Source organism: Sminthopsis crassicaudata, chromosome 2 (genome assembly GCF_048593235.1).
Source record: "Sminthopsis crassicaudata isolate SCR6 chromosome 2, ASM4859323v1, whole genome shotgun sequence".
NCBI classification, from domain to species: domain Eukaryota; kingdom Metazoa; phylum Chordata; class Mammalia; order Dasyuromorphia; family Dasyuridae; genus Sminthopsis; species Sminthopsis crassicaudata.
Window position 1 is genome coordinate 132,186,232 of NC_133618.1, and position 60,948 is coordinate 132,247,179.

At 39.9% G+C, this 60,948-nt stretch overlaps 2 protein-coding genes across 5 annotated transcripts; both read left to right on the forward strand.

The window, feature by feature from the left end:
* The first annotated feature begins 10,189 nt into the window (after positions 1 to 10,189).
* Positions 10,190 to 37,269, forward strand: ERLIN2 (ER lipid raft associated 2). 3 transcript variants are annotated; one of them, XM_074287233.1, is made up of 12 exons: positions 10,190 to 10,281; positions 14,588 to 14,709; positions 16,139 to 16,220; positions 17,466 to 17,512; positions 19,440 to 19,501; positions 19,670 to 19,795; positions 27,428 to 27,501; positions 27,615 to 27,673; positions 28,241 to 28,332; positions 30,023 to 30,112; positions 32,283 to 32,362; positions 33,293 to 37,269. In XM_074287233.1, the coding sequence occupies exons 2-12, from the start codon at positions 14,603 to 14,605 to the stop codon at positions 33,488 to 33,490; spliced, it is 1,017 nt and encodes a 338-aa protein (XP_074143334.1). In that variant the 5' UTR covers positions 10,190 to 10,281; positions 14,588 to 14,602; the 3' UTR covers positions 33,491 to 37,269. The 3 variants fall into 3 exon arrangements, with proteins under 3 accessions (XP_074143334.1, XP_074143336.1, XP_074143335.1); XM_074287235.1 differs by having other exon boundaries at positions 33,270 to 33,404; XM_074287234.1 differs by lacking the exon at positions 10,190 to 10,281 and adding an exon at positions 10,558 to 10,875.
* A 10,164-nt stretch (positions 37,270 to 47,433) lies between these two features.
* On the forward strand, positions 47,434 to 57,622 carry PLPBP (pyridoxal phosphate binding protein). Of its 2 annotated transcripts, none has more exons than XM_074287237.1 (8): positions 47,434 to 47,625; positions 49,866 to 49,973; positions 50,089 to 50,124; positions 50,682 to 50,757; positions 53,332 to 53,466; positions 54,914 to 55,056; positions 55,946 to 56,044; positions 56,222 to 57,622. In XM_074287237.1, the coding sequence occupies exons 1-8, from the start codon at positions 47,545 to 47,547 to the stop codon at positions 56,351 to 56,353; spliced, it is 810 nt and encodes a 269-aa protein (XP_074143338.1). In that variant the 5' UTR covers positions 47,434 to 47,544; the 3' UTR covers positions 56,354 to 57,622. The 2 variants fall into 2 exon arrangements, with proteins under 2 accessions (XP_074143338.1, XP_074143337.1); XM_074287236.1 differs by having other exon boundaries at positions 47,478 to 47,631.
* Positions 57,623 to 60,948: the final 3,326 nt, after the last annotated feature.

Below are 60,948 nucleotides of genomic sequence, written 5' to 3' on the forward strand. Positions count from 1 at the left end.
TTTTCTATTTTATAGCCTAAATAATTTTGATGATTACTGCAACTGCTAGGTCCCTTTCCTTCCCCCCCCCCTTCTCATTATTAACAATGAGTACCATATCCTTTTCTTCCACTAGATGAATTGTGTTACCTTTTTTTCCTATCATTTTTCTCAAATAGCAGCTCTCTTTGTTTATTGCTTGGTTTAATGCTGAAGAATTAAATGTAATTTTTATTATATTGGCCCAAGAATGAGCAATTAATATCGTTGGATCTATATTTATTTCTGAAAAGAATGCTTTATGTTGAACATATATTGGATTACTTACTGTTTAGGGGAGGAAGTGAGGGGTAAGAAGGGAGAAAAAATTGGAACACAAAGTTTTGCAAGGGTGAATGTTGAAAACTATCTTTGCATGTATTTTAAAAATAAAAGGCTATTATTTATGTATACATATATATATAAAGAGAGAGAGAAAGAGAGAGAGAGAGAGAGAGAGAGAGAGAATGCTTTGTAACAGTTCCGATTTTGTGTCTTGGTAAGTGAACTGCCATATGTGTTTTATAATTACTTTGAATGGAAGGAAATTTCACTTAATATATTTTACATTATATAATATAAAATATATTTTAATATATTTTCTTATAGGAAACTAATGATGTATATGAGTTCATATATTCCACTCCTCTATCAATTGTGTCAATAATGGATATCCTTACTTTTACCCCTGTTCTTATTGGAAAGACCTCTAGCATTTCTCTATTACATAAAAAGTTGTCTTTTGATGTTAGATACTCCTTTCCTTTTTAGTTTATCAATTTTCCTAGTATCCTCCCTTGCCTACAGAAAAAAGCCCTCTTCATTTTAATGTGGGTTTCCCGACTTCTTTCCACTATATTATGTTTTCTTTCAGGAGGTTGAAGCTATAACTCTGTAGTATTTATTGCTTGTGCCAAATCATGTAACATTTAATTAGATATTTGGGATATTGCTCACTGTTGTTTCATACATATTCAAAATGCTTAGTCTAGCACAATGCCAGAAAGATATTAACATTAGGACAGTTATTATACACTTGTTAATAGACTAACTGGTAGCTCTCTGGGGGAAAATATATCCACAACAAACTTTTAAATTTAACCTGATTTAATATTTTCTTCAACACTCTCTTAAGTCTAGTTAATCACCAAAACAATAAATCAAGCTCTGATTTTTAGTATTTACTAATTTCTTTTTTTTTCCCCCCTGAGGCTGGGGTTAAGTGACTTGCCCAGGGTCACACAGCTAGGAAGTGTTAAGTGTCTGAGACCAGATTTGAACTCGGGTCCTCCTGAATTCAAGGCTAGTGCTCTATTCACTGCACCGCCTAGCTGCCCCCTTATTTACTAATTTCTAAGGTTTAACTGCTCTCACTGAAAATTTAACAATCAGCTTTCTGGATCACTGGCTACAAAATACTATTGTAATACATAGAGAGAAAAGATAGTTTGGTATAGTAAAGAAAGTGATGCACTTAAAATCAAATGATATGAGTTCAAATTCCAACTCTGCCACTTCCTACCTCTTTGACTGTGCACAAACTCCTGAACTTCAGGGTTCTCAATCTGCAAAATGAAGAGGTGGGACTAGATTGCCTCACTTCTAACTCCATAATCAATGATCTGAGAAGAGCATTCAAGGTCTTCAAAGTTATCAACAAATTGAGATGGAACCAAAAGAGGAGCAATGGAGCTGGGAGTAATTAACCAGGAAAAGGGAAAACTCTGGGGAAGGAAAGGAGGCGAGGGGAAAATGGAAAATTCTTGCCATCCATATGTATTTGAGAAAATATAAAGAAGAAAGATGAGGTTTGTTCTGCTGGTCCCTAGAAGTCTAAACTAGGAGCAATGAGTAAAAACTGCAAAGAGAAAGATTTAGACCTGATATAAGAAAGTATTACATAAATAGAATAAAATGATGAGCTCTCCAAAACCGGAGCTCTTCAGTAAAGACTCAACAACCACTGACTGAAGATATAATTAATATAGGAGATTCCTTGTCAAATATAAGTAAGCCTTGGCAGAAAAGTCCTTTCTAACACTGAGGTTCTAAAAATCAACAGATTGTGCTAAAGGATATCAAAACTATACCTGGTCTTAAGGAATCCAGAAGCAGATCAAGGGCAAAGAGAGAAGAGGGCAGGGAAATTATCCAAGTATTTTGTTGTTCAGTTGTTTCAAAGGTCAAATTTGAACTCAGCTCTTTCTGACTCTAAGTGCTGTCCCACTTAAACTGTCCATTTAAGAAAGCATTCAAGTATGTTCTGCCCTTTTTAAAAATTTGATTTGCAAAGGAGTTTGTGGATTGTGAAAATCAGACATTTCTATTTGTTTCATATAATCGTAGAGAGCATTGGGGCAGTGACTTGGAATCAGGATGCCTCATCTCCCTGAGTTCAAATCTGGTCTCAGACATTCACTAGTTGTGTGACCCTGAGCAAATCAGTTAACAATTATTTGCTTCAATTATTTCATCTGTAAAATGAGCTGGAAAAGTGTCCTTGCCAAAGAAACTTCAAATGAAGTCACAAAGAGTCATACACAACTGAAAAAGAACTGAAGAAAAATCATATAAAAATATATGAATGAGAACCTCAACAAGGCTAGAGAAAAAAGAGTGACTCTTGGTAAATGCAAATGAGGCCAAAACCAATTTTTTTTCATGGACTAAAGAGCAGATTTTTTTTTTCTTTTCTGGATACTTCCTGGAAGGTTATCTTAAGATTTCCTTCCCTCCTAATCCATGAGCATTCCATCCACTTTCCATATGGACAACTGCCTGAGCCAAGGGGGCACCATGTGAATCCCACCTGCAAGGCTGATTCAGAAATTCCTGGCTGAGTTTCCCCTGCCCTTCCTGCCTTCATCCCCTACCAAATGAGACAAAAGTAGATCCTTTTTTTGTAGGAGGTATCTAGGCTCCAAAAGAACCAGGTAACTACATGAAAATGAAAGGGATGTGAATTCTCATCTCCTTTCCATCTGTGGTTTGCTCCTGAGCTCCTCTGATCACTCTCCCTCCATCTCTCTCTCTCTCTCTCTCTCTCTCTCTCTCTCTCTCTCTCTCTCTCTCTCTCTCTCTCTCTCTCTCTCTCTCTCTCTCTCTCTCTCTCTCTTTCTCTCTCTGTAAATATATAATATTCTTAACTATAAAGTCGAGAGATAAACACCAACTAGCCACGGTCACAGATTGGAGTCACTGCAATTAAACTCATTGGTATCTGCATGCACGACAGCAGACATGATCACCAATAATAATAGAGAAGAGAAGATTAATTACAGTGCCCCAAAGAGACATTAAGGAAGAAAGGGCTTAAAGATAGGGCCAGCTAAGGCTGTGGATAGCACTCACCAAAAAATAGGTATATTGCCTGTTTTAGAAGGTAGTTGCATTAAAATTGTGTGTTATATAAACAAGAATGACAACTATTAGCCTTAACCATATCTTCCCTGACACAAACTTGAGTAAGTAACAATCTCTTTGAACCTCTATTTCCCTTCCTGTAAAATCAGGATAACAATATTAAATATGTTAAATATGTTAAAGTATATGTTAAATGCAATATATGTATACATATTTATACAGTTAGCAAATGGAATTTTTTAGTTTAAAATCATACTATCAGGTGAGTGACTGGCATTCAAAATTTTCCCCTAAATATTTCTGATAAGGGTGTTTCTCTTTCTAGAAAACAGGAAAGGATAATCTATAACTAAAGAAGAGAAAAGGAAGAAATGAATGAATAAAGAATGGATATAGAAAGGAAAGGTAGGAAACTGAAAATAAACTCTACCTGCTTCACTATGCTGACTTGAGCTAGACCTGAGCAAAGGAATCCAGAAGAGCTGAAGATGAAGATAATTTAAGGGGCAGCCATAATGTCAAAGTCTTGGAAAGGAGTTTAAAAGAACATGTTATCCAACTTTCTTATTGTACAGATTAGGACTTTGAGGTCAAAAGAGGATAAGGTTGTCACATAAGATAACAAGTAGAAGTCATTATGCAAGCCCAGGTATTTTCTGATACTCTGGATACTGATTAAGGTAATCCTAAACCATAACCTTCTTGAGCCCTAGGATCTCAAGAGCTGGAAAATGGGCGGGATGTTCAGGCTAAACAGGATCCAAATAATATACCTGTAGATTGGAGGGAATGGAGAAGTTCTCATTCCAAGTTTTCTAGCTAATCTAACTATTCAATTCAATAATTAGACACATCACAGGATATAAAGTTGTAAAGGCCCTTCCAAATGAAGAGAAATGCTCTTCATTTGAGGAACTTGAGGGCCCCGGAAGATGATTCAGTTAATCTGGAAGCTAGTCACTGGGGAGAAAAAGCTGGGAAATGACAGGAGTCTGGCTCCTAAGAAGCTCCTGATCTGGCAAGGAGGCCAGACCTCTCACTCTTGAGGCCCAGTTCTCGGCTCCTGCCCTTCCAGAGTCCCTCTATTCCCTGCCAAACTCTGGGCCACCGGCAAGGCCCTCCCAGGCTGGGCACCCCACCCCATCCCCCTGCCTCCCTCCCTCTCGGACACCCAGGGGAGGGACGGCCAAGGGGAATGGGGACAACAACACACAAACCGCAGATACACATGGAGGTAACTCTAAACGTTAGCTCCTGGGCAGGGGAAGGGGGCGGGGGTGGCGGAAAGGGATGAGGTTTTTCCAGCGCCATTCGAAACTGTCAGGCGAGTGATTAATGACCAACAGGTTTGGAATCGCCTTTATTGCCAGATCAGTATTGTTGCCCGTGACAGCTAATGAGGTTGGACAGGCTTCTCCACAGTGAGCTTTATGGGCCCCGCTCCCTCCCCTGCAGAGCTCACGAGCCCTGCCAGCTTTTGTGTACAAGAATGCGGGAGCCCCCCAGCCCCCATCTGACGACCCAAGGCCACCTCCCCAGCCCCACAGGCTGCAGTTGCCCACGGCAGTCGAACCTGGGAACAAAGGCCCAGGAGCAAAGGTCCTGCTGCCCTGGACCACCTCACTCAACCTGGAGGCATTGCCCCGACTCGGGGCCAGGGAGCTTGACCAGGAGGCCAGGCTGGATGGCAGGGAGAGCCGACTGGGACGTGTATGCAAAAACTGTGCAAAGAGGAGCAAGACCAAGGGAACCCCTTTTTCCTTGGATTTAAAAGCAATGAAAGGCTTCTGGACTCCCCTTCTGGCCACTCTGACTGACTACAGGCAAGCTACCTTAATGAGCCCATTCCAAAGGGAGCCAGTAAAAGTCGAAAAGGATTTTTATACACTCACCACTTCAATCAAGCAGTTGGGGGTGGGGGGGAGTTGGGAAGGGCAGGAAAGGGTGGAGGGGGCACTTCAGAATGAGGGAATTTAGGGAAGAGGAAGAAAAGAGAGGTTAATTAATAAATAATAACAATAATAATCTTTTCCTTTTAAAAAGTAAACAAAAACAAACCCCTCCACCTTCAGCTGTGTTAAATCGAGTCCAGAAGGTTTCTGTGCAGAAACGCAGTCTGGCTCTGGTTGAAAACTTTGTAAAGCACAGGCTTTGTTATCCCAACTCGTACAAATAATATTTACCTTTGAGCACCTCCACATCTTTATACGGTTAAGCACGTGTTTGCCCGTGGTTTAATATTTGAAGGAGCCAGGGTAGTGTAATAAGCAAACGACTCAGAAAGCCCCAGAAAGACCCCACTGCTTAAAAATCTATTACTTTTCAATGTGATATAAATGTATTTTGCTTCTGCAATTTCCTAGTTTACTCTTATTAAACTGGGAGACGGCTTCTCAGCGTTCCTTGATTTATGAAACACATACTAGATTCATTAAAACCTTAAAAGATTTAATACATTTTATCAGGACATTAAATCTGTGCCGGCTTTTTAAATCAAATACCTGCCATATTTCATCTCCCACACCCTGCACACTTATTTAAGAACAGTAAAATGTGGCCTGACAAACATTATGGCTGTTTCGGGCCTGATTTTTTTAAGTGGCATGAAAGCCCTCCTCAGTGGGATTTACAACAGGACCCCCTCCCTAAATCTGTCCTTTTGCAGAGTAAGTGATTCCCTTCTTGGTGAGCCAATCCATTAGGATGAGTTCATGGTCCCCAAACTTTTTCTATCAAGGATAGAATAACATAGCAAAAGAGGCATCTAAACCAACTCTTTCATTTTTCAGACAAGGAAACTGAGGTGGAGGGTGAGTGGTTTGCCTCAGGCCACATAACTAATTAAAGTCAGAGCCTCCACTCAAACCAACTTTCCCGACTTTCAGCCCAGTGTTCCTTGTATTACACCATACTACACATCTTTCCATTAAATGGAAATGAAACCACCTAGCCCCAGCAGGGGATGAAATAAAAAGTCTTCTGTTTCTGAGGTTTCTGACAACTTTATTTCTGCAAACTCAAGCACCAGATTGCACTGTATAAAGAATGAGTAAGAATTATGGTTGCTTTGAACCACCATCTATTGTGGGCATCTCTGATTTACCCCGTTATGATGTGACTTTCACTCTAAAGATTATAGGCTCATGATCATAGATTTTGAGTTGGAAGAGACTTCAGAAATCATTCAATTTAATGCTCTCGTTTTACAGATGGGAATCTGACTCCCATGGAGATTGTGACCTGTATAAGGCCATACAGTGAGCAAGCAGCAAAGTGAGAATCTGAACTCAATGCTTTCTATTATATTATGCTCAAATCTAGAAATCACTCTTGAGTTTCTGTAGCAGAATAAGACTGAATATTATAATCACCCATCTCAACTTCCTAAACAAATGATCCTGAACCTGTTTTCTATTAAACTGCTCCTTCCAAGGTTACCAGCAACCTCTTCATTTCTAAAGCCAATGACCTTTTATCAGCTTCTATCACATAGTGAAATAGAGTGCTGGACTTGGAGTCAAGAAGGCTTATTTTCCTGAGTTCAAATCTGGCTTCAAACACTATCTGTGTGAACCTGGGCAAAAAAATTACATGTGATTTCCTCATATGTAAAATGAGCTAGCAAAGAAAATGGCAAACCACTTCAGTATGTTTGCCAAGAAAAAACCCTATATGGGGTCATGAAGAATTGGATACAACTCAATAACAACAACAAATCCTTCCCTAACTTTTTCTTCAGCTCCCAGGCTTTGTGAGACTTCCTCCTCTTCCTGAATGTTCCCTCTTCTCTTAGTTTTTATAGAACTGCTGGTTCTGCCTACATATCTTGCTGTTCCCTCTCAACCTCCTCTACTTGATTACCTGCCTCCAATTTCTCCCACCAGGATAAATGGGAATTTCCCTTGTAACTGACTTATTCATCCTTCTGGGTATCCTCTTACAGGGCATCCACAGGCATATCATTTATTTCCACTACTCCAGTTCTGTAAACTGAACATAACACAATATTTACAAAAACCAGAGACATTAAACCCATATGCAGCCACTTTGCCTCCACTGAGAATGAGCATAGTGATGGGATTCTGTCCCCGTAAGACCACACCTGGAGAACTATGTTGAGTTCTGGACTAGACAGTGTAGGAAGGAAATTGGCAGGCTGAAAAACAACAAAGGGAAAGGAGCTGAATAAAGAAAGGACCAGAGATGTTCTGTGAGGATCTGTTCAAGTAAGTGGGGATGCTGAGTCTTGAGAAGATTTAGGAGAAACATATTTGTACAGCTGTCACCTAGAAGAGAGATTGGACTTGTTTTTTGAGGCTCCAGAAGAAAGAGCAAGTCACAATGAGTAGATAGATGATAAAGAAATAGATAGATAAATAAATGCATGAAGATACTAGACATAGATACATGGATAAATAATTTATACCTAGAATATTTATTAAACATTTAATGTGAATAAGAAACTATGCTAAGCACCAGAGACATAAATAAAAAAAGCCAGACCTTCTCTGCCCTCAAAGTTCTTATGTTCTTATGAGAATTGCAATCCATAAAGTGAATCTGGAAAAGGAAAGGGTGTAAAAAGGAGAAGGGAATATATTTGTGATGAAATGAAAGTATTCAAATGTGGTGAAGATTTAGAACTGAACAAAAAAAGGCCAAATCTGGCCAAAGGCCCCGGGAGATCCCAGAAGGTAGAGTCCAATTTTCCAGCAAAAAGAAAGTGGAGATGATGACAAGAGTGAAGACAGCCAATGGCAGGAGATGGTTGCAGGGAGACAGATTTCAGCTCCACATAAGGAACAGCCCCTTCTTAATGATTAGAGCTGCCCCATGATTCAAGAACTCTAATGCCCATCATTAGGGATCTCAAGTGCAGGATAGATGGCCACTTGTCGAGAACAGCATGATATAATAAGTGCACTGAAGTAGAAGTAAGAAAAGACCTTCATTGAAACCCATCTCTGACTCTAGCTATACCTGAGACTCGCCAGGAACATTTAACTTCTATTTGCCTCAGTTTCCTCATTATAAGGATAATAAGACCACCTACCTTCCAGGGTTGTTCTTGCAAGGATCAAATGATATAATATTTATAAAGCCCTTATACAATGTCTGGCACATGGTAAGCACTATAAAGGGTAGCTACTTTTACTTACCCTCCATCCTTGATTCCCACTTGCCTGTCAATGAGTTAAGTCAATCACTTATTAAGCTATTACTCTGATCATTAAATGGTAATAATATTATCAATTATTAATATTAGTATTGTTAAAAATGTCATTATTGCTATTAATATTATTGATAATAACAGGCTGATGTGAGGATCAGATGAGATTATATACAAAAGTTGCTTTATAAACCCTAAAGCAATATATACATAGCAACTATAATTATGTTATAGAGGGCATGCTTGTTCAAGAATGTGGATTCCAAGGTGCCTTCCATTTGTGTGTTTTTTCTCAGAATTTAGTTTGTTCTTACTAGATGCTGATGTCTTTCTCTCTACCCTCACATGACTCTCTGCCGAAGCAACCGAGTTATTCATCTACAGGAAGGCTGAAGAACATACACACGGCAGAAATGCCTAGTGATAAGTCTCTGTAAATGGAAAACCATTGGTGTGGATTTCTTTGGCTTTCATCTCTACTGGCCTCTATAGCTACAACATGGGAGTGGGCAAGATTCCAGGAAGGCAAAAACCCACTAAGAGTCTTACCATTCATTTCTCCCACATTCCTATTGGTAAGTTTGCCCACAGTCTAAACGGAGATCTGAGTTCAGGTTTACCTCTGATATCAGTTTGGCTTTTTGTAAAGTATTTCACACCTTGGGCCTCGGTCTCCCCACCTTTAAAAAAAAAAAAAAAAAAGATATCTACCCAACATGAGACACTGGGCAGAGTCTGTTAGTCAAAGGACCCGGACACTGAAAAGTGAAGAATCCTTTGTAAAATGAACCTGTCACTAATCCATCGCTTTGGGCATTTTGCGTTCTGAATCCCTCGAATTTGTGCCATTGGAAGGACCCTAAAGCAATCTTAAAGAGGAAACCTGAAGAGATAATAATTAATGATAACATCTTCCCATCCCGCAACAACTGGATTTGAAGTCAGAAAGAATGGGTTTCAATCCTAGCTCTGCCACTGTCTTTGTGGGTTTTTCCAAGATTTATGGAGCTTGGTCCGTATCCCTGGACAAGGCCCTTAATTTCTTTGAGCCTCAGTTTCCTTAGCTATAAAATGGGTCGGTTACATGGAATGGTCTCTAACGTCCCTCCTCGTTCTAAATCTGGACTCAGGCTGCCTCTCCAATCCAACTGACATAACGCTTTCCATGCCTGGTCTGCTTCCTTTCTAAGGCCCTCTGTTTCTTTCCAACTGAAAAGGTGGGAGAATGTCTATCTTAGAGAAAGGCAGGACCTCAGTTTTCCTGTCTGTGAAATGGGGAGATTGATCCCTGCATCGTGCAGGAGGGAAAGACTGGCATCCTCCTCCTTTTTCGATATCTTCACAACTTTCCAGGATGTGTATGCATTGTTTTTGTTGTTGTTGTTTTCTGCCTACTTATCTCAGTAAGATTCCATCCATTCATTCCCCAAGCTTTCCGAGTCCTTCCCTCTCCCTTCTCAACCCTTGCTCCTCCCCTCCAGAGAACTGTTGGGGACCGAGGGACGGGCGCCCCCTCGTGGCCGATAAGGGCTAGAGAGTGCTGCCGGCCGCAGAGGCCGGGTGGGGGCGGGGCTGGGAAGGAAGGTTTAGGGAGAGAGGGAGACACAGGAATTCTGCCCCCCCCCCTCGCGCCTCCTGATGACGTCTCACGCTGGCGACGGACCCGGAAGGAGGAAACGTGCTGTTCTGAGCGGAGTGGCTGCGGCTCCCCGGGGAGGGAGTTCGGACAGGTACTGAGCGCCAGGAGCGACGTCTTTAGTCGCTGCCCCGTCCCGTTCCCCCAACTCTCTCCCCTCTTGCTTCTTCTCTTCGGGGGCGTCTCCTGACCCCTACCCCACACTCGGGTTCCCATCCTCTGAGGCGGGGATCTGCGAGCCCACCGCCCTCTCCCGCCTCCTCGGGCTTCTCCCGCAAGCCTCCGGGCCTCAGTTTCCTCGACTGTAAATGGAGAGTATGGGAGGATAGGCTCGACGATCCCTTTCCTCGCCTGACCCTCTGTGTTCCAGGGCCCCCTCCCGCCTCTGGGTCTCGACACTTCAACCCCCCGACGTTCTCTGGTCCACCCTCCGCCCGGCCGTGATGCCGTCATTCCCAGAGTCCCGGGCAGCTTTTGTTGTAAGGGCTATAGCAAAGGGATTTCTCGCAGCCTCGTACTCTGGACCGTAAAAAGCCACCTTCCTCCTCAGCCCAGCTTATAGATGATAGGCTGGAGGCCAGAGAGCTGAAGTGACTTGTAGGGGATCGCCTAGGGAGCAAATCAGGTGGAACAGTGGACTCGCCGGACGCCAGTGGTGTGGCCCAGCTGTACAGTGGGGCCTTACAGTGTAAGGGTAAAATGAGTTATAAAATGTTTTGCAGACCTTAAAGCACTATATTAATGCTGGCTAGTGTAAAGTTCTCTGTAATCTTCAAAGCACTGTATTAATGTAGCTAGTGCAAAGTTCTTTGCAGACTTCAAAGAATTGTATTAATGTAGCTAGTGCAAAGTTCTTTGCAGACTTCAAAGCACTGTATTAATGTAGCTAGTGCAAAGTTCTTTGCAGACTTCAAAGAATTGTATTAATGTAGCTAGTGCAAAGTTCTTTGCAAGCTATATTAGCGCTATATTAATGCTAGCTAGTATAAAGTTCTCTAATCTTCAAAGCACTGTATTAATGTAGCTAGTGCAAAGTTCTTTGCAAACTTCAAAGCACTGTATTAAATGTAACTAGTGCAAAGTTCTCTGCAAACCTTAAAACACTATTAATGCTAGCTAGTGTAAAGTTCTCTGTAAACTTCAAAGCACTGTATTAATGTAGCTAGTGTAAAGTTCTTTGCAAGCTATATTAGCGCTATATTAATGCTAGCTAGTATAAAGTTCTCTAATCTTCAAAGCACTGTATTAATGTAGCTAGTGCAAAGTTCTTTGCAAACTTCAAAGCACTGTATTAAATGTAACTAGTGCAAAGTTCTCTGCAAACCTTAAAACACTATTAATGCTAGCTAGTGTAAAGTTCTCTGTAAACTTCAAAGCACTGTATTAATGTAGCTAGTGTAAAGTTCTTTGCAAACTTCAAAGCACTGTATTAAATGTAACTAGTGCAAAGTTCTTTGACAACTTCAAAGCACTGTATTAATGTAGCAAACTATTAGCGCTATATTAATACTAGTTACTGTAAAAAAGTGCTATATTAATGCTAGCTAGTGTAAAGTTCTCTGTAATCTTCAAAGCACTGTATTAATGTAGCTAGTGTAAAGTTCTTTGTAAATTTCAAAGCACTGTATTAATGTAGCTAGTGCAAAGTTCTTTGCAAATTTCAAAGCACTGTATTAATGTAGCTAGTGCAAAGTTCTTTGCAAACTATATTAGCACTATATTAATGCTAGTTACCGTAAAAAGTGCTATATTAATGCTAGCTAGTGTAAAGCACTGTATTAATGCTAGCTGGAGGGCAGTTGGTAGCACAGTGCGTAGAATACCGCTAGAGTGAGAAAGATTTGAGTTCAAATTTGGCCTCAGCCATATCCTAGCTGTGTGATCCTGGGCAAGTCACAACCCTATTTGCCTCAGTTTCCTCACAAGTAAAATGAGAAGGACATGGCAAATCACTTTAATATCTTTGCCAAGAAAATCTCAAATGGGGTCACAAAGAACCAGACATAATTGAAAAAAAAAAATGGTTAAACAACAATAAACTAAATAAAAATGAAATTATTTGTTGACCGTAAAGCACTATGATAATGCTAAGTAGTGAAAAGTGCTTTGCAACATTAAAGCACATTTAAATACTATCTAATATTAAGTAGAAGAACCACCATTCAAACCTAGATTTTCTGGCTCCAAAATTCAGACTGCTCTCCACCTCAGCAAGCTTCCTCTTGGTTTTTGGAGTGGAACTTGATCAAGCCCCACCTTGATCCATAGGACAGTGACCTCTCTTGTGCCAGCTTTTAATTGAGTTAAGTGGCAGATAGGTACTGTTCAAAGATCTGAATCTTGGCTTTTTTGCAAGTTTAATGTGCTTAAAGATACCAGCTACCTGTTTCTTTGCCCCTCTCATGCCCACCTCCTCCAGATGTGCAAATAAGAAGGTACAATTTGCAGATATGGACCCAAGACACCGAGCAAACCAGTTACTGACTAATATTGCCAGGCTTCCTTCAGCACTTGCCAGTATTGCTACAGTAACCACATTCCAAATTAAAAATCATTACACGTGGCTGGACAAAGGGTATTTCTTCTTCAGGACTCCTGTCAAAATACTTTTCTAGTTGAAAAATTAGACAGCCCTGGAAAATCTTAAGAGGTGGCTGCCATAGCAGTAGTAGGTGTTCCCTCTCACAAAGAACTTAATTTTGTTTAAATAGCACTCTGAAGCCTTTGTGATAAATCTCATTGGGTGTTAAAGACCCATAGGAATTAGAGTTAACCCTTATTGTGTAAAGATCATTGCCATAAAATAAATACAGTAATAACTGCACTAAAACTTTCTGATTTCTAAGCTTAGGTGGATGTTCATGGCCAGACTCTAGATTTTCAAGCCCTTCTTTTCTGTCTGAACAGATATCCTTGGCGAATGATCAGCTATAAAGTGTTATTCACGTAGCATGTATAAAGCAGTGCTGTGGTTTCAGTCATTTTCCCAAGTGACAGGACCCTTCCCTATTAAGGGCCAAATGAATAATGGGGGAAAGGAGAGAGGAGGAGGCACTCTCTAGAAAATCCTGCCCTGGAACCCTGCTGTGCTTAAACTGTCTATCACTTTCACATGTGAAAAGAGTAAATAACAGTTTTCTTTGAAATAGCCTGCAATTAGCATTGGGTGGCTCTGGCTGGAATTACATAGCCACAGTCTCCTGTTCATTTGACATCCTGTATAATTTGGTCAGTCAGCACTTGCAGCTGGCCTGTTCCCCCTTGACAAATATATGTCACTTCAAATTGTGCTATAGGAAGATCAGTTAGATGAAAGCCTGAGGGTGTTTAGCCAGAAGAGAAATTTAGAGAGGACTTGATCATTGTTTTCCAGTATTTGAAGGACTGTCAATAAGAATTGGGATTATACTTATTTTGCTTGGCCCCAGAGAGCAAACTGGGAACCATTGGCAGAAGCTGGGGGCAGCAGGTTTCATCTCATAAGGAGATCATTCCCAATCACTACAAGCCTTCAAATAGAGGTTGAATGATGTCTTGTGGTAGGAGAGATGATTCTAAAATCCTCTCTAATTTCAAAGATCCTAGTGTCTTCAGGGCTTATAAGAAGAAGGCGAATCTGAACTCTATCCCAAGTTCTCTCTTGGATTATGGCTTTCTCTGAAATCTGCCTTACTTTACAGGTCTGTGGAATACAATTTCTGGCGGAGATATAAATGTTCAAGAGTTTTCTTTCTGTTGATCCTTTAAATTATATTCCTTGAGTCATTTAAGACAAGACTTGGGGTAAAGAGCAACAGAATTGGAGCTATATAATATACATAAAGTCGTTGGATAGGTTTTTGTAATAAGGATAGCATATTATAGATAAAGTGACAGTTTGGATCCTACCATATACAATCACTGAAGCTGAAGGCTCAAGTCGGATAACTCGGGTTTGACTATTTTGACAAGAATGAAAACTTCAGTCCTAGGATCATTTGATTTCTCATACTCAGAGAATCTGCATTTGCACTGGTGATTCTAAAAAACCGATTCAAATGAAAAATAAATATAGAGTAAGCCCATGCCTTCTTGAATTTGCCCAAAGAGGTGTTTGTCTATATTAATGCAAAAACTGCACCCCCCAAGTACATTATATTTGTCAAATTCTAATAATGTTTCTTCTTATTTTTAAAGATGTATACTTCCTTGATATTATCTACTAGAATTTACTTCCCTGCCCCAAAAAGTAATTCAGGTAAAAGTAGTCGCAAATTAGTTTTATGTTCCACTAATGTTAGGACAGGAACAAACCTTAATAGGAAGTCATGCATGATGCAAGGTTTGCATGTTGGTGAAATACTGTTGTAACTTTTCTCTTGGGTCCTTACTATCACGTGTTCCCTGTACCCCTTCTCTAGGGTAAAAGCTTCCCAATGGCGCAAGTAGGGGCAGTGGTGGCTGTGGCGACCAGTTTCTTCTGTGCAGCCCTCTTTTCAGCTGTGCACAAGATTGAAGAAGGGCACATTGGGGTGTACTACAGGTAAGAGGAAGGGGCAGAACTGCTCTCTGAGATTTCCTGATGGTTCTTTGCTTTCTTGCAGCTGATGTTCAGTTCTGGATTTGTTGGTTTCCTTTGCTTGGGGGATGGGAACATTCTTTTAGGTTGTTACTCTATAATAACAATTAATGGTAGATCTGTTTATATGTACAAGGTGTCCCTGAACTCCCAGTGCAATTTGAAGCTTTAATAAGCTTAAACCTGCGCTAAAACTGGGACACTGTATATAACCATATTCTGGTGATACTGAATTCTCAGAGATTATAGCAATGACTAGGATTCTGGAAAATCCTACCAAACTGGAGGAGCTTTGGGTATGGTCTGGGGATGGGCTATGTCTTTGTCTTGTAGACCAGCTTCACTGATTTCCCAGAGGCTCATCACCAGGAAGTTTGTTTCCAAATGACATTTTTTTTGTGACATAGTCTGCTTTCTAGTGAATCCTACAACTCCTTTCTCAGAATCATATTTTTATGTACATAAAATAAGATACTTGTGAAACCAATTATATTTTAAAATTCACAAATCCCAGGTAAAGAATCCCTATACTTACGCATGAAAAGAGTGCAACTTGGGTCAAAAGAGGGAGCTTTCATACTAACAAAATCACAGATCCTTGGAGTAAATCTTTGATTTCAGACTTTAAACGTGGTCATGTCACTGAACCCTCTGTTGCTTTCCTTTTGTGAACTGAACCGTAGAGGCCATCAGTCAATTGAGCAGTGCTTAGCAACATCCTTATGAACAGTCCACACCTGATTTTTAGTGTTTAGACTGGCTTCCCTTTACCTAACTTATTCCTGTTCCATTTCCCTTCACTATTAAATTAAGGGAAAGAAAATAATTTTCAATATCCATTTATGTACCACAAAATGGAGAGAGTAAATCTATTATTCAAGAAATAACCCTATGATAATACAAGGCCACATAGAAAAAATGGGTTTTTTTGTTTGTTTTTTTGGAGGGCTTTTTTGATTGGCCACATCCTTCCTCCCCAACATCATTTAGTGTTACCTGGACTCCTGCTTCAGCCTCCTTAATGGATTGCCACCTCCCAGATAGCCACTTAGTTCCACTTGTGGCAAAACAAAGCCAGCTGCTACTCTCATCTCAACTGAAGCATTTGCCTTATCCCAGATAGCATATGTCTACTTCATTCCTAATACAGATGTAGCTCACTGTCAGTTTGAGTCTAGTCATTAAGAATATCAATGCTGCCTAATACTAAAAGATTGAGTTGAAAGGAAGATAGGAGAAGAGAAAGATCAAAAGAAGCAGAGTTGCCAAGAAAGCTTATAGCACTTTGGAGAAAGTTTGTACATGCAGTGTCCATGGTTGTTCCAAGTTCTCAGGCTCCTTTTAGGAGCTTTTTGGCTTTAACTCAGCCTGCCTCTCTCTTCCTTTCCTGCAGAGGTGGTGCTCTGTTGACTTCCACCAGTGGCCCTGGTTTCCATCTCATGCTTCCTTTCATCACATCGTATAAGTCTGTGCAGGTACTTTGGCTTGTGTATTGTGATGCTTACATTGGGGTAACTGCATTGAGGGATTTTCTCTTGTCATTGGGTGGGGGAAATAGCTCTTTGGAAACTAAGTCAAAGGATTTTAATATCCAAGAAATACAAGAATCTCATAAATATTCACTTGGAGTCTTCTCTAGTGCTAACAGTTATTACTTGGGGCTACTTGCCATGGCCCACCTGTTCTTCCTGTCTTGTCAGTTTAAAAACATCTCCATGGCCTCTATCTCCTGGCATTTCCCAAGTTGAGAATTCTTGTTTCACGGTAATGTAAATGCCAAAAAAATGTGAAATGATAATAAAAAGAAGACTTGCTCTTTACCTACGAGCAGACCTCAGTGGAGCAAAATCTGAGATGAGTATTGCTTAGTTAGGATTAAGCCTTGGAAAGGTGCTCCTGTGCTGACAAGCCTTGAGACTCCTTAAGCTACAACAAACTAGCCTAGCTTTCCCAGGCATCCCCTGTGTGTTTTCTCTTTTAGGAGTGCAGTAAATGTGATACAAAATGGTGTTAGAGATAAGGTTAGATGAGAGGGGGAGGGGGTCAAGAAGTTCAGGGAAGCTCATCTGAAAGTTGAACTTGGTTGCTCACTATTGATATGATGAGGCTGGACTAGATCCAAATGGCCTTCCCTTGAGAAAGAATACTCCCCATTCCATGAATATGTCCCAGAGTGACAGAATGTTTGAGCTACAAAAGACCTTCAAAATTAGTCGAAACTCCTCGTTTTACAGAATGGGGAACTGGGGAACTGAGACCTAGAGGGAGGAAGCATCTTGTCCAAAGTCACACTGAATTAGCAGCAGAGTTGGGACTCCGACCTAGGTCTCTTGACTCCCCGCTTAATGTTCTTCAGGTAAGGAGAATGAAAATGCCACAAGAATGGTGGGGTCCTAGTGCCTTCCTTACTACTGATGCTACTGAGGTGGGGGAACCTCCCTGACCAGCCTCCTCAGGGTTTCCCCCAGGACTGCCTGTGGCCGCGCCCAGTACAGTTGTAATAGCTCATTCACAGGGTTCCTTTCTTCCTGTGAGGTCAAAGGTCCTTTATATCATCCACCCAGAAAATGTCCGGCCATGTAGGGGAGGGCTCACCAGTCTCACTGATAATTTACAGATACAGAGAATTATCCCAGCATGAGACACTGGAGGTAACAAAAAAGAAATGAGTGTTCTTGGCTTCCCCTCTTTAAAACCTTTTCTGTTTTCTCTATTTGCAGACTACACTCCAGACAGATGAAGTGAAGAATGTGCCTTGTGGAACGAGGTGAGGGGCCAAGAGTGAAACCCTGGGGCCCCAAGAAGTGAAAGAACAGGTTTTTAGTGGTGGTGCTTTGTCTTTAGTTTTCTTTTTGTTTTTTAATTCCTTCATGATTCTTTTTCTCACCTTATCTCTCTGCACTTTGCCCCACTTGCTTACCTTGCTTAGTTTCCTTGTTGCAATAAACAGTGGATGAGTCAACAAATCCTTTTCAAAATGTTGGTTGTGTGATCAACCCTGTTTGCAGGGCTACAGAAGTATAATCCTAAAGCTCTCAGTTATACAGCTCTTTCAAGTACTTTTACATTGTGTATCAATCATTCAGTAACCATTATTAAATAAGCCCATGCTATGTCAGGCCTTGTGCTAGATACCAGGGTTACAAAGGAAGATAACCGGACTGTCCTGGTCATCAAGAAACTAATGGCTAGGGAGCGTCAGAAAATGCTTTATGTAGAGGTGGCATTTGGTCTGAGTTTTCTAAGAGGCAGAGGTAAGAGGATACAGTGATGGGAAACAATGTTATAAGGAAGAAACAGCTGGAAGGCCAGTCTGGCCAGACTTCAGAGCTTGATACAGCAAGGTTAAAAAGGTGGGTTGTAGCCAACTTACAAAGGCCTATAAAAGCCAAATAAGGGGGGGGTTTTGTTTTGTTTGTTTTTATCTTTGAGGCAATAGGGAGCCCTTGTAACTTATTGAGAGGAGGACTCACACATTCAGATCAGTGCTTAAGGATATTACTTTGGCCACCATGTGGAGGAGACCAGTGAGGGGGCCTGTTCAGGAATCCAGCTGAGTTATTGTAGAGATTGAAACAAGATTTCTTCTGATTGAATAGGAGATAGAACAAGGGAGAATGAAGAGTAAAGGATTATCCCAAAGTTAGATAAATGGAAGGTGGCCTTGACAAAAAATAGGAGGCAATCTGGTTTAGACATGGTGAGTGTGAGTGCCTGCAGGACATCCATTTTTGATATGTGAGAAGAGCACAAAGAACTAACCTCTACAAATTCATCCTTTGCCCAGTTTTAGTATTTAGAATGATACAGCTTCCCTCCTGCCCCCAGCCTCACTCATGCCTTCTTCCACTATGTTCAGTGACAAGCCTTTCTCTGAACCTTTTTTAAAATGCCAGACCTGCCACAGCCCAAGTCTGGGGCAAAAGTTGGTGCTGTGAGGGTCCCTTCCAGGTTGCACTTTAACTTCTAGGGCTCTCTTCTCTTCTTTTGTTTTAGGAAGGAAAAAAAAAAAGTACTGTTAGGGGGCAGCTAGATGATGCAGTGGATAGAGTATTTGCCCTGAAGTCAGGAGGTCCAGCCTCAGACATTTAACACTGACTAACTATGTGACCCTGAACAAGTAACTTAACCCCAATTGCCTCACCAAAAAAAAAAAAAAAAATGGTTCTTTTCTCTGGTTCTTTTCTTTTGCCATCAGATCACCTTTTCCCCACTACCCTAAGGTTTCTCTACCAAGCTGAGGCAGCATCAGATAGGGGCACTGGATTTGGCATCAAGAGCCTAAGGATCAAATCCTGCCTCCAGCCCATAATGCTGTTATCTCAAGTTTGGCTTCCTGATCTGTCAAATACTGTTGTAAATATACCACCCACTTCCTAGGATGGCTGAAGAGAAAATACTTTGCAAATTTTAAAGCACCTGCAGACATGAGCACTAGTTGTGGGAACTGTTTTTAGGCAATGTCAACGCATACTTTTTCAGTGTTAAGAAATTGGAGGAATATTTTGTTTGGGAGCCCAGAGATGACAATCTATTTTAGTACATGCAGTTCAGAAATTGCTTCTGCCTTGTTTCTTCTGATGTGTTTGTTTGGATCTTCCGCTGCCCCGTCATATCACTTCTACCATGTCCCAGGACATTTTCCTAGATCCTCCACTCTTTGTGTAACACAGTGTCCTTTCTCCTTCCAACAGTGGTGGTGTGATGATTTACTTCGACAGGATTGAGGTAGTGAACTTCCTGATACCAAATGCTGGTGAGTTCTCTCAATATATTCTCTCGATATTCATGCTCTTGGAAAACCTAGCTGATTCTCCTGAGGGTGGGATTGTTCTGGCTCTCGTAAGCCTCCCCTGCTCTCTAAGATGATGTCTCCTATGATCCTGCACTTTCCAACTCGGACATCTTTCCTTTGCTTCTTCAGTGTATGACATAGTGAAAAACTACACTGCTGACTATGACAAGGCCCTCATCTTCAACAAGATCCATCATGAGCTGAACCAGTTCTGCAGTGTACATACTCTCCAAGAGGTTTACATTGAACTCTTTGGTAAGAGTCTCCTCGAAGATATTCCCTCTTTTTATTATCTGACTTCTGTTTCTCTAGTCCTGATTCAGAGCTTTAGTTATCTGTGCCCTGGGGTAGGGAGTGTATGGATTCTGTTTGGGACAAAAGAGTATGGAGTAGTAAAAACATCCTAGAAGATAAGAATGGGAATGAGATTTCCTGCCTCTGAGGTCTAGGGTAGAAGAAAACCACAGAATGGCAGTCTGTTCCTTCTCTTCCTAGCTTATAAAGAGGCCAGGAACTATACCATCGCTAGGTTCAGTGCCTCCCCAACACTTGAGTATCCTGCCCAAACTTAATAAATGTGGAAAGTTGGGGGCTAGAAGTTTTCCCCCCACTCACTTTGGAAGAGATTTTTTTTTTTCCATTGGAAAAAAAACTTGCCCTTTTTAGCTGGCTTCAGGGAATGTACCTTGACTTCAACTGCAGTGGGAAGAAATACTTGAAACAAGGCATTGCTTTTTGGAGGGTTCCTCTTTATCTTCTTTTCTTCCTGCTGATAGATTTCTGCAGATCACATTTAAGGTTGATGTTGATAAAATAACTCACAAGGGTGTTGCATAGCCTACAAACAGGCCACTGGTGCAAGATAGTGATTCCCTTGTGGGAAATGATGAAACCTCCTAATCAATGGTGGAAGCCTCACCACCAGAGTCATTTAGAACCAAGATTGCAAGAGCATTGCCAGATCATCTTACAGGCTTTAATGAACCAGAACTAAAGGAGAAGCAACGGCTCTGTCATTTTCCAAGTTTGAGTGATCAGTTCTTAGGCTAGTGTGTTGTTTTTACTTCTTGCTATAATAAACTTCCTCTAGATCCCTTTTTGTTGATATTTAAAGGGTTCTTGATTTCATTGCTGTGTCTAAGACAGAGCCTGTCTTCTCCATACCCTTTTTCATGCATTTCTGTGGCCAAAAATGGTTATCATCTGGTGACTTAACATTTTCCCTCCTGTCTTTATTGCTGTCTTTTGTTTTTATGTCATCCACATTTTCCCATAAATCTCCTCCCCCACCCACCCACCCCCTTTGCATTTCAGAGAGCCATAGCCTATAACAGTAAATGACTAGACTATCACCTGAGTCCAATATTATTAACATACTCCTAACTAACCCCACTAATTCCACAAAGAAAGGAAGGAGGTCTGTGGTTATCTCTCTTCTTTGATTCCAACTTTGTCTTTATCATTTATCAGCATTCTTTTTGTCACTGAGCAGTTAGAGTCTGGTGAAGAAGATTCTTCTCAGGGTATCTTTGAATGGGGCTCACTTCAAAGATTTTTGGTTGTGGTTCGATCTGGCAGGACACACAGGTCCCTGGCATAATCTTTGATAGCCCAAACACCCTCCTCAAGGGTGATGGCTTGGAGAACTTTAGTAGAGACTTTGCTAATTAGACCCATGTATAAGGGAACAAATGGACTGCCCTCTGTACCTCCCACTACATAGTATTCAGTGCACCATTAAGAAAGGGATGTTATTTTTTGATGGGAATAAACATTATCTTAAAAACATTTCATAAGAGTTAGTCAGTCTTATGGTACTATATATCACGAATATATAATTATAATGCTTAGAGCTCAGCAATCAGAGCAGATTTTGAAACACACACACACATATACACATACCTATGTGCACACACATACATGACATATGCTATACAGACATAATATTGGATGACACTGAGAATGGGTATTTGAAATATTCCATAGAATCTTAAAATTCAAAATAGAGGTTCTTAATTTGAGGTTTATGATCAGGGGGCTATGGATTGATTTCAGGGGATTTACAAACATGAATGGGAAGACAGGAAATTACATTTGTTTTCACTGAGCACTAACTAAAATCTAGCATTTCCTTGAATTATAAATATAGGCAACAAACATTATTATAAAAGTCTGCCTTCACCAGACTTCCGAAGGAGTCTAGAGCACAAAAATGATTAAAGGGATTTTAATTTAAAGGGACTACAGAGATTGTGTAGTTCAAGGGGTCTAGTCAAACTTTCCTGCAGCTCTGGAGCTCATATCAGATGAAAATACTTAACAAAATTATAAGAGAACAATTGAGTTTAGTTGCTTTCTCTTTCATCCTTCTCTGGATAAGCTTTCTTGCCTTTCTCACTTCACTGCTTATACCTTCTCTGGTTTTTACCTCCTCTTTCCCTTCCATTGCTTTGCTTTTCCACAATTTCAAATGCTTTTTACATCCTTGAAAACTAATACAATTGAAAACAAAAAACAATATAGATAATGTTTATGGCTTCCTAAGTCAATATGTAGTCTCAGGAATTCATCTCTGTTTGAATTTAACACCACTGCCCTAGTCAACCTCTGAGTAGGACTTGCCCCCATATCCCCTAAGAAGGATCATCTGGCTCACTCCAACCCCCTAATAACAGGAAACTGATTGACTCCTGAGACAGTTCATCCTTTTGAACAACTTTAATTTTAGGAACTTCTTCCTTTTTTTGAGCCTCTTTCTAGCTCCCACCCTTTCTTCTTGACCCTGTCTTCTAGGACCAAGCTAAGCAAGTCAGGTCCCTTTTCCAAGAGACATTCTTCAGTTCCTCAATTGATAGTCATCTTGGACTCACAAGTTTCCTATCTTCTGTGCTAAATTCCTCCAGTAAGTTTTCCTGTCAATGATTTCAGGTCTCTTCACCATTTGATGAGTTTCACCTCTAGACAGATTCCAGTTGCTTAACGTTCTCTACAAAATACAGTGCCCAGAATTGAACCCAATTCTTCAATAGTGCTCTCTCCAGGGCAGGTAGCAAGAAGGCCTTCATCCCATTCATTCTGAACTCTTAAATTCAGTTTATGCAGCTGGCCTTCTCCTGGGGGGAGGCAGAGAAATGCAAGGAGAGGGGTTGGCTATTATTTCTCGTTTTTTTATGTTGCATTTTCAGCCCACAAAGCCCTCTAAGAGTTTTTCACAAGAAGTCTTGTTCAGCCACATGTCCCCTGCATTTGTGCATTTGATTATCTTTAAATCAAACATAGAATTTTACCTATAACCCTATTAAATGTCATCCAATTAAATTTAGCCCATCATTTTAGCCTGGTAAGATCTTTGGGGATCCCCAGTGTGCTATCTCCACCCATATAATGTTAGCAGATTTCATAAGCACACCATATGATAAAATGTTGAACAGCATGGGGTCAAGAACAGAATCGTGTTGTATTCAATGAGAGATCCTACTGTGGGTTAACAGTTTATCCATTAATCATGACTCTTTGACTGGTCATTGAACCACTCGGTTCAGTACAACCAACTTGGTTAAGCTTCAGATCAACATATCCCCCTCTTGTACACAAGGATATCATGAAAGTTTCTGTTAGATATTTTGAAATTCTATTACACTATATCTGCAGTGATTTTCTTATCAGAAAAGGAAAGTCTGGCTTGAATTATTCTTTATGAAATTGTGCTGACTTTTCATAATCACCACTTCCTCTCATTTTTAAAATTAACTTTTTTCAAATTTTGAGTTCTCCCTCACTCTTGCCCTCTCCCTCATTGAGAAGGCGAGTAATAGAATATCAGTTATACCTAATGTCATGGAAGATATATTTTATTCACTACTTTGTCTTTATTATATTATAAGCCATTCCTTTAATATTGTAATCTCAAATTTTGTGCTCTAAAATCATGACTGAGGTGAAGCCCCAGGTCAGATTTTTGGTGCTAAGAAGAAAGTAAGGTTAAAGACAAGAATAAGCTGGAACTAACTTATGCCAGCTTGAGAAAGAGCTAATTGTTAGATTTTCAAGATGAAAATTTATATCTCAGAAAGCAAAAAGATTGGGGCAGGTAGGAGTCAGGAGGACCCGAGTTTCAATTTGACCTCAGACACTTAACAGCTTTGTGAACCTAAGCAAATCATTTAACCCTCATTGATTACTCCCACCACTCTGCTACCCCCAAAAAAAGAAAGCAGTAAGGCTATAAATCAGCCCTTTCTCTCTTATTTTGTTGCTTCTCTAGACATAAAGAAAGTGATGAAGAAAAGCTAATAATGCAGGACACTCCACCATTACCCTCTTTCTTTGCCCAGTTGTTAAAACTTTACTAGCATACACCCTAAGTGACAGGTTTCAAGATCCAAAAAGTTCTTAATGTAAATGATTGAACAAATCTAATAAGATGAAATATGATAAATTTAAAATTTTACATTTAGATTTAAAACATTATAGGGATTTAGTCCATACCTCTCATGTTACATATGAGGAAATGAAGCCAGGGGGATATAGTGACTTAACAGTTAAATAAGCATCAGAGACAGGATTTGAACCTAGAGCCTCTGACTCCAAAGCCAGTACCATTCCATCATATCACACTATCTTGCTAATCAATTGCAATATAGGGAATAAAAATAGAATGAATGGATGTAACTAGACAAAAATTTGTATGAAAAGGATCTGAAGGTCTGCAAGTTCCGTATAAGTCATTATACTCTTGGTAGGGAACCAACAAAACTAATACATTTTTAGACTTCGTGTTTGTATATTTTTTTGTTCAAATCCATTTTTCATCAATGTGGGACCTATCAGTATGTAGATGCTCTCTATCAACATAGATTAGAAACTCCTCCCTTTTGTCTATCATCCAACAAGTATTTATTAGCAAAAATATTTATTGGCTTACTCTGTCAGGTATTGTGCTAAAAGGGCAAAAAATAATGATCTTTGCTCTCAGTGAACTTATATTCTAATGGGAAAGAAAACATGCAAAAAATTGTAGTGAAATATACATATCAATGTGAGTGTGTGTACCTGTGTGTGTATAGTAAATGAGTGTGATCTCAGAGGAAGGCTCTAGCTATGGAGGGAACCAGCAGAGGCCTTATGCAAAAAGTAAAGTTTGAGCTGCGTCTTGGAGGAACCAAGAGGCATGAGGTTCGGCTATGTGGAAAACACATGGAAATAGTAAATGGAAAAAGCAAGAGGTTCAGTGTCGCTGGATCACAGGATATCCAGAGGAAAATATAACTTAAGATTAGAAAGGGGGTAGGTAGGTGGCCCAGTGGAGAGAGCACCAGCCCTGAAGTCAGGAGGACCTGAGTTCAAATCTGGTCTCAGACACTTAACACTTCTTAGCTGTGTGACCCTGGGCAAGTCACTTAACTCCAATTGCCTCAGTTTAAAAAAAAAAAAAAAAGATTAGAAAGGTAGGGAAGGGGCTAGGTTGTGAAGGGCTTTAAAAGATACAGAATAATTTATATTTGATCTTCAGTCAATAAAGAATCAATGAAATAGGATCCATAAACATGGTCAGATCTGTACTTTAGGAAGATCACTTTGACAGCTTATTGTATTAATGATTTATCTAGAATCCCTGAGAATTAAGTGGATTTGCCCATGATTTACATCCAGCATGTTTTAGAAATCGGGCTGCCTCTCTTCGGTGTGCTGTATTGATACTGCACTTCTTTGATAGAACTATGGATTCTATCACCTAAACATGGGAGGTGATGCTCACATTATACCCCACCCTAGTCAGGTACTACATTTTAGAAGAGACAGGTGGGCTCAGCACGAGGTCGATCAGGATGTTCAGAGACCTCAAAGCTCCCTGGTTATAAGATCATTTAAAAAAACTGCATATCATGGGCCTGGAGAAGGGATTGGGGAGGGACAATGGAAGCAGGTGATTATTGTCTTCAAATATATGGAGGTTTGTCACAGAAGAAGGATTAGATTTGTTCAGTTGGGCCCCAGAGGACAGAACTAAGATCAATGAAGGAAAGTAGAAGGGAGGCAGATTCTCAATTCAAGGAAGAATTTGTGTATGCCCTGGGCTATGGAGTGTGTAAGTGGTAACAATGTGGCCTCACATGAAGTGGGCATCCTTGGGAAGTAGTAGTTTCCTTGTCCTTAGAATTCTGAAAGCACAGGTAAGACGTTCACTTGTCTGAAATGTAGGAGGTATCCTTGCTTTAGATATAAAATGGACAAAAAATGAAAGTGGAGCCTTGTGCTTCAATTTGAAGGACTTGATTTTGTTGAAAAATCCCTTTCTCTGCTTCTCCTATAGTCTGGGTGAAGGTCATTCAAGTGGAAGATTTAGGGGAACTATAAAACTATATGGAAAAGGTCCAAGCTATAGAAAACAACCCTTGGTACCGGTTCTCCATGACCACATCTGGAAGCAGGTGCAGGAAACTGATTACAGCTGTTTCCTACACTCCTCTCTGAACCACAGCTCACATGTGAATTCCAGACGAGGGAGCAGGGACCAAAGCAAATAACTAACCAAATGAGTTGGGATCATTTTCAGAGCTATAAATTTTAATTTTCCCCCTGTGTTGCTTGATGAAGATTCCAGTGGAAACAGAGCCTTCCTTCGGGCTTTCCTGAAAGCCAGAGCCTTTGTTTTCCTTTTAGACATTTCACAGCCGGGTTGAGTTTCGTACATTCTGCTGAAAGGTTTTCTTGCTTCTTTCAAAACACCTCCCATTCCATTCCCCCATTGTTTCCTCTCTCCTTGGGTTTTTGGTTCACTCCCATTTCATGTGTCACCAGGTGAAGATGAGCATGCTGTTGCTTCTTTAAGATTTGCCTCTCAAATCCAGATAAATTGCTGTAGTTCTTATTTTTATTTCTTTCAAGCCAAACCTCCATCTAAGGTGCATGCATTTAGGGTTTATTGTTGAGTCATCTTAGTCATATCTGACTCTCTGGGACTCCATTTAGGGTTCTCTTAATAAAAATACCAGAGGGGTTTGCCTTTTCATTTTTAAGCTCATTTTACAGATGAGGAAACTGAGGCAAACATAGTGAACTGACTTGCCCAGGATCACACAACTCTATTATCTGAAGCTATATTTGAATCCAGGCATTCCTGACTTTAAGCTCTCTATCCTTGTGCTTTCAAGGTAAAGCCACTCAGACTGTAAAAAGTAGCTTATTCATTGTTTGTTCATGTGGCACGAAACAAAACAATATGTTCTTGCCTCAAAAGATGGGTTGTTTGGACAGGCTCTTCAGTTTTTGCCTTCTCTGAATGTTTCTGAAGTATAATGCACACTGACGAAGTGCATTTTTTCAGTTTTTCAACGTATTTTGCTCACAAGAATCCTGTGGGGTCAATTGAGCAAACATTATTATTCTCATCTTACAAGTGAGGAAACTGAGGCTAAAAGACAGAGTGATTCACCCTGGCACAAATAGCTAGTAAAAGCTGGAACTAGTATTTGAACCTAAGTCTCAGTGGGAAAAAGATTTGATTTTTTTTTTTTTTTTCCTGCTTGAATCCCAGAGGAAAGAATCAGGAATGGATACTAGAAACCAATTGTAGCTCAACATCAGGAAGAGCTTCTCCACAGAGCTGTCCCAGAGTGAAAACCTACATCTTGGAATAGCAGGTTCTGTGTAACTGCAGTGTCTATAGGCCTAGAGCAGATTCCCTCTTCTAGGGGATTTCTTAAAGAATTAACTAGGTGACCTGGCAATCCCTATGAGTCTGTGATTGCCAAGTCCAGCACTTTTTCCATTATACTAACATTTTACCTTCAGGGTTCATTCCTTTAGCTGACTGAATAACCTGAATTGAATTTCTCTGTGTCTAAAGGTTTTTAATTATCCTATTTTCTTTTCACTACATCTCAGATCAGATTGATGAAAATCTCAAGCTAGCTTTGCAACAAGATTTGACTTCCATGGCCCCTGGACTTGTCATTCAGGTAAGACCAGGGCCCTGGCACAGGGTTGTGATAACAATTGAGCTCCTTGCCACAGTTAGTGCAGTGACCATGGGACCCTCACCACCCCATTCATTTTTTCCCTTCTTCTCCAGGCGGTTCGGGTCACAAAACCCAACATTCCTGAGGCAATCCGGAGAAACTACGAATTGATGTGAGTTTCCTTAGACTTGAGCCTCTCCCTGCCCCTGCCCCTATCCCATTCAACCTGAAACTCATGCCCAAGATGAGCATTCAGTTCTACCCAGTCTTTGTTCCTCAGAAAAAAATCAAAGTAGTCTCTTTTCCCATGGTAGAAAAGTAGGCACATTGGGGCTGTCACCTGGGCTGTTGGACTTCGATTGAAAGCCACAGGAGCAGTCTTTGGAAAGCACTCATGCTCTAGAAAGGGTCCTGTGGGCCTTATTTGTGTTTAATGGCTCATACCACAGGTAGGAGGGAAATAGCATCGAGGGGGCAGGTAAGTTTATTTTTCTAAAAGTAAATTACGTTTTATTTCCCACAAATGAGTTATTGTGAGTGAAAAGAGAACCACTTTAATATCTGAAACAGGTCAGCTCTTACCTGGGACATTGAGCAGAAGCCAGCAGGGAGAATGTGACACGGGCAGTTTGCTTCTGCCCATTCAGTGAGTTTGTTGTCTCTGAGGGATGGCAGATCCTCCTCTATAGCTTTTGCCACAACTGTCTTTCATTACAGCTGGGTAATTTTTCCTCTTTAGGGAAAGTGAGAAGACAAAACTCCTTATAGCAGCACAGAAACAGAAGGTGGTGGAAAAGGAAGCAGAAACAGAGCGGAAGAAGGCTCTCATCGGTCCGAATATGGTTCTTGGGCAGAAAAATTGGTGGGGGACTGAGGGAGAGGGAAAGGGGATAGAAGAGGGCTTAATGGAAACAGACAGGTACCTATCAAAGGACCTTGGCCTCCTCACACCTTTCCTTCCAGTATGAGTCGACCAAGAACTAGTTACTATAGGCTGAGTGGAGTTGGCCATAAGTATAAAGACCTAGCCTTGGTTTAAAAAACTTAGCCATTGGAGTACCAGCTTGGGTGAGGTATGGCTTTGTACCTGTATCACTCTGCCATCCAAAAGTTAATGTGCTCTTAAGGCCAAGTAATAGAAACATGGGGGTGTTACTAAGGGTCAGAACATTGGCCAGCTGTCTAGAAGAGAGAGGGGTGCAAGATGGTGAAGGAACTGAATTATTCTGCAGAGGAGAAAGCTTTAGAAGTGGAGGGAGAGGAATAGACGTGAAGGGATCCAGCCCCTTTGATAGATGAGAAAAACCAGAATTTGAACCCACATCTCAAGAGCTTTTTCTCCCCCATCCACTGCTCCCTTCATGTGAAAAAAGAGTCTGAGTTGTCTGACTTGGCCTCAATAACAATAATAATAATGCTAGCACCTATAGAACATTTCAATTGGCAAAGTGCTTTCAGATATTACATTTCATCCTCATGATGACATTGCAGAGTAGGTGCTTTTTCTTATCTTTATATTTTAAGCATGAGAAAAAAGACAAGAATAGGATTCGATGCCTTGCTCAGGGTCCCACGGCTGGTGCTCAGGTCCTCCTGACTCCAAACCCAGCACTCTATCCATGGCACCATCTTGCAGCCAGCCTGCTAATGGAGCTTATCCATCAATGGCAGGATCTCCTGTCAAGTTATTGGATGGGGAGGGCGAAGAGAGGGTGAGCACATAATAAGTTTCTGTACCTCTGGAAGGTGGATGGATGAGCCCACATGATGGACTGTAACTCCTTTCCATACATTTCTGAAAATGTATGCTTTTGAAGTATTTGTTTCAAAGCATGTTCCTTCTATACTGAGCCAAAAAAGCCTCCCCTAGACTTGGAATGTGTGCCTCCAGTCTCCACTTTCTGCCATCCTCATAAACTGATGAATTCTGAAGATCAATAGAGAAAATATTTTTTTTTCACACCAAATCTCATGTGGGGGAAGGCATGACATCGAAGCTCTTTGTTACAGGCTAGGAAAAGTGGGGTCAGTTTCTTGCTTTCCCTCTGAGTTGACTAAATCTTGCTGGCTCCTCTGCCATGTGGCAAGAAGCCCTCAGTTACTGCCATCCTAGCCCTATGGGACTAAGATACAGGTAACTCCGAGAGCTTTCCATCTCCAGCCCATACTCTGACTCCAGCTTGAGGCTTAGAGCTGTCTCTGGCCCAGGGATTTTTGTTCAGTTTTGCTTAGTATTTTGCATATTGTGGGTACCCATTTAAAAATGAGGAGAGAACCAAAGTACCAGCCAGATCTACTCATACTGAGTTCTGAAACTAGAAACCACTTAGTTATTTTGTTGGGTTCTTTCATTTAAATTTTATTGATACCTTTTGGTTTCTTAACACAGCTATTTCTAGGTTAGAGACATTTTTTTTTAAATAAAGGCAGGAAAAAAACAGTTAAAACCAACATATCTCAGACCACATTCCGAGTACTTAATTTCCCACCCCTGAGACTTTTCTTAACTTTATTAATTCAGAGGCAGAAAAAGTGGCTCAAGTTGCAGAAATCACATATGGGCAGAAAGTTATGGAGAAGGAAACAGAGAAGAAGATTTCAGAAATTGAAGGTGAGTATATACAAATGGCAAATGTGACTTGTCCTCACATTTCAGGGGGGGGGGGGGTTGGAGGGGAAGGGATGAGTACAAGGCAGAGAAGGCTTGAGTCATTCATTCTCATTTCCTGGGTATCCTCTGTACAAGCAAGTCCATCTGTATTTCCCCCTAGTGTCACCTCTTCTTCTTTGGGCATACTCAGAAGTGTTGGGAAAATCATTGTGGCTAAGTGGATCAGTTTCCTGTTTCTGTGTAACTGTGCTTGAAACTACCTTAAAAGCCAGTAGCTTTAGGTCCTTGGACAGGAGTTCTTCTCTCCAAGGACCCAAACTAACAAGAATTCTTCTCAAGTGAGTGTCCTGAGACATTTTTTCTCCTTTTTCTCATTCAGCCAGCCCTTACTCGATGACTAGGTACTAGTGTTTTGGGCTGCTTTTAAATTTTAATCATTATTTGCCATCATCTCCCTGCCTCTAAAGTCCCCACCTTGTTCCCACCGCTACCCCCGCCTCTAGACCCCATGTAGTGCCTTGTGTCAGGCAATTCCAGGACAAAACAGGACTTTGAGTCCCAGGCTTCAAGCTACAAGGCTCTGTGTCCAATTACACTCATTATGGGGCCTGTCAGGCTTTGCAGGGGCCCATTGAGGAGCCAATTAGGATTTTACAGATCAGCAGCTCCTCATTAAGGAGTTCCCAGCAGAACGACAATAAGTTTTTATTTCTTATAAATACATGTCACCAGGTGCCAAGGCCAGCTGAGTGGGCTACATGGCAGCCAGAAGCCTGGCCATTCTGCAGTTTCCCCCCACACTGCTGCTCTCCATCCTCGTGGTATCCTGGGGGTATGCATTGAGAACCCACCCATCCACAAAATGACCTTTCTTCCCAGGCTTTTGACTACAGATATTACCCATAGTTCTGGCCTGGTTCCCAGGGCAGGGAAGTAAAGCTCACTAGAGTTTTAGAATCTGCTTGATGCTCCCAGTTAAATTAGTGAGATGTACTACTTGCAGATGGGAAGCTGAACCACTCTTACTTCAGACAAAAATAGTCTGAACAAGGGCTTCTTTTCCTCATTTAAACATTGTGACTTCCACTAACAGTGCATGTCTAATAATGGCTTAGATCCCAAGCTCTGGGAGGGCCTGCCAAAATAGAAAGGCCTCATGTTTGGGCCTACTGTTCGTATGTATGTCCCTCGCTCTGAATCTCAACCCAGCTAAATTTGGAAAGACTTGTCACCTGAAGGATGGCTACAGAGGATGAATTTTTCAGGTGCAATGACATGAAGACCCTCCTAAGGTGTGGAGAGGTTGCAGTCCATCTCAGTACTGGTGAATGCCCATTTCAGAGAAGCCATGAACTCTTGCAAGTATTAAGTATTGAAGTTATATGAGTGCTTTCATATTCATGAGAGGCTTTTCTAAAAATTATATGGGAATGAACAGTGAAATAAAACTAAGAAAAAGAAGGAGACAGGAAGGTGCTGAATTACCACATGCTCCCTTTATCATTGTCATTATAGTCTTGGGCATACAGCATTAGGGATCATGAATCTGTCTCTGGCTTTGTCCTGAGCCTGCCCTGGGCTTTTGATGTAAAGGGAGAACTGGGAAAGCCAGAACTGACTGCTACTCCCTGCTTTCTCAACTATACGGTAGTAAGGGAGTTAATCATCTGGAAGCCAAGCTGGACTTCCCAAGATCACATTTGCCTTTTGCCTTCTGACTCCTTGGGCCTAATTTGGGGTGGATGTATTTAGATGAATCTTTGCCATATCATTGTAAATATAGATGGAGCTCAGGTTGGAGCTCAAGGCACTTCTCAAGACAAGTGGCAAAGAAGATAATGCCCTGGACTGGTAGAGGGAATTTCCTATTCGGGAACTCAGGAACCCCAAAAAATCACAAGTCAAGTCTCCATAGATGTACATACTTTTGACAGTATTTACAAATCTTGAGCTTCACACCAGATTGGTGAAATAGGTAGAGAAAGTTTCATTTATCCTAATTTCACAGGTGATGAGTATTTAGATGCCAAAGGATAAAGGGACTTGCAGGAGGTCAAAAATGAGTTAGTGGCAGAATTAGGCTAGAGCCCAGGCTTTGTGATTTGTACCCCCAAAGTTTCCATGAGACCATACCTCCTTGCATTTAATGCACAGTATTCTTTCCTGGCAGATGCTGCATTCCTAGCTCGAGAGAAGGCAAAAGCTGATGCTGAATGCTATACAGCACTGAAAATAGCTGAAGCAAATAAGGTAACAGGCTTGTTGCAGAGGGATAGGGGAAGTTTGGGTATTCCTTGCTTATGAGTCACCTGGAAATCCCTCCTAGCCAGAGTTGGTGCGACCTGTCTCCACAGTGCCTTGATAGAAATTGATTTTGGTGAATACAGGACCTTTCAGAGTTCTTATCTCCCTGGCACTGAAAATTTGAGGTTCCTTTCTTTCTCAAATTCCTGGTGTTAAAGTCTGTAGAGATGAGAGATAATGACATAAGGGTTGCTGTGGCTTGTGAGTCTATCCTCCATTTATAAATCAAAGTATCACATTAAGGTTTCAGAGCTTATGGACTCAATCAGATCCTATGGATTGGGGGGGGAGGAAATTCAGGAGATGGTCTCCAATTCTGACTTATGGTAAAGAATTACCCTTAACAACAAGGAGCAGTTAATTACCAGTACTTTCATGCTTCTTTCTCAGTTGACTGAGATATATAGTTGCCTTCCTAAGGTCTACACTGGTGCTGGGATTCACAGCCTTAGACATGTTTGCTGTGATGGGAATTGGAATTTCAAATAAGCAAAACCCCTCAAACCTGGCAGTGTGGGCATCAGTGCCTAGAACTTAGCTTCACACAGGAAGGTTTACATCACTCTTGTCCTGTGTGATCCAGGGTCCTGCCCACCTCCCAAATGTTCCAAAGCCTGCCCAAAGCAAGGGTGGTGGTTTGGGTATTTTGTATGTTTCTTTTTTAAATACAGCCAATTGAAACAATACAGAGGTACAAAGATAAGGTCTGGCCTCTCAACATAAAGCACAGGTTAAAGGCATTAGAATTATAAACTTCCCCAGAAGAAAAATTACCACCATGAACACTCAGTGCCTCTAGAGGCATAAGTCCTGTTTTCCCCCAAGTTTTCTCTGATCAATCCCTCCTCCTCAGGATGCCATCTTCTTTCTGCACAGCTGAAGCTGACCCCAGAATACCTGCAACTGATGAAATACAAGGCAATTGCCTCCAACAGCAAGATTTACTTTGGCAAAGACATCCCCAACATGTTCATGGACACTGCAGGCAATCTGGCCAAGCAGTTTGAGGGGCAGGCCGAGAATCTGGGCTCTGACCTTGAGGATACCTGGGGGGCAACCACAGAGGAGCAATGAGCACAACGTTTTATACAACCTTGAAGGACACCAAAAAGAAATCTTTCTATTTATTTTTCAAAGATGAAACAATGTCCTTTCCCCAGAACTACCTTCTTGGACTTTCTACTAATACTGTGATGAAGTGGAAGAAAAAGATTTAAACCCTCATGTGCTTTGGGAGCTTGTGATTTGGAGCTTGATACAGGTGCGTTAGAAGTGACAAAATCTGAAAAGCATTGGATTTCTTCTAAACCCTTTGACTTCCAGCTCAGGTTGGCCCTTTGAAGCTTGACTTAATCGGGGATGGTGGTGTTAAAGAGTAGGGAAAATTCAGGTATTTCTGTTAGGTGATTTGACTCTTCTATTTTATGGAGAAATATGGTCTGGTTCTCTTACCCCTCCCTACAAGGGAAGGGACTTTGGGGGAAGCCAAGCAATTGGACAAAACATATGTTTCCAAGGCTTGCCAGTAGATTTATGGAAAAACATCTGCAGAAAGTCGATTTTTTTCTTACTGGCAATTCTTTTATCACCTATATGTATTGTTTTAGGGGTATACTTTCTTTGAGCCCTTGTTTTAAAAAATATGTATAACGGTGCTAGGCTTTGCAAGGTTTTCTTCATGTTTCTTGTCCTGCCCCAGGGTGTAGAGGCTAGGCAGAATCTGATTGTATATTTCCAAGACCAATACATGGTCGCTGTGCGGTTTCTGAAACTTTTTTCCCCTTTTAACATTCTGTAGATTTTTTTCCTAGACATAAAAAGCTAGCCACAAAAATAAGTAAGCACCACTCCCTGGTTTTACTCAGCATTAAGACAACAAAAACACTCACCAGGTCTCTTAAAGCCACTAAAAGGGAAGGCCCTGTGCTCCTCAGCTCCCCCCACACACTTCATCCCCAGAAAGGGATGTCTTTACCTTGAAAATGTGTCCCTCTATTACTCAGGGAAACAAAGGAGAAGCCCCATATTATGGGGAGCATAAAATGATCCTGGTATGTATTTTAGAGGATTTCTTCCTAGGCTCATTTTTAATGACAATTTCTTGGGCATTTGAGTATCCTCTGGCTTAACCTGAGACAAGGAAAATCCAATCCTTAAGCAGTGTGTTTTTTTATCTTGTTTTTATTGCAGAAGCCACTTAAGTCACTGAATAAGTAGGTAGGATGTTTTTAAGCCTCCTAAAGTGACTTTGGAAATAGAAATCAAAGCACCTGCTCGGCATTCTGGAATGAAACTCTTGCACCAAGAGTTTCAAATGGAGAACACTACTTTAAAATAGAATATTGCTTTGGAAAGTTTTGGAAATATCTTGGGAGATTCTAATAGTTTGTTTTTAGAGAGTCTTCCTTAATAACTCTCAAAGGGGCAGCCAGTAGGGTAAGTCCAGTTTGCTTTCATTTGGGGGAAGCTGTTTGGATGCCTTCAGCCATTCTCCTGGCACCAGCCCGGAACTTCCTTGTTACCCTACTTCCCAGGGAATAGCAGCAAGAATTACTCTGGCTTGGGTCTTTGACATCCCTACAATCCTGCCTAAAACTGACTTGGTGGGTCAAGAGTAAGGGTTGAGGGGAGATGGGAATTAACTGGAGCTGTTAATCCCAAAACAACATGCCTTTCCCTTTTAGAGTTTGGAGGGAGAGGAAGGAAATGTTTGGGCATTATAGAGTTAATCAGCTCTTCCTGTCTTAAACCTTGTCCCCATTCGAAATCCAGAGACTAAACTTTGAAAACCATTGCCCAGTCTGCTTCTTTGAGCTGCCCCACCTCATGCATTATCCAAGAAACAAAATCCATACAAAGCAATGAAGGATGTATTCTATCTGTGGCTCCTTGAGTATCCTTCCTCTGCCCCATCATGGCATCTCCTTCATTACAGAACTCCAAGCCTTCTTTAAACTATTCAGAGATTCCAGTGGATCTGTGCTCTGAGTATGGATAATTCCCTTCAGAAGTGCAGATCACAGCCCATCTCTGCCGACCATCTTCTGACTTTTCTTTGGAATTCAGTCAGTTGATGCAAATTTCTTGGAAAATTCATCTTCAGTGAAATGCCTGTTAGAAGCTTCATTGTACCCGGTGGGAGAAAATGTTTGCTCTGTATTCCTGGCTCTTGTTTTTGGGGTCTCAGACCTTTTTGCAATTGATTGACACTTTTCTTTGGGACTCAACCCTCCAAGCTGTGGTTAGTACCATGGCTGAGATGGAAGGAGGTGGGGGGGTGTCCTAGACCATCATGCTCACATTCTGACCCTGGGAACCTCTAGTTCTAGCCTCCTGTGCCATCTTGTTCCTTGCACCAGCAACACTTTGACATCAGGAAAACTGTTCAAGCTGAAACCTGCTATATATCTCAACCCTTCAGTGTTAATCCCACATTCACTTTAAATAATGCAAATCTGTGAGTTTCTACTTTCACAGATCCGATGTGTGTTCCGTATTGGGATGAACATGGGTGAGCTGGCCTGTTGGTCTATTTTGGAGATGTGTTTATCCATCCTTGTTTTTTAGCTCTTACTGGAAAACCTGTTCATTAAACCATGTTTGAATTCTGAACATGGAAAAAAAAATAGTAGCTTGCATTTGAACAGGCAATAAAGTTACAGCTGCTATTTACAGACTTCTTGGATAGCAAAATAAGTAACAATATTTTTAGAAAAAACGTTTTTTGTAGGCTTTTCCAAAGTAAAGTCATTCTTGATGAATGTTGCTTGCTCATTAAGATTTGCAACAGCTAATTCATACATTACCATTCACTTTTTTTTTTTTTTAAACATTAACAAGACTTGCAAGGAAGCCAAAGTTCTACATTATTATTAGTTTTTATGTGAGGTGTCTGCTGTTATAACATAGGAGGGCAATCATATAGTAAGGGATCAGTGTCCCCAATGATTCTAAATGACATGGCTTTTTTTTTTTTTTTTTTTTTTTTAGAAAAGGTTTGAAGTAAATATTCCCAACTTATATTTGTCTAGCGCCTTATAGTTTCATGAAGCATTTTCATATCTATTGTCCTACTTGAACCTCACATCAAACTAGTGAGGTTTAAATGATATGGATATGGGGGGAAGGAAGGAGATAAACTGGAGGGGAATCAGAATTCCGAACAGCATTTTGTGTTTGGATTCAGTTGAAAATATTGGCCAAAAGAATTCCTTAGCAACAATGCCATTTCAAATTAGTCAACAGTTTTGTTTTGTTTTGTTTTTAAATGAATCTGGCATTTCTTCTCAGAGAGTCAGCACCAAAACTGTTCTTCAGGATTTTCTACCATTGGTAAATTTTTAAAAGTAAATGCTTTCTCATCACAATTACTGACTTAGCCCTTTGATTGCCATTTAGTATTAACCCCAAGGCTTCATTACATGTGCCCATATTTGGGTTAGTGGCTATTCCATTTTATTATGCCTAACCCACTTCTTCTTGACTTCTAGGATTCCATTGATATCCTTCCGTTTCTCTCTTCTACCTCTCCTATCATTTCCTTGTAAATGAAATGACAGACAGCCAACTAGTAGTCTGTTCCTTTTCTATCTCTTTTTTATGAGCAAGTGATTGAATGTTCCAAATGATTCTGTTTTCCAAAGGGCCCAGAAGAATAGGTGACCCTTTATGCTGGAGAAATTAGTATGTGGTGTTATTGATTCTATAGATGATGCAGCTAAAGTTGATTGTATTACATTGCTATCTGGAAGTGAGATTTTTTGGGGGAGGGGGAGGACCATATGGGTCCTATGTGAATGTAAAAGTTCTTTGGGTTTTGTTGTTCATTCTTTCAATAAAAATGGGTTTTTGGTTTTGGTTGGCTTTTTTGGAGGGATTGGGAACATCTTAAATGGAATATTGGAAATAACTGATGCTAAGTACTTCAACGGTATGATATACTAACAGCGGAAGGAGATCAAAACCAAACATTAACATTTACCCACTGTGTGACCCTTATCATTTAACCTCTAAGTTACAGTTTCCTAATCTGTAAAACAGAATTGATAATTTTGCACTACCTACTATATAAGGTGATTGTGAAAAAAGTGCTTTGTGAAATTTAAAGCACACCATGAATATCAACTGTTGTTATGTGATTATTTAATGGGTGCATGATTTCACTAATGAAGTTATGGTCTTCACTGTGCAAGCTGGCTTTTCATCCTGTGGTTTTCTGAAAAAGCTTCCTAAAGTATCCAGCCAATACACAAGCCAGCTACTTCTTAATCTTTTCATAGTTTGTAAATTACAAATATGGGTGATTTTAAAAAAAAAAAAAACTAAAGATGATTTTTTTCCCCTTGTTTTTTTAACTATGAAAATCCTTAACCATCATAAAAATATCCAGATATAAAGAAAGAGCAGGAAAGAAAATTGTTTAAGAAGTAATTTCTAATAGATTTTTTGAAAGAAATGTATACAGTTTAACAAGATAGAAACAAATTTATCATTTATAGTCCCTTATGCACTTTTCCCCTTCTATACAATTTTTAAAGTTTTATTGATATTTGATTAATTTAACATAAAAAGCTGTACCCATTAAATGCATCTTAATGTAATTAACACCTTGTACAGGGAAATTATTTTATACTGATTTCCTGACATCCTACTGCATTCTTCAACTGTTTCCTCCCATGAAACCAAATGGAATAATATATCCTAATGGAGTTCAATGTAGTTGAATAGGAAAGTTTTTTGAGTCTTACAATTATTAAAGTCTATTACTTTTTAAGTTTGAGATTTTTTTTTAAATATTCTACTTGTATTTAATAGTATGGGCCCAGAAACTCAAGAATGGGAGTTGGTATCATCAGCTTGTTTCTAGAGAACAGTAAAGATGTTTAAACTTACTTTAGTTAGAGAGTACTGGGCTTCAAGGAATAATGTGGCTGTGACTATTTGGGAGATGATTATTAGATATTAAATCTTCCTTATATTAAAACAGAAAGATCACTTATACTTATCCTTTTGTCACACTGATGAGAGGGTGAAAAACAAAGTGTTTTATCCAACAAAACTAGTAAAAATATGGAGAGAAACTATTGCCACTCAGTGGATCTTAAACATTTTGACTTGATTTTTCTTTAATTGCCCAATATTCTAGGGAGTAATTTGTGTTAAAGGTTAGAGCACAACATGCAGGACTATTCATAACTGCTTGTCTCAGCTCAGATAGTACACAAAAAAGAAACCATTTTAGCTTCATTTTTCTTTTTAAAAAAATAGCTCATCATCTGAGCTATTTCTCATGTCATGAAATGTTTCAACTAACCATATTTTAAAAGCTAACAATGCTCATCTAATTTGATATGCATAGTGTAATTTAAAATTCAAAGCTATACTTAATTTGGTGAAACAGACAGGGCAAAGTTAGTTCAAGTGAAACTCAGTCAAGCCCTTCTTAGGAAGATATTTTAGGAGTTACCCAAAATTATCTCACATTTCAAAATATTAATACAGAAGCAGACTCCATCTTCTCCACGATAATGCTATTTTTAAAGATCTCTTTTCTCCCACACCTACCTCCAGTCTTTCAAATTCAGGTTAAATAATCTTCAAACAAAATGACAAATTAAGAAAAAGCAGCATGCTAATTTAAAGACTAAATAAAATGAATTTTCATCTTTCTTTAGAAAAAAAAATCTGTAGGTGAAATTCTTAAGCCAATTTGAAATATTGGTATTTTTCTTGTTCAATCATTTTTATTTGTGTCTGATTCTTCATGACACCATTTGGAGTTTCTTGACAAAGAATGGCTTGCCATTTCTGTCCCCAGCTCATTTTATAAATGAGAAAATTGAGGTCATTATATGACTTATCTAGGATCACACAGTGTCTAAGATAAAAGACTTAAAAATTATGAAAGTAACATGAGAGTAGGTTAATATATATACACACACACACACAGACGTATAATTCTAATATATATTTCTAAACATCTTCCACACTTTTCACACCTAAACTGGTTAAAATTCCAGGATCATCCGTGGAAATTTTTCTTTATCCTTGAACTCTTCCATACATTCCATATATTCTGTCCTACTTTAAAAAAAACAACAGTAATAAAGGGGAAAATAGGCTACTTAGCTGCTAATTCTAGTAAAGGAGCTTAAAGAAAAAAGAAAGTTAAGATTTAAGCTCATCTTTTTCCTTCCTGCTAAAAGGTGTCCCAATGATTAGCATAGTCTGTTGGCAAAATAGCCAGTTCTTTGAGAACTAAGTGAGTTGATTTAACTCATCTATAAATGGGGAGAGGAATGAACAACTTTAGCTGCTGAAAAGTCTGATTTTCCAGTTTTCTCAAATCTGTAATTATACCTTACACCTACCAAATTAGTAAAGCCTATTTTAAAAAGCTTCCAAAAAAAAAAAAAAAAGTATTAGCAACTAGTAACTTAATGGTTTTTATTTAAGCCTGATGTTTACTATATCATGTATTAACAAAAGCTGTATTAACCACCAGTTAATTTTGAAATTAAATATTCACACAAACTTTTAAAACATCCATAAGGAATTGAGAAAGGAGAGAACACAAGATGAACATCTTTTCCACCCCCAAAACAAATATTCGTTTCTCATAATTTCAAGTTCAGTATTTCAGTGATTGGAGCCTGCTCTACTCCTAGGGTATATGAAATATATACTAAGATTTTTCTTTCAGATTTTAATGTAATTCGGTTCTTTCTCCTTTGTTGTGGCAATTGTTTTGCTAAGTTCTAAGGAGCAACTTTTGCCCTGCAGAGTAACCAGGAAATATAGGATTCTTCATCTGTAATGCTTCAGTCTCTTTTTTTATGTGATAACATAATCATATATGTCTGCCTGGCTCCCTTGTGAGCACTTTGATTTTGTGAAACTGATCCCATCCACCATCATAGTGCAAACTCCCTGCACTTGGTATTGTGTTGTGACATACCAGGCCAAGGCCCTATGTCCAAAGGCAAACAGGCTTTCCCTCCCAGGCCTAGAGGATAATGGTCTGCCCTGTTTCATCTTGTTGTCTGCTTGTGTCTCACACTTTGTGAGACCATGTACCCTAATGTGCCAGGTCTTTGTCTCCTGCAGTCTGTCCTGGCTCCTGTTCATGAGTACTCTGGGAGGTCTTCTTGGCAAGGGTGCTGGAGTAGTTGGCCATTTCTTCTCCAGTGGACCAACCACTTTTAGTCAGAACTTCTAGTATGAGCTGTCCATCTTGGATAACCTTTCTTGACATTTTTAAAAAATATTACCCACTAAATCCTTCCCTTGATAGACTCTGCCTTGTAAAAGTTGGTATAGTCAAGATTAGCCCCTTGGCCAAATCTGCTTAAAGGTGATGGTTTTAAAAGGAGAAGTGGGGATGGTTAATCATTTTCTAGTGAATTTATTAGGGAAAGATCACTACTATTCCATTTTAGGTTTATTCACTAAAAAGGCCTAATAATTTGTTTGTCTAATAATAAAATAATAATAGCTAATATCTACATACTGTTTACTGCGTGGCTGGTGAGGCAGCTGGATGGCCCAGGAAGACTCATGTTTAATGATAAGTTCAAATCTGGCTTCAGACCCTTATTAGCTTTGCGACTCTGAGCTTGTCACTTCGCCCTATTTGCCTCAGTTTCTTCATCTGTAAAAAGAGTTGGAGAAGAAACTGACAAACTGCTTTATAGCATTATCAAGAAAACCTTAAAAGAGTCAGAAAAAGTCGGGCACAACTGAAAAATTACTGAACCAGCCACAGTGCTAAGTGCTTTGTAATTATTATCTTATTTGATCTTCACAACAACTGTGGGACATAAGTATTATTATTCCCATTTTACAACTGAGGAAACTGAGGCACACAGGTTAAATGACTTGCTAAGGATCACACTGGTAGGAAGTATCTGAGGCTGCATTTGAATTCGGATCTTCCTGACCCCCAGATCCAGTGCTCTATCCACTGTCACCTGATGAATGAATAAATCAGTCACCAAAGAATAACTATCTTCTTTGAGCAAGGCTCTGTACCAAAACAGCAACAAGAGTTCAGAGCATAAAAAAGACCTACACCTTTGCCCTCCATTTCATACTCTAAACATACTGGATATTTTAGGCATAAGTAGATAAGCCATTTCAACAACAGGGCAGCAGGAAATTGCCTGCTTTTACTCTGGAAACTTCTCTCTTAAATCCACCCCCAATGGGGGTCAGTCATTTCCCAAGCTATTTGCTGTGATGCAGAAAAGGACATCATGGTCCTGGCTGAGTTGGGAGCCAGCTGTGTAAATAACCTGATGGTATGAAATTCTAAACTGATATGGCACAGTTTTATATTCATCCCAACATGTCACAAAAATAATAATAAAAATAATCCTAGAGGGAAAAAAATCACAAAATGAATTTTTATAAGCATTCTTGAGAGTATAGGGTATATATGGTAGGACAAGTTGAGCTTTGTAAAGTATAAAAATAGTATGCTAATTTAATCTCTTAGGGGAGGTTAACAGACTTGATGATTAAGGAGGAAATAATTGTCACCAGTCTTGACTTTAGCTAAGCTTTTATTGTTGTCCAATATAACATAAACTACAAACTGGGAAAACAAGATGTGGAAATCACATAATAATTAGGTGGAGATGAAGCTTGTATAGTATATCATACCTGAACAGTGATTTGCTAATGGATTATCAGCCTAGAAAAATAAAAAATTTAAGGATGTTATGTCTACCCTTATAAGAGAAAAACATGCTTGTTTTAAGTTGAGAAATGTCCCTGAATCTTAGAAGACAGGTGAGAATAGAATTCAAAAGATTTGTAAAGTAGAGCTTTGTCCAAAAAATAATAATAAAAGTATTGTATCTAGCATAATGAAGAGATGAGACATTGAGAGGATTAAAGAACTGAAAAATAAAACTTGTGAGAAAAAGTTAAAGGACTGAGTGGTCCAGGATGTAAGACAAAGAGAAACTTAGGTCTCCGTTAGAGTTTAGGAAAACAGATTTTTATTATTTTTTTCAATTTTCAAGCATGTGTTTTTCTTTTCCACCTCCTACTTTGAATTTGTAAAAATGTTTTTAAACAATCTTATAACAAATAAGCATGGTCAAACAAAACAAAGTCCCATATTGACTATATCCAAAAATGTTTTTTGTTCTATTTATTTGTCCATCATCTACCCAGGAAGTAGGAACCATGGATTCCAATCTCTTTGCTGACCTCTAATATCACACCTTTGAATATCTTTCAGTATTTCATTTTCTCCCCAATTATTATAAAAATAATTGGAACCGTGATTGATCACTGCATTGATAAGAATTCTTAAGTCCTAATTTGTTAAGTCTTTACAATGTTGATATTAAAATATAAATTGTTCTTTTACTTCTGATCACTTCACATTGCCATGGTCCAAACATGTCTTCCCATTTTTTTTTTTGTTTTGTTTTAGTTTTTTTTTTTTTTCAAGACAATCTATTTTCTATGGCACAATAATATTCCATTACGTGAGTGGGTCTTGATTTGTTCAGCCATTACCCAAGTAATGGGCATTTCTATAGTTTCTAGTTCTTTGCCAATACACACACACACACACACACACACACACACACACACACACACACACACACACACACACACACACCCCTAATAAAAAATATTTGTTTACACATGGGATCTTTTCCTTTTTAATTTCCTTGTGGTATGGGCCTAGTAAGTGATATTACTGAGTCTAAGAATATTCATAGTTTAGTAACTTTGGGAATAATTCCAAATTTTTGGGAAAAATAAATTTTAGAAGAAAGGAACTCACATCCTAAAACTTCACAGAAGTCACCCCAGAAGGGATGGGAAACTCTCCCAAATGGAATTCTTAAGAGAAAATAAAACAATTCTGATGAGGCAGAAGGAGACTGCTTTGAAGATGTGGAGGTATATATATGTATACACATGGCACTGTCTTGCATTAATAGTGTCAACCATACCAAAGCTCAAATTTTGCCCAAAGCTTTCAGGAAATGTTGAATTAAAACAAAAAGGAGTACTTACAGTGATATTGAGGAGAATAAAAGAAGCAATAACTGCTTCTTGATCTAAATAATATCATGTTAATGGACAGAAATGAGAAAACAACTAAACTTTTATTTTACACCTTTTTTCTCTGAGGAAGAAAAAACAAAACTACTAATAAGGCATTTAAACCCAAGAAAATTAAAGAAAGCACTCAGCTACTCTTGATAAGTTTTTTCTTCAACAAACTATTGCTTCCTAAAATAAATGACTAATGTGATTCTGAACCAAAAAATTCTGGAGATTGAAAGAAAGGGTATCATAGGACTGGGAAAGGGCACCCCAATGTTTAATAAAAGGAAGAAAATAGAGTCTTCAAACTACAGAGCAATTGAAATTAATCTCAACATTCAGCAACATTGTGTGATCAACTTAGCTATTCTCAGTGATGAAAAGTGCTATCTACCTAAAGAGAAAGAACTGATGCAGATTGAAGTACTTTTTAAAAGCTTGCTTTATTTCTCCTGGGTTTTTTTTTTTTTTTAATCTGTATTTTCTTTTAAAACGTGACTAAGATGGAAATCTGTTTTGCGTGACTACACATGTATGACATATAAAAAGTTACTTGCTTTCTCAGTGAAGAGACAGGAAAAGAGAATTGGAACTCAATTTTTTTTTTAAATATAAAAATTTACAAGTAATTGGGGGAAAATGAAATACTGAAAGATATTCAAAGATGTGATATTGGAGGTCAGCAGAAAGATTGGAACAGGGTATGAATGAAAATCATTAGCATAGAGAAGGCAATTAAATCCACATTATGATGAAATCAAGTAAAACACTATAAAGGGAAAAGAAAAGAGGATTCAGAACCTTGAGGACATTTACAGTTATTTTGTCTTGATCTGGAAGAGGATCTAGCAAAGGAAACCAAAAGAGAAATCAGGTAGAAGAAATACTAGGAGAGAGTGAAGTCACAAAAAATGATTGCATCCAAAAAGTAGTCATTAATAGGTTGATGCCAAATTATTAATTTTTTTAAAAAGTGGTATAGTGAAGAAAGAGAAGTCTAATACATAATGTCCCTGAGACCTGTGCCTGGCCCTGTATTAACATATTTGTCAATAATGTGGGATAATATTTTCTCCCTCCACTACATCCTTTTAGAAGTAGACTAATTGGCTTGTGAGATCTCTTCCAGTTAGGAAATTCTATAAAGTAAATGCAACACACACAGAGAATAAATGCAGAGTAACTTCTGGGCTGGGTGAAGATTTGGTAATATTTTTTGAGTTTTATCATTGAAAATATATTTAGCTGGGTATAAAGGGGCAGCTAGATAGCTCAATGGAGAGAGCACTAGATTTGGAGTTCAAATCCAGCCTCAGACACTAGCTGTGTGATCCTGGGCAATTCACTTAATCTCTGTTTGCCTTAATTCATCACAGAGGAAAATGGCAAATTACTCCAGTATCTTTGTCAAAAAAACAAGCAAATAAAATTCCATAATGAGGTAAGAGAATGAACACAACTGCATGACAACAAAATAGCTGGGTGTAGCATCCTACACATGGATTCCCCACTGCTGGGGAGGGTGGGGATGGCGGATGCCTGAGTTCTGAGCTGTCGTAGGGCTAAAGCCAAGGCAGTATCTGCACTACATGTGGCACTGACTTGGCGCCAGCTAGTGCCAGTATGGGAGGGCTTCAGAGCAAGAGGCCATCAGGCTGGACAAACCAGCCCAAGTCTGGTCAAAGCTTCTGTGCTGAACAGTGATGGGGTCACTCCATTAGTGGCACTTCCAACCTGAAGATAGATTCAATTTAAAGAGAAAGACAGACAGACAGATTGAGGGGGGCAGAAAGACAGAGACAGAGAAATGAGAGAAATCTAAGAGGAAAGATGGAAAAAGAAAGAGAAAGAAAAGGAGAAAAGTGTGCTGATGAAATTATAATGTAAACAGAATGTATAGAGAGGAGTTTAATCCGATGTTTGGAGGACAGCTATAGACAGAAGGAGGATATGACTACAAGGTGACTAAAAGGAACCATCAGAAAGCTAGATGAATCAAAAGAGAACAGTATTCTGGAACCCAGGGAAAAGAAATAATCAAGCAAGGCAGGGTAGGCAATAGTTTTGAATGTGTGCAGAAAGTTTATGGAGGGTAAGGAATGGAAAACATCCAATGGATTTTAAAATTAAGATGCCATCGGTTCCTTTAAGTAAAAACTACACAGGATGACGAGAAGATAATCTGTACTAGTGAAGGCTATAATCAATGAAATTGATTAAATGAAATTAATTGAAAATTAAATGAAGTCATGTATCCATCAATAATAAGAATTCACATTTCTACAATGATTTAAGGTTCACAAAACATCGCTAAAAGAATAAAGCGTTGGAAGCCACATTGAAAAAGCCTTGAAGAGCAGATGGTTGGTGAAGTATTAGTATGGTTGTACCTCCTCTCAAATAGAGATGCTCAAATAGAGCACCTGATAGAGAAGACGTTCCAGGTTTGAAGCACTGAGTCAGAACCCACTAAGATTTGCAGCCGTCAAGCTTCCACCAATGTTTATTAGTCAGTTCAAAGTTGCATTAAGTTAAAATGTATATAGCATTTCATCAAATAGCACATAAAGTAATATGAGTTCTGATCAGTCTAATTGCTGATCACTATATCTGAAGGTCTAAAGCAGTACTCTATATACTAAATTTTTGTTGAATCTTTAAAATTTCCATTTTGATGATTAATATTTATTAATGATCATGGAATTAAATATTTCAAGTTTTTAAGATTTTTTTTTCCTAACTAGCATACTACTTTCGGCCAAGAATTTCCAGAATTTTTTTTCCCTGAGGCAATTAGGGTTAAGTGCTGTGCCCAGGGTCACGTGACTAGGCAGTATTTGTATCTGAGGTCACATTTGAACTCGGGTTCTCCTGATTTCTGGACTGGTGCTCTCTCCACTGCGCCCCCTAGCGGCCCCTCATTTCCACAATTTCCAATGCTAGTGCGTTTCCACTATTACCTACCTGTGTATCTTGTTTGTTTACATGTCGCCTTACCCGTTAGCCTATATTCTCTCTGAAGGGAGGGGCTGTTCTTTCTTTTCTTTATCACATTGGACTGTATCTTACTGGTGTTACCGAGTTTTGATAGTTTTGTTTTAACTTTTATTTTGGTAACCCTTCTCTATAACTATCCCTTGTCTTTGCATTTGGGCACATCGTCGATGCTAAATGCAGAGGTCATCGTTTCCCTTTGAGTGACAAGTATCACCTGGACCAGGGAGTGGGCTGGCGGAGGGGCTGGTGATCACATACATAAAATCATACAGGGCAAGAGGGAAAGTGCGTTGTAAAATAATGTTTGTAGAACTAAATGGGGGCGGTGGTAACAAAGTATCAGTATTGAGAATCAGAAGACACCAAACGAATTCCAGCTCTGAGGTGAGTGATTGGGAGAAACACATTTTACTTCTTCGGCCCTCAATTTCCTCATCTGTAAATATGTTGCGCTGCGCTGTGGTGAAAAAGGCGCTTTGCTACAGTATTAGTAAATGGGTCAGTTTTGTACGTCAGCAAAGTACGTGAGGGCGCCCCAACCTTCACGTAATCCGAGCGTCAGAAATAGACTAGGAGCAGACTAGGAGAGACTCCGAGCACCTGAGTTCTGACGTAGAAGGCTGATCCATATGCCTGGGGGGGAGTGAGGGAACTGAAATGTACAAGGTGTCCTGTATGGAGTCTCTCTTCTCTCCACATTATTGTGGGACGTGACAAACCTCATGTCCTGCGAACTCGCGACCTCCACGCCGCTCTGTCCCAATTCTCCTACTCAGAACAGAGGCTACTCTCAGCCCTCCCCCTTTCTAAATGGTGCAATGGTGTGTCCCCGACCTCCTAAATATGGCCTCTCTTGGGAGACGAGGACGTCATCACCATCCAGGGGCCGCGTAGCCATTGGCTCAGAGAGCTCAGCGGCGCGCGGTGATTGGTTTACCTAACGGGGGAGTGGGCGGAACCAGAAAAAAGGTCTTTGCCGGCTTGCGGGCGCCGCCGCTGGGGGAGAGGCTGGATGAGGAGTCAGAGTGGCCCGGTGTGTATGGAGAGCCGCCAGAATGTCTGCTGAGCTGGGTGTCGGACTGGCGCTGAGGGCGGTGAAGGAACGGGTGCAGCAGGCGGTGGCGCGGCGGCCCCGGGTGAGAGTAAGATCCGGGGATGCTGAGGGTCGGGGCCCTACGACTCCGGGGTGTCCCGGTAACGAGGGGGGAGATGGACGCGGCCGTGGGGGGAGGTTAAGGCCCAGAGTCTATATAATGTTGGAGCCTGAGCTCCAAAGGGTCTTCCCAGACCTCCCCGTTCCACGAGATGTCTCTTGGAGGCAGGGAGTGTCGGGAGTCCTCTTAAGAGGGAAGGATCCGCTGCCGCTCCTACGGGTCTAAACACCTGCAAGCTCCATGTGAAACGATCATGTGACGTGACAGCCACCCCCACCCCCCAAAAAAAAAAACCCTCACCCCAGGCCTCCCGAAGCCGGATTGCTCGGCGTCGACCTGTGGCTGGCCTTGGCACGCTCCCAGGTGTGACCTTGGACGAGACATCCCGTTTCCCTGGGCACGGTTTCCCGCCCTGAGAATGAGGAGGTCCTTCAGAGCTGTAGCCAGGGAAGGACTGCCCCTCCTCCGCCTCCTGAGGAGAACTCCCGAGAGCTCTGGAAGCACCTCTGGATGTTGTAGCATCCAGAAGAGGGCAGCCGGGATATTGATTCATTTTGGAAAAATCAGGCTGGAGGAGCAGGGGGCAGACATATAGGATGGAGAAAGGAAGACCCCCAGTCTACTCTGGGGAAGCTGGCTGAGTGTTGGCACTACCTGTGTGACCCTGGGCAAGCCCTTAACTTCTGCCTCAGTTTCCTTATCTGTAAAGTGAGGGTAAAAGTGCCGCTTCTCCCCAAGGCTGTCGTGAGGATCAGATGTGATAATTACTGGAAAGCACTTACCTCACTGTCTTCACGGAGCAGGTGCAATTTAAAATGTTTCTCTCAGCATCTGCCTTGTTTTATTTGCTGTGAGAAGGATTTGGATCTGGATAAGGAAAAGCTTGACTTATTAGCTCATCCTCCAAACCATTTCACCATTTCTCAACCCCCAGGGGATAGTAGTTTCCTCCTGACAGAAAACTCCCTGATTCTCTGAAATACTTGAGGGGGAGGGAGGTTACTCAGGGACAGATCAGGGGGCTTCACTATGTAAGGAGATGCTGCTCTTTAAATAGTGACTTTTAAATAATGACTTTAAATAGTAAAAAAGAGGTAGACCGTATGTGAAGCAGTGAGTCAGGGACTCTGACATTCTGTAACTAGCAAGTGATTCATGGACAGTTATCTCACCTTTCCTTAAATTCCCTGGGCCTCAGTGTTCCTCCTCTCTAAAGTGAAGGGCTGGGACCAGTTGATCTCTAAGGTTCCTTTAAAATTTTAGGGCTATCTTAGTGCCTTTTGTCATCATGATCCTTGGGCAGGAACCTCTGGTGGTGGGAATGGGATCTCTGAAGCATCAGATTTTTCTTCAATTCTTGGCCAGATCTCCTGTGTCCTTTCTCAGCCACTGCATACAATGAGGCAAGAGAAATGAATGTATCTGACAAACTCGGCTGTCAAGATCTGGATCACAGACCTGCGGCTTTATTGCCCCTCCCCCATAGGACACTGCTCCATTGACTAGTGTTAGATTATTTTGTATTAAGGAATTTGCAAGGGACCAGTCAGAGAATCGCTGTATAAGAATACATGGCTTTTCTTCTAGTAAAAATGGGACTAGCTTCTCCTCACTGCTTTAGCCTTGAATTTCTAAGAACTAGGCCTTTTCTCATCTGTTTTCTTTGAGGTAGAAACAGGTTGCACACAGATGTTAAATTTGTTGGTTTTTAATTTTGAAGAATATTGCCTTAGAGCTGGTTATAGCCCATGACCCCCCTTTAAGAAAGAGAACACATCTCTCAACCAGACTCTTAAATTTGTCCTCCTTCTAAACAGTTCTGAGTCATGAATTCCAGATAATTCTCTTCTCTATCTCTCTCTTTTGAAACTGAGTTACTCAGGCTTACAAGGAACACAAAGGAACAGAAAATTAGTTCAATGCAGCATGCTTCTCCTAACTCTGAGGCATCAGAGACCAGTAAATAGGTTTCTTTCTAGTCAAAGAATTGACCATTTCTTCCTGCTTTTGCTGGAGAAGAAAAGCCTTTTGGGGGAAGCAGATTAACTTGAAGTCTCATGTACTTAAAAGAAAAGAATACTACTCACTGTAGAACCAAAGAGCTAAAAGTGGAGTTGTCAGGGCTCTTGTTGCAATATTTTTCCATTAGATTGATTGCAGTAAGTTATTTCAAGGTGAATTTCTCTGTCTTTCACTCAAGTACACCGCCTTTCCCTTGGCAGGATCTCCCAGCCATTCAACCCCGACTAGTAGCTGTGAGCAAAACTAAGCCTGCTGACATGGTGATTGAGGCATATGCTCATGGACAGCGCAGCTTCGGAGAGAACTATGTAAGTTGCCTTTCTGAGTCCTCCATGTCTGAGGTGAAAGAGTCTCCCTGGAATTTAGAAGATGCCCAATTGCTGGACTTTAAGACTCATGAGATTTTCATTTTAATCTCCTTAGGTTCAGGAGCTGTTAGAAAAAGCATCAAATACTAAAGTAAGTGGGTATTTATAGACTCTTTAAATTCATTCTAAATCTTGACCCTTCTGCCCAAACTGTTTATAGTAGGGGAAAGTAGAGGAGCTCAGAGAATTGTCCATTCTGGTTTGGCCCGGTGTTTTTTCCAGTTAAAGGAAATTTTTCTTTTACATCAAATCCTTTTCCCATTAGAATCTTGATTGCACTTAGATCTTTGTTGGCTTTTTCTTCCTTGTGGGTCCCTAAAAATGGTAGGTTGCAGTAGCCTGCTGCAAATTTGAGATCCATTTGAAACTTAAAAGCTCTGATAAACTTGGATGCAGAAGCCCTCACTTAGGGATGAGGTGGAGATAGAGGTAAGAATCATCCAGGTGAATAGGCAAGGCATGAATTCTAGAATGGAACTTGAATCTCTCTTCAGTCTATTGGGAAGCTAAGAAAGGACAGGAGTCATGATTTACCAAGCACACCTAGAACTCTGTGGTTAAGGAATGGAGCCAGGAGGTGACCGGTAGCTGTGTACCTATGAGATCAGAGCCAACCCTCACCTCTTCCTCCCACCTCTTTTTCTTCAGATTCTGTCTTCTTGTCCTGAGATAAAATGGCATTTCATTGGCCACCTGCAAAAACACAACGTGAACAAATTGATTGGTAAGGGAATAAACTAGTATTTTTTCCATGAAAGGTAAGAGAAAAGGCCACAATGAAAACTCACCTGATTTACCAACTGGTGGAGATAGATTTCTTTCAGGTAAGAAATTCAGGTTCTTAATAGTGTAAGGATAAAGCATCATGGCAAAATCAGAATATTTGATGCCTGTAATTATATTTTTTAAATTGTAGTCCATATTTTTATTTGTTTTTTACCAACTTCTGATTAATGTTATATCACTTTAACAAGCTGACAACTTGCTTCCTCTCCAGGCTTCTTATGCATTACCTCCCTCAGTGATCCCACCACATTGGTCTCCTTGCTGTTCCTCACATGGGAGGAACTCTGTCTACTGACTTCCCCCAGCCTGGAGTGCCTAGCCCCTCCCTGGCAATCATGGCATTTCCTATTTAATTACCTTTAGGAGTTCCCTGTTGCCTCTAGAATAAAATACAAACTCCTGGTTTCAGCCTTATTTCATGTTGCTTCCCTTCACGCATACCACATTCCAGCCATCTAGAGGGTTAGCTCTTCACCAGATATGACACATCATCTTAGTCCTGAACTGATGTGCCCTCCTCTTATTTTTCAAGAATGCTTTGCCCAGATTTAATACATTACTTTATATGAATTTGTATTGTCATGTTTCTCTTAATAGAATGTTAATATATTCCTTGAGAGTAAGGACTGTTTTATTTTTTACTGTATGTTGCCAGTATCTAGCAGAGTCCCTGGCCCATAATTAAGTATTTGATGGATCTAATATCTAATTAGTTTGGATACTCTCCAGTGGCACAAATTCTAGACCATCCACTCCTATTCTACCTGTACTATTCTTGTTCATGGCAAGTCCACCAGTACTGCAGATTCTTCCTCACTCTAGACCTTGCCTGGCTGCCGGTGGAAACATGGGCCCTTCCTCCATCATTCCTCTCTCAATGATCTTTATAAAACATTACTTGTTGGTTAGATGGTGCAGTTTACAGCAATTTGGATTTATCCTCAAAAGATTATCAAACTATGCATATTCTTTGACTTATCAATACTACTCCCCAAAAAAGATCAAAGAAAGGGACCTATTTATACAAAATTATTTTAATAGCTCTTTTTGTAGTAGCCAGAAGCTAGACACTAATAGAGAGCCCACCTACTAAGGAAAAACTAAAATTATGATTATGTGAATGCATTGTATTATTATTGTGCCAAAAAAGTAACAACATGGATGGTTTCAGGAGAACCTATTGAATATAGAACCGAGCTTTGTATCAGTTCAACTATCTAAACTGATACAAAGTGAAGTGAACATATGTAGGAGAACACAGTCACAGCCAACATTATAAAGAAAAGCAAGAACTTAGATTTTAAAGATTTTAGAATTCTGATCATTTCAATAATTAAAACACAAGTCTAAAAATGTGATGATGAAATATACCACCCATTCCCTGCCAGAAATGTTACATACTTAAAATGTAGAACAAGATACATACTTTTGGATGTGGCTAATGTGGTGGCTTTTTTTTTTCTGAGTTATGTATATTGATAATTAAGTGTTTTATTTTATTTTTTAATTGTTCCACGAAAGGGGAAAAGTGGAGAATAGTTGGAAGGAAAGATTACACATACTTGTAAAAAAAAAATTTAATTTAAAAAAACTTTAAGATATTACCACCTAATCATTAGCATCGTGTGCCTCTCCATTTGTTATTGCAACTTTAATGTGGTAGGCCTTCTAGACAATTTAGTATTCTTATTTTAATGTCAAGGATATTAATATTTTTAAAAATCATATAGGAAAAACCAAATAGATCAAGAATGTCATTGCCTTGATTTTGAAATTCAGCTGGATAGGCAACATTCAGAGGGGATCCAAAGGATGTGTACATGTTTCTTATACAGATACTGTGGATAGCCTAAAATTGGATAAAGTGTGAGCTAGATGCTTTTTGGGAAACTCTTGAGGACTCTTAATGATTCCAAGTTTCTCCTGAAACATGGTACATATATTAAATAAATGATTGTTGCATTGAACTCAAGAAAATTTTATTTATTGGTGTATATTGGTGCCTAATTCTGTACTTTAAGTATTTTCCTTATTGATCCTTGCTGCTGAAACAGAGCCAGCTTCCATTCTAGCTCATATGTCTTGGTTTCTGGATGAGCAAAATGTTTAGTCAGAAAGATCTGAGTTTGAATTCTGCCTCAGGCACTTGCAAGCTATGGAAGCTAGATTGTGAGCTCCTTGAGGAAAGGTCTGTCTTTTGCCTTTCTTTGCATCCGTAGTGCATAGCATATAGTATGGTGATTAATAAGTGCTTATTGAATAACTGACTCTAGAGTGGACATTTAATCCCTCAGTCTCGTTTTCCTCATCTGTAAAATGGATATAATAATACTGATTGGGGTTGTTGTAAGGACAAGTGTATTTGTAAAATACTTTGCAAACCTTAAGGCACTATCTAATTGGCATTATTATTATTAACATGGTTAAAAGCTCAATAAAGAAACGTAAGCAGCCTATAGGAATAGGTTGAGTAGGAAACCAAGTCTATTTCATTGCTTCTTCTTCCTTTCAGCTGTCCCCAACCTTTACATGCTGGAAACTGTGGACTCTGTGAAGTTGGCAGACAAAGTAAACAATTCCTGGCAGAAGAAAGGCTCTCCAGAGAGATTAAAAGTCATGGTGCAGATTAACACCAGTGGGGAAGAGAGTAAGTGACTAAGACCTAACTAATGGCCTCTACCTCCCTTGGGATGAGTGAGACTCACAGCCTATAAAATGAGAATACTTAAACTGCTTAACTTACAGGGTGGTTATGAGAAAGATGCTTTGTAAGTGAGTTATTATCACACCCCAGCATCTTCTGGGAGAATTGATATTACCAGTTCACTTCTGTTTCCTGTCAAATTATGTGAAAGCTATTGCTGACCTTTAAATGCATAGCAGTGCAGGTGGAACAGCTTCACACCCACAGGAGGTTTGGTTGCTCATACCTGTTAAAGAGTAGCTGAGGGAAAGAGCAGTGACTTAGGCCTGTTGAGGGTGCCTGAACACAGTTAAGAGTCCAAGAAAGGAAGGGAATTTTTATTAGACTTATTTTCTTTTTTATTTTTAAATTTAAATTAAATGAAATGTAAATTTTTTAATAAATTCTCATTTTCAGTTCTGCTTTAGTGCATGGAATACAGAAAAATCAGTATACTTTTTTATCAGTAAATTTCTTTGGCATGCTGAGGTTGAAGGTTTACATGAACTGCTCTTTGTTCACAACTATCATACAGCCAATGGTTACCAATAGTTGTTTCTTTCATTTACAGGACATAGCACAGTTTGAATATTTTCTTCCCCACTGTATTCACATTCACCACAATCTGCTGCATCCGCTGAGTGAATAATTTAATACTTAGCTACACATAAAACTTGTAATTATACCATTTCTTAATGATTGGCAGGAATTTGCCCTTGTGTAGAGATCAAATGAGTTCAGATACTTTATTCAATAAGTGATGGAACCTCTGGATTTTGGCCACTCAAATCAGTAAACCACTTTTAAAAATTGTAATATTTCTCCAGTAGCTTCAGTGATATCTTACCACATACATAGAAGCAAATTTATTGTTATAAAGCATATGTACTTAGTAGTCAATATATTAACTGGCTCTGCTGCTTGATATTTATTTGACCTTGTCTTTCTTCTCTGGGCCTGAGTTTCCTCATGTATAAAGTGAGGGAATTAGCCCAGCTGATCACTATGGTCCCTATCAACTCTAAATCTGATCACATAAATTGTAATATTAATAAAATTTTCAGAAACTTGATAGCACAGATATAGTAAAAATCTGACTAGGTAACTACCAGTTCTCCAACAAAACCTTTGTTGATGTTCTTGAGCAAGGCAGAAGAACTTCTGCTCGTAAAATGTTCTGTCCAAAAAATAGCCTACAGTCCTAGAGGGCAGCCCCACCTTGAACAGTGCCCTGCCTACAAAGCTTGAGGCTAGAGGTTGTGTTGGGTGTCCTTAGGAGTTCTTATAGAGAAGGGCTTGAAGACCATTGGTCTTGACCCAGGGAGTTTGGGGGGGAGGGGGAAAGAGTTGGAAATGAAGCCATCTCCTGCCACTGAGAGCCTCACGGATACGAGTCTCTCTCTCCATGAAGGTAAACACGGTCTCCCGCCTTCAGAGACAGTGGCCACGGTAGAGCACATCAAAGCCAAGTGTCCCAGCCTGGAGTTTGTGGGTCTGATGACCATCGGGAGTTTTGGACATGACCTCAATCAAGGGCCCAATCCAGACTTCCAGGTACAGTGGCAGGCCGCATGGGCCCAGCTGCACTGATGCGGGGAATGGCATGGCAGAGCCGGAGCGCTCTCCTGGATTTGGCGCTCTCCAAGCAGGGCTCTCGAGGAAGGCTCTTCCTTTCTTTAAACCTTGCTTTCCTAATCTGGGGATCTGGGGCGGATTAGATGATCTCTGAGACCCCTGTCTGGCTCTGTGCAGTCCTCCGTATAGTTGCTAAAGAGCTTGCTGTATTGACAGACTCGAAAGGAAGCTAAGCAAATCTGTGCCAGGTTAAAACTCCAAACATATGGCAGCCTCACCTAGGGGAAAGGGGAGGAGTAGCTTCCCAAAGCAGTGCCCTATAGGCATTTCTTCATACAGTTGGAATATATATTTTGAGAAGAATAAGTTCTTAGTTTTTCTACTGAAAAGCAAAGTTTCCCAGAAAACATTCCAGTGGAATTTCTGAGAACTGAGGTCCTCCTGAACCAAAGGGACTAAAATAACCTTTACAGAAGTGTAAATGTAGCTCAGAGAATATACCTTTCACTTGGAAAGATTTACATAAACAAATGCAGAATCAGGAAAACACTGTGCACAGGAACAAGAGTGCAATGATCAACTACGACAGACTTGGCTCCTCTCAGTAGTTCAGTGATCCAAGGCAATCCCAATAAACTTTGGATGGAAAATGCCATCTGCATTCAGAGAAAGGAGATTGAAAGTTTTTCCCTTTTGTTCTGATTTTTCTCTCCCAACATGATTCATAAGGAAATATGTTTTTAAAAATTTAATGTATGTGTATAACCCCCCAAAATTTTTACATGTAACTTGGGAAAATACAAATTTTAAAAAGAAGAGACAACATATCTTTTACCTGACTCTTCCCTCCTTTTGACCTTTCTCCCAGGCTCTCTTGTCCTTGCGGAAGGAGCTGTGTGAGAAGCTCAGCATTCCCATTGACCAGGTGGAACTGAGTATGGGCATGTCCATGGATTTCCAACACGCGGTAAGCTTCTGTCTGCCGGGCAGTATTACCGAGGCAGCACTTAGTCCCCACGGTGCCCCCATTGTGACAAGAAGGTCCCCGTGAGTGCTCTTTGCCTGCTGGGTAGATATTGGGAAGTGTGCCCCTGGCATCATGTCATCATTCGAGGGTCAGTGTGGGCTCTCCATTTCTCTCCAGATTGAAGTGGGATCCACAAACGTCCGCATAGGAAGTACTATTTTTGGTGAACGGGATTACTCAAAGAAACCAGCAGTGGACAAGGCCACGACGAGCATCAAGGCTGCAGTGGAGGTCGCCCAAGAGCACTGAAGCGAGAAAGAAACAAGCAGTGAGCCTCCGCTTCTCAAGGGCGCTGGTGTGGAAAACTTTAACTATGCACTAACCCACATTTTAATTTTCTTATCCCAGGCTGTTGCACATCAGTGCTTTTGTTAAAACCCAAGTCATCGAGCTCTGCTAATTATTGTGTTGGTGGAAATCATATTTACTTTGCACCTTTGACACCATAGATCCATTTAGATCATTGACTTAGGATTGTCATGCAACTGGAGAATCAAGGCATTCCCGCAGAAGTGGTACCAAATCAGAACCAATCCTTGATCCTACCCAGGAGTACTGACTAATCATGAATGCCTTCTTCAAGTTGAAATGTGTTCACCAAAGCCTATACTTACTGCCTTCAGAGGTATTTTCAGTTCTTCCTCCTGTGTTCACCGGGGCTTCAATCCACTTGTAATGGAGACGAGGCCCTCCTGAGATAGAAATAGGGTTGGTCCCTCTCCTCTTCTCTCCCCATTATCATAATGCCCAAAGATGAAGATCAGTTTCTCTATTGACAAATAGCCCAAACAGGCAATTTCATGTTTTATATTGTGTTCTACGCCCAAAAGGCTGCTGAGGAGTAATCCTTCTGTCTTATTGGCCTTTCTATCATTTGGGCCCTGGAAGTAAGATTTATGCTTCATCTCACCTCCTGCCCTTCTACGGAAGGGAACCCTCCCTCAATCAGGTGACAACATCAGTTTTTTAGCATGTAGTCTGCTTCCTTGTTTTTGACAGTGAGATTTAGTAATTAATAACAGTGGTTTTCCAGGAATGGATGGAGCCCTTCCAATCTAGATCAGGTCAGTAGCTTCAAACAGGACTGACTTTGAGAGCTCTTTATCACAGGGTGTTCCAGCGTGTTCCAGCAGCCAAGTTTATACTCACCCTACCATATTTTTATGTAACGAATTTTGTAAATTTTCCTATATGCTAGCAAAGAAGCAAGGCTTTCATGAGCATGAAAATGGCCATAATGCATTATTGCAAATTCATGAAAAAAGACTTTGATGTGTACATTGAGAATTTTCCCCCATTAATTAGCTTTTTTCTTAATTTATTCAATCCCTGGATTTAATTTTATGGATTAACCTTGAGAATATCATGTGAATGTAATTTTAAAATTCTTAAGCCAATATGATTTCTGCGCTTTTAAAGCTATACAGTGTGATGGTTCATAGTTTATTAAATAAAAATGTGAGTTTGAATTATGCCATCTGTGCCAATTACAAAGCAATTAAAAGATTATTTTTTTTATACTCTGGTGTAGTGAATGCATATACTAGGTGCCTTGAAATGATAGGGAGTCCCTTAGGCTTCATTTCATTTGGAAATGCCCTTCTTTTCAAATCACCACTGTAGCCAAACTTCAGCAATGGATGAAAGGGATTATCAACCCAAAAAGAGAGGAAAAGGAGATAATCAGAAATTAGTGAGATGACAGATGCCCTCCTGTGCTCCCTGAAACACACCTCTAGATGGCGACATTTCCACGTGGAGTCTGAGCAGGAGAAGTTCTCTGGTCTCTGGAATGAGGGGCTCAGTGAGGGGAAGGGGATGTGCAGGTCCTGCCCCTGAGCTGACTGCAGAACAGCCAGGACCCTGGAGTTGAGGTCCTTTGTCAGGCCCAGGCCTGTGGCAGTGATGGCAGCACCTTGTAGGAGAAGGAGAAAGCCAACCTCCCCAGGCTCTCTGCCATCCTCCTGTCCTCAGATAAATTCCTCTGTAAATTAAGCTCAATTTCTTTAATTCTATTCAAATTCTATTTTTAGTCTGCTTTGCCTCCCAAAATGTCTTTATCTTTTAATATTCATGTGATTTCCTCTCTCAGAAAGAAAAACATAATAAATCTTAAATTTGCCTCATTTTTTTAAATTTTCAAAGCATTTTCACATGCACCTTATTAGTCCAAATAAAGTCCTTATCATGTTGAAGTGACAATAGGTGCTTGGCTATTCCAATAAAGCATAAAATCCAACAGGTCCTCCCAAACTGGACAAGATTAGAAACACCGCATCTGTTGACTATGGATCAGCCCACCTAAGTACAAAGAAATGCATCATCAGAAAGTTGATCACCAGGTGATAGATTCTGGGAGAATGTCACAATATCTCACAAAATGTAGATCTCTTTTTTAAAGTTAAAAAATAGAAATGTGATAAAAAAAAAAATAACTTCACTTGGGTTTCATGCAAGTAAGATTTGGGAAAAAATACTCCGCATTCAGACAGGTATAGTTTGCATTTCATCCTCAGATACTTAATACATTTGGGGGACAGCCCCACAATTCTTTTTTTTTTCTTTTAATCTTTATTTTCAAAACATGCACAAATAACTTGACATTGACCCTTGCATAGGCTTGTATTTCAGATTTTCTCCTTCCCTCCACCTCCTCCCCTAGATGGCAAGCAATCTAATATATGTCAAATCCAATATGTATCAATATATTTATACAATTCTCTTGCTGAGCAAGAAAAATCAGATTAAAAAAAAAAAAGAAAATAAATGAGTAAGAAAACAAAATGCAAGCGAACAACAGCAAAAAGAGCAAGAATATGCTGTGATCCACATTCAGTTCCAACAGTACTCTCTCTGGGTGTAGATGGCTCTCTTCATCACAACATCATTGGAACTAGGCTCAATTATCTCATTGTTGGAAAGAATCACATCCATCAGAACTGATTATTGTATAGTCTTGTTGCCCCAAGAATTAGCCCCAAATTCATCCTAGGCCCCACATACAGCAAATATAGTTTAACAAAAACATTAGATTGTGAATCTAAACTTAGGAGTTTAAGCCCGACAAAGTTACAAGAATTACTAACTCTTGAGACCATGCCTAAAACCTATGGCTTTCTTACTTTTAAAGGATAATAGTCATCCATTGGTGTTAGGAACCAAAAATCTTGGTGCAATTCCAAATAAAAGTAATTAATCAATATATTACCAACACAATCCAACAGCAAGAGATACAAAGAGAAATTCCATTCAAAATAACTGTTGATAGTATAAAATATAAAGTCAGATTTAAATAATTAGAAAAATATTAAGTGCTCTTGGATAGGCCGAGCGAATATAATCAAGATGACAATACTCCCTAAACTAATCTATTTATTTAGTGTTATACCAATCAGACTCCCAAGAAACTATTTTAATGACCTAGAAAAAATAACAAAATTCATATGGAAGAATAAAAGGTCGAGAATTGCAAGGGAATTAATGAAAAAAAAATCAAATGAAGGTGGTCTAGCTGTACCTGATCTAGAACTATATTATAAAGCAGCAGTCACTAAAACCATTTGGTATTGGCTAAGAAATAGACTAGTTGATCAGTGGAATAAGTTAGGTTCACAGGACAAGATAGTGAATAAAAATAGCAATCTAGTGTTTGACAAACCCAAAGATCCCAACTTTTGGGATAAGAATTCATTATTTGACAAAAACTGCTGGGAAAACTGAAAATTAGTATGGCAGAAACTAGGCATGGACCCACACTTAACACCACATACTAAGATAAGATCAAAATGGGTCCATGATTTAGGCATAAAGAACGAGATCATAAATAAATTAGAGGAACAGAGAATAGTCTACCTCTCAGACCTGTGGAGGAGGAAGGAATCTGTGACCAAAAGAGAACTAGAGATCATTATTGATCACAAAATAGAAAATTTTGATTACACCAAATTAAAAAGCTTTTGTACAAACAAAACTAATGCAAACAAAATCTTGAAGGGAAGTAACAAATTGGGAAAACATTTTTACAGTTAAAGGTTCTGATAAAGGCCTCATTTCCAAAATATATAGAGAATTGACTCTAATTTATAAGAAGAAATCAAGTCATTCTCCAACTGATAAATGGTCAAAGGATATGAACAATTTTCAGATGATGAATTGAAACTATTTCTACTCATATGAAAGAGTGTTCCAAATCACTATTGATCAGAGAAATGCAAATTAAGACAACTCTGAGATACCACTACACGCCTGTCAGATTGGCTAAGATGACAGGAACAAATAATGATGAATGTTGGAGGGGATGTGGGAAAACTGGAACACTGATGCATTGTTGGTGGAGTTGTGAAAGAATCCAACCATTCTGGAGAGCAATCTGGAACTATGCCCAAAAAGTTATCAAAATGTGCATACCCTTTGACCCAGCAGTGCTACTACTGAGCTTATATCCCAAGGAAATACTAAAGAAGGGAAAGGGACCTGTATGTGCCAAAATGTTTGTGGCAGCCCTTTTCATAGTGGCTAGAAACTGGAAAATGAATGGATGCCCATCAATTGGAGAATGGCTGAGTAAATTGTGGTATATGAATGTTATGGAATATTATTGTTCTGTAAGAAATGACCAACAGGAGGAATACAGAGAGGCTTGGAGAGACTTACATGAACTGATGCTGAGTGAAACAAGCAGAACCAGAAGATCACTGTACACTTCAACAATGATACTGTACGAGGATGTATGCTGATGGAAGTGGATATCTTCAACATAGAGAAGAGCTAATCCAATTCCAATTGATCAATGATGGACAGAATCAGCTACATCCAGAGAAGAAACACTGGGAAATGAGTGTAAA

Bases quoted from the DNA above. Each gene is read 5' to 3' on its own strand.
- PLPBP (XM_074287236.1), top strand. From the start codon at position 47,545: ATGTCTGCTGAGCTGGGTGTCGGACTGGCGCTGAGGGCGGTGAAGGAA. The intron at 47,632-49,865 runs GTAAGATCCGGG...TTCCCTTGGCAG, and splicing joins CGCGGCGGCCCCGGGTGAGA to GATCTCCCAGCCATTCAACC. The intron at 56,045-56,221 runs GTAAGCTTCTGT...ATTTCTCTCCAG, and splicing joins CCATGGATTTCCAACACGCG to ATTGAAGTGGGATCCACAAA.
- ERLIN2 (XM_074287233.1), top strand. From the start codon at position 14,603: ATGGCGCAAGTAGGGGCAGTGGTGGCTGTGGCGACCAGTTTCTTCTGT. The intron at 14,710-16,138 runs GTAAGAGGAAGG...CCTTTCCTGCAG, and splicing joins CACATTGGGGTGTACTACAG to AGGTGGTGCTCTGTTGACTT. The intron at 17,513-19,439 runs GTGAGGGGCCAA...TCCTTCCAACAG, and splicing joins AATGTGCCTTGTGGAACGAG to TGGTGGTGTGATGATTTACT.